General features: G+C 35.6%; 1 protein-coding gene across 1 annotated transcript; it reads left to right on the top strand.

Annotated features, from left to right (window-relative positions):
- Positions 1 to 15,275: 15,275 nt before the first annotated feature.
- Positions 15,276 to 53,533, top strand: LOC131858755 (uncharacterized). The gene is made up of 4 exons (XM_059212202.1): positions 15,276 to 15,402; positions 16,386 to 16,654; positions 52,532 to 52,684; positions 52,832 to 53,533. Exons 1-4 carry the CDS (start codon positions 15,276 to 15,278, stop codon positions 53,531 to 53,533), a joined length of 1,251 nt encoding a protein of 416 aa, XP_059068185.1.
- Positions 53,534 to 57,030: the final 3,497 nt, after the last annotated feature.

Below are 57,030 nucleotides of genomic sequence, written 5' to 3' on the forward strand. Positions count from 1 at the left end.
ATCCTTGTGTAAACTGTTGTGCTTATTGCTTCTCTCCAAAATGTTTGTGGCACTTTCTTTTCAATCATCAAGGTTCTGGCACAATCCACAATAGATCTGTTTCTTCTCTTAGCAATTCCATTTTGTTGTGGAGTTCTCGGTGTAGAGACTTGTCTTTTAATACCATGATCATTGCAGAATAAGTTGAACTCATCAGATGTGAACTCTCCTCCTCTATCTGATCTAAGATATTTCAGTTGTCTTCTTGTTTCATTTTCAACTCTTGCCTTGTACCATTTAAACATTTGAAAAGCTTCTGATTTTTCTTTTAAAAACATGACTAACATCATCCTTGAGTAATCATCCACAAATAATATGAAATATTTATCACCATAATAACTTTGAACTTTCATAGGACCACATAGATCAATGTGCACAAGATCTAAAATTCCCTTAGAAGTGTAAGACTTACTTGTAAAGCTTGATCTTGTCATTTTACCCATCTAGCATCCTCGGCACATAGCATTCTCAGGTTTTTCAAGACTCGGTAAACCTCTTACTTGGTGCTTCTTGCTTATTTTGATCAGATTATCAAAATTTACATGACAAAACCTTTTATGCCATCACCAAGTATCATCTATCTTTGCATACAAACATTTATTCCAAGTTGAATCAAGATGAAATGTATTACTTTTTGTTTGTGTCCCGGTAGCAGCTAACTTTTCATTCTTGTCATAAACTTTGACAATTCCTTTCTGAAATTCTATTCGGTATCCTGTATTGTTTAGTTGTGCTACACTCAACAAATTGTATTTTAAACCTTCAACCCAATAAACATCATTGCATCTTGCATTGTCAAGAAGTGTTATGGATCCTTTACCTTTTACTGGACATGGTGCATCATTACCAAATCTTACATAGCCTCCATCATAGTCTTCTAACATAACAAACTTGTGTTTATCACCTGTCATATGATGTGAGCATCCACTATCTATGATCCAAGAGTCATTAGTATTTATGTGAGATATTAGGGCTTTTTCTTCATACCTTTCTTCATCTAAACCATCTTTGATAGCCACATAAACTACTTCCTCTATATCAGTTTCATCTGATTTATCATCATTGGATTCCTCATCAGCTATTAAGCATGTCTTTCTATCTCTTCTTCTGAAGTCTCGATGTCCTCTATAATGATTATCTTTCTGTTTGTCATCTCAGTAATCTCTCTTTTCAATAGAATCTTTGTCGGGACAGTTAGAAGCCATATGTCCTATCTTATCACAATTGAAACATTTCAAAGGTAGTTTTCCTTTTTACTTACCTTTGCCTCTCGGTAGCCTTCTGGCTAATAGTGCTTCAAACTCTTCTTGCTTTTTTATTTCCTCATACAGTTTGTGTACTTCCTCCATGTTCTTGTGAAATCTTTCACTTGCTCCACTGTGATCTCCTTCAAAGTACTTATACTTTCTTTCATTGTAATCATTAGATTCATCAAGATGAAAAGAACTAAATCCAGATTCAACTCTATTTACCGATGACCCACTATTATCAACGTTACTTAACTCAAATGCATGTAGCTTACCAATAGTAGCATCTAAAGAAACTGGCATATTGGGTATAGACCTTAATTCATTTATTGCAGAGACTCGGATTGCATAAGCTGGTAGAAGGGTTCTTAACAACTTACTTGTTATATCCTTTTCTTCAATGGTTCCACCTACTCCTTTGATTTGATTGACAATCTCCTTTAGTCTTGTACTGTACTGGCTTATGTTCTCACCTTCATTCATCCTCATAGATTCAAGTTGTCCTCTTAGACTATCCAATTTTGCTCTTTGAACATGTTCATCTCCTCCATACATAGATATGAGCTTGTCCCACGTCGCCTTTGCATCATTGCAGCCTTCTAGATCATTAAAGTCTGAATCAGTCAATGCAAATGTTATTTCAATTATTGCTTGAATATGTTTTTGCTTTGCCTTTTTCTCTTCCATTGTCAATGGATAGGTGCTCGGTGTAATGAAATCATTCTCTAGATAATATACAGCATATTCTCCAACTACTGATAGATGCAACTTCATCCTTTTCTGCCATGTAGAGAAACTTGACTTGTTCAGCTTCAGTGCATCCCTCTTATACATCTTTGGATCTTTTGCCTCAAGTACCTTTAAATTTTTTCTTCTGAAGTCCAAAGCTCTGATACCAATTGATAGTTCTGATACTTAATGTTAAGTACAAATGCCAAGCTAATAGGATGAGGGGGGGGGAGTGAATCATACAAACTTAATCTTCCATAAAAATATCAGATTCAACCTCGGTAACATATACTTCAGTAATATAATCAAAACTACTAAACATGCAAACTCAAAAGCATATAAACATCATAACACTCATAACACTAGATTTAACATGGAAACCCAAATAGGGAAAAACCATTGTGGGATTTTGGACCCACTAAGAAATATACTCTTCTAGAGTATGCTCGGTTAAAAGCAAATCCTATTAAAGATTACAAACACATTGCTAGATGTGACCTGGTTAAGGGATTTCCCTCAGATCTGTTAGGATCTTCACCTTGTTAGAAGTGACCTTGTTAAAGGATTTCAAACACTCAATCAGAATCTCACCTTACTAGAGGGTTTTACAAATAAGACTGTTAAGTCCACTCAGTTAAGAGATTTTCTGTCACTTTACAAAATAACAGTAATAAAAATCTATCTGCAACTTCACATCTAAAATGCTAAAGCAGATTCTTATTTGCTCAATACAATATAGACATAGAACTAATCTTGTCCATCTGTTGGGCTCTATACTCTGTTATTCAAAACAGGTCTTCAAGCTTCAGTGCTTGGTAGTCACTATGTAGTATCCTTATGCATACACTTGCCCGCATACATTGTTTATCAATAGTTCCTTATTTATAAACAATAGCTAACCGCTTAATCTCCTTGATCACATTTCCCATGATCAATCATAGCCATCAGATCTTCAAACTTTCTCCAGGTTCAATGTATCCTTCAATCTGAAAATTTTTTACCCCACCTTGGAACTTGCATACATTTCTTGGAACTTGTGCTAGGGTATTGTAGTTCAATCTAAGCTATAGATCTTCCTGTCGATTTTCCTTTGCCATAGATTCTTTAACAAACTTCATTCATGGCATACCAATCATTTAATCATAGCTAGCTCATCAGCTTCCTTCATAATGCATGTAATCATTTAATGCATTCTATTATTACTCGGTTGCAACTCGGTAAATACTAAACTTCACTCAGTAGACATTTCGCCTTCATTAACCAATAGCGATAACCTTAGGGTTTACCGACTAGATTCCTTAGGGTTTACCGACTAGGTTCTTTGCTCGGTAACATAGTATAGTATTAACCTTACAATCAATAACATATGTATGTAATCAAAACAATCTAAACATCATGATCTCATCATTGTCTAACTCGGTAATAGTTGCCCATTGAATAACTTATTTCTCCCCTTATTCATCATATTCTTTCTGTGTCTTTTACCGACATCTTTATACTCATCAAATCATACTTCTTAAGATATGGCAACATCATGCTGAATTAGAAAATCAATTTCTTGACATCAATGACAAAATAATAATATTAAGATAGTAAAACATCCTTAATCAGTTATATCCATAATCATCAACAACCTTCTCAATATCCTTATCGAAATGCCAACAATCTCTCCTTGTCTGTTATAATGCCAACACATTCAATATTTGGCATTGTTGTCAAAGGGGGAGAGAGTAGAGTGAAAAATGGTGTAAATGTTTAGGGGGAGCTTGTATCCTCTTTGTAAATTTTGAAGTCTTACAGTATTGAGTGTATAGTTCATTTTTCACAGTGTTTCCATCAATGCCAAAGGGGGAGATTGTTGGCAACAGACGTTGTCCCAATGATTTCGCTGGAGATTGGTGCATGATAGATGTTTAGGGGTTATCATTGATGGTAACTCAATTCGTAGATCCCACCTCTTGTACATAAATATGGTTTACCGAAGTCATTTTGTTCATAAGGCATAAGTCTAGAAGGTGGAACACAGTTACTGATAGAGCATGAGATCATGGTGCATATCTTGATTTCAGTGATGTATTTTGGGTTGTGGTGATCAAGGTAGTTGATTTGAGGTTTGGGCTAGTTTAGAGCTCTGGTATCTGGTATTTCAGTTAGGGCAGAGCTATTTTGGTGTAACGTGTGTTGGGAATTTGTTGGGATGTTTTTGGTGATCAGTTTTGTGTTTGAGGATATTGAGTTGACTTATGGGAAGCATTTTATCATCTTTTTTTGGTCTACATTTGAATTTATGATCAAATTGAGCCGACTTGGTGTTACACGTTTCATGTTGTGTGTTATGCGATTTTTGGAAGCCAACTTAGGAAATGATTCTTTTTGATAATACAGATATATAAGATCAGTTTGGTTGATCATTTTAGTGTGTGTGATGAGTGAAGGAAGTCTGGGTGAGTGAGTTTGTAATTTTGGTGAAGATTTTGATGTTGCGGTATGTGACAGAGCAGTGTTATAGAGCAGATTATCAAATCAGTTGCAAAAGACATTATGAGCCTAACCAGAACTATATTTTGGCATAGTTAGATGCTACACTTCAGTTCAGTTATCATTGTAATCATTTTGTAATATCCTGTAAGGCAGTGAGCCTTTCTCTTGGTTGTAGCCCTTTTGTAATTTAGCAGTGAGCCTGAATGCAAGTGCATTCCACTTTTGTAATATTGTTCTACTATTGGCCATAGTATAATAATATTGTGGGTACTCAATCCCAGTGTGGTTTTTTCCTTTCCGGGTTTCCACGTAAAAATCTTGGTGTTATGGTTGTGTGGTTGTTCATTTTATGTTTCTGCACTTTGATTACTTTCTCATGCATCTAGTGGTTTAAGAATCAACTTGATAAGTTTGCAAATTATAAAACACTGATTCACCCCCCCTCTCACTGCTCATTGATTCCAATAGTCACTCATGCAGATTCTTGTCTTCTTGATCCTATTCATCATCTTGGTTTTAGAGGAGGTTCTTCATTTAACACTATAGAACTTATCATTTGATAGAGTTCTACAACTTTTTTGTGCTTCGAGGATGTTCTTCATGCTCCTATTCTTTTTTGGTACATTTTCTTGGAGGCTTCTTAGTCCTCCATTCTCCTTTTTCTCTCTTTTGGAGAGGAGTTTTCTTGCACAAGGTTTTTCTCCTTTTCTCCATTTGTGAGAGATTGTGTTGCATTGGTTTGTACATGGTTATCTCATTAGGCCTTTTTTGTTAGGACCCATTCTTTCATTCATGCATTTAGAGGTTTTTACTTCTCCCTAAGTTTCACTTAAGGGGGGGGGGGGGGGGGGGGGGGGCGGCGGTGCTAGATAATTTAAGCTAGAGTTTTGATTTTTCATCTAGAGTTATGCTTTTCTAGATCTAGAGTCATGATTTTTCTATCTTAAGTTTTTTTACACCCCATTGTGGTATTACTTATTCACTGTTACTTTTCCTAGTTAAAATATTTTAACACATGAATATGTTTTGAATATATTTATCTTAATTGGAAATCTGATGAATAATGTGCAATCAATGTGATATTTTGAGATGAAAATTTATGATGCATATATATGTTTTGATAACAGCTGACTACTGTCGTGATGTGCTAAGTTGGATGCAATAAATGATCAAGCCTCTAGAAAGGAGGAAGAGTATCACTCAGGAGAAGAACTTGGTTCAATAATATTTAATATATGTCTAATTGAGCTATCACACACGCTCACATCCTAGTTGGTCAAGTTAAGCTGGGAATGGTATGTTGTGTTATGTCAAGTTGCTGATGTTTTGTAATTTTATGGTTTGAAAGTCCTTGATTTAGAATGTTTGATTGAATCTTTATGATATGTTTAAATATTTGTGTGATCATATTTATATATGAATTTATGTTTGATGTATATATCTATATATATATGATTGTTGTATATATAAATATGTTTATGTATTAAATTGGACTGCATTTTAATTATTTCTTACTAACCCAATCTAAGGAGGTAGTCAACCAAGCATCGACCCCATCCAAGGAAAGCACACCTTATTCATAGAAAATACCACCACCCTACCCACATGGTGGTAGAGTTAATAACCATGGCAACACGTATATGGGTAGGAGGGGCCAACCATGATGTGATGTACTCCCCCTTCATCCTTAGTAAGTGGGGAGGGGATGTTAATAATAACAAGCCCCTTATTAATAACATTTTGTAAACAATTGACCCTATGAATTTGAATAAGTCGAACCACTTCACTAGGTATAGTAAGTGGAATTTGGTTATGTGAAAAGGTATTAATATTAACTCATAGGTAATATAGCTAGAAGCTATGCCTAATGTAAAGGTGGACTAGTCAATAAGCATGTGTTAATAAGAGTTAGAAACCTATTTGTGTAGGTATGACATTATAATTTGACTTAGTAAATTATAAGTGGTTCATAGTAGAATTAAGTTGAACTTTATGTGTCAACTTTCTAGTTGATTAGGAACCACATAGTCTTAGTGGTGGCATTGGAATAGAGAGTGGTGGCAAATTTGAGAAATTAATTATAGCATTGAGTCTCTCGAATTCATGTATATAGAGAGAATCTCTCTTTCTTCTTGAAACATCTCTTTTTCTTTGCAAATTTCTCATTGCTTATTTGTTATTCTTCATTTGTGTGAGGAAGAGGATAGTTCAAGTTTTGCAAGGAAGTAAGATAGTTGTTATCTTTGAGAGCTTGTGAGATTTTAGGATTTTATGATTAGGAGTCAATACCTTTGTGGAAGCTATAATCCAAGCATGAGGATTATATCTTTTCCTTTTATATTGAAATATATTTGAATTCAATTATTTTAGGGAAAGATGTTATAGAAGCTTAAGCGATGCAATGATTGAAATTGTGTTTACTTGTAGAATATACATACACATGAGTTTGATAGAAACTTGTTATTATTTTCTATGATTGGGTATATATATAAGTATATAATAGCTATGATAGAAGGTGTGTAATGGTGTATATATTTAGTATATGGAAATAACCGATTTGGTTAATCCTAGGGTTAGGATAATCCATGGATGGGAGTAACATAGCTATGTAAGGAAGTTAAGTAGTAGAACAACTTCCTACACTAACCTTGAGAGGAGGGTAATGCAAAACTTTTTCAGATCATTACAATAGTTACAAAAACTTAACATAAATAGACACAATAGCATGCATACCACAACACAATGATTTACATGGTGAAAACCCTTTTGGGAGAAAAACCCCACATTCCAAAAGCTACCCAATATATTATTCAACAATCAACAACAAATTGCAATATACTTGCAGAGCAATTGCTTCATAGGAGTACCACTAATCAAAGATTTAGAGGTAACTCAATAGCCATAAGACTCTTACACACAACCTCTATCTCATGCACCTCATATATAGGAGATACAATACAAGAAACCGTCAAACGGTATTACAAAACCATGGGATAAAACCACCCAATTAAGTGGAGCCGACCTTATCTCCTATCTAGATGCACTATGATGTTTCAAAACACACATCAACATGTGTCCCTCCCTTTTACAACTCATTTATATGTCTGATGCATTTTATATTTCCTATTTCGAGAGTACAAACTTTAACTTGTGAACCATGTGTCTGATTGACAAATCATTTGAAGCGTCGAAAATCTTGCGAAGTGCTCTATCACCTCGTAAACCACTATGTCATTTATGCCCACTTTTCAGGACATTTTAGAGCCTCTAAAGTCCTCAAAATTAAATTTAAACCTTTCATCGCACTCTTCTAAAACATAAACTTTCATATCTTCAAAACTAGTTGTGATCTTGCAATGAAACTTTACCAAAATGCTTATCTAGCCAACCAGAAGCTTTGGGGAGACTTTCACACCATTTCATGCTCAAATGAAAAAAAACTATAAATAGTAACCTCATGTAAATGCAAGGTTGAGACACCATTTTTTCCAACAAGTTAGTCATCCTGTTATTAACTTTATGGGAATGATATGGGGAATAGAATATATGGTCAGTATACCAAATTGAGCAATGAAGTGGGTGGACATACAACACACTCGAAATACTTGGGTGAAGAATTCTTTGGCCAAAGTAGTGTAGGTTACCACTATCTACACTATGGGTTCACTATGATTTACATACTAGATAGGGGACATCATACATGTAGGTTGTAGCTAATGTATGGTACCTCTAGATATGTAGGACACACCACTATGCTCACAAGGCATGAGGTCATCAAACCAATATCTTTGTTGAAGGGTTAGGTTGCTTTAGTTAGAAGAGGCACGGGGGACTGCAAAGTCTTGGTTGGGTGGAAAAATGCTTGAGTGATGCTCTTCATCATGCAATTGGTGGCTAGAATTTGAGGATGTATGCCAACAAGGATATTTGAACCATTTGTTTCTCTTATGTTTCATTAAGCTTGTAGAAGCTATGCATGTCCTCAAACATTCCTAGAGTAAATGGAAATTTGAGAATGGATATGTAAATGTTTTCATGTGATTATGAATATGAAATTGGATATGAATTATGATGCAATGGAAAAGTTGAAATGGGATTTATTTCAAATATGCATCTTGTTTATGAAATGAAAAAAAGAATTTTTTTATTACTTGTTTGTAGGAAATCTATTTCTTTCATATGTGGGTTAAAACTTAGTAAATTGAATGAGTAGAACAATTGGCATGTTACAAGTTCACTTAGTGGTTCTTTAGTTGAGCTTTTATTTATCTTCTCATGTTTTCACTTTGGTTATCCTAAATTTAGCTTAGGATAACTTTGTGCTCTCTATACAAGTACATCATTATGCATTGTAATGTTTTCTTTTGAGGAATATAACATTCTTTTGTGTTGCTCTTGTTTGTAGAAGGTTCTCTTCATTTGTCATTTGATCCTATAGGTGCTTGTGTTGTAAAATTCAACATTTAATATCATCAAGATGCCTTTCATCTAAATCATCTTGGAGTTACCCTCAAGGTTTGTTCTATCAAGTCAAATATTTTTTATGTTATTTTTCTTCTTCTAGGATTGCCAATTGATTCTTCAATCCTTGCATTTTTGTAGGCCTTGGATCCAATTCCACAAAGGCACTTGGCTCATCACACAATAAGGGTTCATGTGTTTCTTCTTAAATTTCTTTGTAGGATTCACTTTCAAATTGTTCTAAATCAAACGAACTTGGGCTAACGCCATTATCATGTCTCTCATCAAGAATATTACTCTCCATTTATTTTGTTCAAAAGTAATCATAGAAGTCAAGTTCTTAAAAAAGATCATTCTAGAGATAAGTAATTCATACCTCTTGAAATGACCCTTCGTCTTCCTCAAAATAAAATTAAGAAGATTCTTCATTCTCAAATTCAAGCTTTATAGTCACCAATTCTTTCTCAACCTCAATAGGAAAAATAAGTTTTGATTTTTCTTTACATTGATTAACAACCTTTTTAGCCAAACTACACATGCATTCGTAGATGTATTTTTTTCTTGCCTCAATCCAACCAATAAAATAGATAAGAGTGATTGGGATATTTCACCACTCTTGTTTATAATCAAATTCATGATGGTATAGAAGATATGACATTTCCAACATAATTCTTATTAACCACACCCATGAAAAGATGAAACATTTCAAGGATAAGATCCTCACAACAATGATCTAACATGATAACATAATATTTTATTTTTGCAATAGTTTTCAAGATTTTTACCGACTTGGCATAGATGTACTCCTTGTTTCACACAAACTTTGAAAACTTCCCACAATTAGCTAAAAAAATCCTTCATGGTATTGTTGTCATAAAGGTCCAACAAAGATATTATTCTCATAATTTCATTGACACGAGAAGCAATTGCATGTCTTAACTCTTCATCTAGGTGTCTCAAGAGCTTTGAATTTACCAAATATTTCATTCCAAGAACCACATCATTCTATATCTCCATGGAATCAAATGGGTCTATCTCTTCAAAGCAATTCTCAATTGTATCCAAGATGCATAGTAGTTAATTCTTAGATAGATGCAAGTGTTTAAGTTTCTCTCTTGTTTGATAAAGTTTATTTCCCAATTGTTCATCATTACAAGAGGCTATGAATTTCAATATTTGACAATACCTTGAATGTTGAGTCTCTTTAGAAACTGAATGCCACAAGAATATGATATACAATAGTTGGACCAATGCTATGCACTGAAGAAACTTCAACAAGGTTTAACTTCCCAACAAGCTGGAAAATCACCAAATTTGATACCAATGTAACAACTACCCTTGAATTAAAAATGATTTTTTTGTCAAGGGTAAGAGAATTACATGAATAATGCAATTTATATTCTCATTGTTATACGTTCTAATTTTGATATCTCAACATGTCAATCACTATTATTCAAGTTTTTGACAATGAGAGGCAATAACATACACTTGGAAATATGAGTGTGTTGTTGTTCACGTTTGTTATGATAAAATCAACATTTATACCTTGCTATTATTAGAATCATGTTGGATAAATATTCATAGGTTGTAAACATATGATAGAGGTACATATGACACTACCACTTGAGAAATGCCTTGGATTTGATGTTAAAGCCAATTGTAGCAAGTCTAAAATTGAATGTTAAGTGTTTTAGTAGAGTTGTAGCTCACTTCACACAAGTATAGGCAACCCAAACCATCTAAAACTATCTCCTGACATGTGGAACACTTCACCAAATGACTTGGATGGACAAGTCAATAACCCACCAATATTTAAGCAACCTTTAATTGTCAAGGTATGAACATTGACATGCCTATCAATGATTTTTAATTATACCTCTGATTGATTTAGCACCTTTTACTTTGCATTAAACCCTTCAAATGCAACATCAATCTATCACCAAGACTACCCAACACATATATCAGTATTATGAAGGCTACCAAATACACCCAATGTTGACACAAAGGCCTCCAAACATACCCAACGATACTTCAAAGGCTCCAAATGTGAAGGAAAGTTTTTTTTATATAATTTTGAGCACTAGAAAGTTTAGTAATTTAGAGTGTTATTTAGAGGATCTGGTTAATACTGAGAGGGAGGTGAATTAGTATTAACAACAAACAAAAATCTTAAATCAAACTGATCAATACTTCACCAAAACAAATCATAACCAATACCGGTAGCCACTGAAATCAATCTACTAATCAGATTTATCAAACTACTCATTTAAGTATTCCATATCATGCATGCAATAGAAAGATATAAACTTAACACAAACACAAATCAATCACCATATGAACACTAGGATTTTCACGTGGAAGCCCAAATGGGTAAAAACCACGATGGGAGCTGCCCACAAGATTTTTGAACTCTTTTGAAATGCACTCTATTAGGAGCCTAGCCTGGTTAGAAGCTTACAATTATGCCCGGTTAGGAGAAGGCCCTGTTAGGAGTACCCCAATTAAGGGATTTACCTCAGCCCTATTAAGAGATTTACTCTTTTAGGAGTAGCCTTGTGAAAGTGTTTAGAACCCAAGCTAATGAGTCGCCTAGTGAAGTGATTTATATAATCAAGCCTGTCAGGATCTACCCAATTAAGGGATTTTGAGTTTGTTGCAACTGTTAGGGAATAACAGATGTATGATCTGAAAATAGCACTCTATGCTTGCTTGTACAGATCCTTTTCTACTCCAATATGCTTCTCTCTTGTGGACACACACACAGGTTCAGCCACACACTCTTCTTTTGATCACAGACACAATAAATCATCACAGACTTACCCTAAATAGACTTTACAACTTAATCGATTACAAAAACCTAACCTCATACTAATTTTTACATCATAGATCATCATAGATCTTTAGAAATCATAACAGATCATCATATGGATCATTATAACAAATTACAAATCAATTACAGTCATTGAATGATCACTGTGTTGGCATTCTACACTCGGATGAGAATAGTTGATGTTGTCATTGATGTCAACTAACTGGTAATATGGTTCACAGGTTACACCGGCAATATACTTCGCATATCGGAACTAGTAGCTACACAAAGTTCATTCGCACTGGCATCTAGTTTACACCGGCAATGAATCATATCGGCACCTAGGCCGACATAAGATAAAGTTTTTTTTATGCGAATTATATTGCAATATAATTAATTATTTGTAGCCGACATGATGTATTGTAAAGACTCATATATGTATGAGATCTTGTAGGCCATTTTGAAGAAGAAGATTATGTATTTTAGGTAATGATTATGAGAGCGATTATCTGTATATGCATTTTGATGTAATAATTTTAATGAGCGAATAAGAGCATAGCGAAGAAATGTTTATGGCAGAGGTATTTACAGAGCTTAAACAGGTACTAAATCCAGCATTGCAGATGCTATTTTGAGCAGTGCATTTTCGTTGGATTTAATCATCCAATTTTGTAGTCAGTGTGACTCCTTTTTGTGTTTGAGCAGTGAGCTCTAGGTTGTTGGCCTTCCTACATGTGCAGGCCCCTATTGTATCAGTAATATTTATTCATATTGGCCAATGAGTAAATATTGTGGGTCACAAATCCCACTGAGGTTTTTCCCCTACCAGGTTTCCTCACATAAATATCTTGTGTTATGGTGTGCAATGGAAAGCTTGAGACAATAGTTGGAAGGAGCTCTTGAAGATTTTGATGCAGAAAAATTGAAGAATATCAAACTGGAAGATGAACTCAGAACTGCTCGGGAATTTATCAAAGCACTTCAAGATAACCTGGTTATAGCAAAGAAAAAGAGAAAATAATTACATGTGCAATTGCAAAATCAAGATGATGAAGAAAAAGAAACTCTTGGAGATATTGCAGAGAAATTGAGACAAGAGAATAGTAACATGAAGAATGAGATGCAAGATTTAACCACGAGACTATGCAAGGATATTGAAGATAGAAAGAAAAATGAAGAAGATTTGGCCAGAAGACTAAATAAAAGATCAAATGAATCTCAAAGGCTTAATTATGAAAATGATATGCTCAAAATTGATTTGATTCATATGCAACATGACAAAGAGGAACTTTTGAGACAAGTTATCACTTTGGAAAGTGAGTTGGTCACTGCAAATGAATACAAAGACAAATTCAAGAAAAGTTCAGATAATCTTGATGATATGCTAAAAAGTCAGAAACCTGATGGAGATACAATTGGACTTGGATTTGAACATGGAGAAAGTTCCGAGACTGCAAACAACCATGATCACAGCAAACCGGTAAGGAAGCCTAATGCTTATAAATTTAATGGGAAATGTTTTAATTGCAACAAATTTGGTCATAGAGAAAATTAGTGCAAATTTAGGAATAATCAGAATACAAACTTACCCACCGGTCAATGTTCCAAATGCAATAAAAATGGTCATAACTCAGACAATTGTAGAATGAATGTGAAATGCTATGTTTGTGGTAGATTTGGACATTTATCTAATCAATGCAGAACTCAAACCGGTCAAGGTTATGGAAAGGCTATTCAGAGAAACAATGTAACTTGTTATGCATGTAACAAGATTGGGCATATTGCAAAATTTTGTTGAAGAAAGACTATACCGGTGAACAATAAAGGATCTAATAACAAAGGCAAAGAAAAGGTGACTGAAATCAAGCAAGAATTTTCAAACAATGGATTAGGAAGAGAGATCAGAGAGGTGATGAATCTGTCACTGTACCGGCAAAACAGGGTAATCCTGTACCGGCAAGAGATTCTTCATCCAACTAAGGAATAATCATTAGGGGTAAGGCAACAAATCAAAAACTGTGCATTTACCCTCGGTTGATGGTAAGAAGTTATATTTCTTCTTTACTGACAAAATATGTGGAGTTTTTTTTTACTTCACCAGTGATCATTTATTGTGGTTGTAAGTCAAATTTTGGTTATAAAGGCATTGTAACCTCTCATTTAAATTCACCAAGCATCCAAGCATTCAAAGAGAGAGAAATTAAGCAAAGGAATTCTAAAGGTGAAGCAACAAAGGTCTTTTCAGAGCATTCAAGGATTTCACAATTAAAAGGTATTTATCTTTCGCGAAGGCATATTCATCTTCTATTCCCAAATTTGTAGCAAACCCTACCATAGTGGAAAACATTAAGCGACCTAGAGCTATTTTTAAGATCATTCCCAAGATAGAAAAACAAGATGATTCTATTGGTGCATTTTCTAAAATCCTGAAGGGAGTCACGTTCACTGGAGACCCTAGGGAATACATACATTGCAACATAGAAAGTTTAGGATCTGAAGATTTGATGAACATGTACATGAATGTAATTACTGACAAGGATAGGATAGTGAAACTGGAACATAAGGTAGTTGAGGATTTAGGTTTCATAGACATCCTCCATATGCCATAATTCTCAGATGAAGTCATCAGCTATGTCCTTAGCAGGGTTCACCGAGAATTTATGTGGTTGGACTCGGTATTCAAGATAACCAAGGAATCTATTAAAGTTGTTACTGGTTTACCCTCCACCGGTTCTAGACCTGACAAGAAGAAGAAAATCCCTAATAAGGAAGTTATGAGCTTAACCAGAGCTACATATGACAAACTAGTCACTTAGGGCTAATGACATAAAGGATAAAAATGTTAAATTTGCTAGCATGATAATTGGATATAAAGTTGGTCACACAAATAGGTTAAATTTTGTGTCTAGCTCATGCATCCACAATGCACATGAGATGATTGTAAAAAAGCAAAAATTGACATTTGTGAATGATTGAAGGATGAATTGCTATAAAATTTGGATAAGATAAAAGGTGACAAGAAAGGAACATTCAAGTTTGGAAATCTGTTAGTATGTTTAATCCTTTACTTTTCTAAATAGATCCCCGACATAGGTCATAAGGATTTTGCCTATGATATTTTTGTTGGAAAACAGATAAAGGAGGCAATCACCAGTATGGGAGCTAATAGTGATGAGCTGGTCAAAGATTACTTCAAAATTTTCCAAACCAGAATGAAACAGAGAGAAAGGATTTCCCAAAGCATCGTAGACAAATATGATAAACAAATATGCTTTGTAGTGAAGAGAGATGAAATCTAGATGGAAGTAGTTAGACCCAGAACTGTATGGATTACTGAAATGGGATATGAGGTGGACTCTCACATCTTGGAATCATATGCAAAAATAATCCTAGATGCACCACTAGAACCAACAAAGAAAATATTTGGTAGTGCTAAAACAATTGAAAGTGATGTACCCATGATGAAGGAGAGGAAGAAAAGAGGCAAATTCATGAAAGATGCTTCAAAAATGGTAAAAAAAGTTACAAAAGTTTTAATGAGTCTCGGTGGTATTGCTGCTAGTATAAAAGAAAGTCAATCAAAGCAGACACTGGTAGCTCATGTTTCCCTGGTTGTTACTTCTTCTAAGACAGAAAGTGATAAAGCAGTTGAATTTAAAAGAGTTGAAAGGAAGAAAAGAAAACCTTCACCGGCACCTACCCCATCTCCAAAGAAGTCAAGGACACAAAGAAAGAAGCAACAAGTTGTAAGAGAGCCTAGTGGTCCAAAGAAGAAGGCAACTCCAAAGAAGAAATCAAAACCTAAGGCACCAGACACTCTTACACCGGAAGAGTTGATAAATAAAATTACACAAGAAGGTAACCTTAGCAATGTAAATAAACTTTATCATTCTTTCAAGGATGTAGATAAAAACACTAGAAGAAAGCATTATTTTACACCTTGATATCTACAAGAAAGTTCTCATTGAGGTTGTAGATGATCTGCCTAATGATTTGTATTTGAGGTTAGAGGCTAAAAGAATGTTGGTTATGGAATTGGATAAGAAATTAAAAGTTGAAGCATTGTTGGCGGTTCACCCTATTAACTCCAAACAGGAAATTGATGACTTAATTTCAGAGGCAAACAAAACAGTTTTTGTAAATGGTCACCGACAGGTTAGCCTTATGGCAGGCCGAGTTAAGGAAATTGCAGATGAAACAACAAACAAATGGGACATATTCTTTGTGGACAGAGAGAAGAAATAAGAAAAGGATAGACAAAAAATGGATGTCTTTTGCAAAGGTATATCAAAAGGATAAAGGTAAAGGTAAAATTGGTAGTGTACCTAATATAACGGTTGAGGATAACCTTCCTCCACCAGCACAGGACACCCCACCAATAACTACAGAGGCACCGGTACAAACTGACAGTCAACCAGAAGCGAAGGCAGAGGAAATAACTAGAGATGACACTAATCTAGAATCTAAAGTTCTTTTTACCATGAATGTTGACACACAAGACTTCAAGATTGTCATGGACAAAGAGACCACAGAGGTAAAGCAAACTAATGCTACAAATATTGAGATCTTTGAGTCACCGGTCAACACTGTTGACTCTCAAAACATTGAGATACCAGCAGAAGTTGAGAAACCTGATACCATCCCAGATGCTACTCAGCCTAACATTGAGAAACTGACAAAAGCACAAGTAGAAGTAGAGGTAAAACTACAAACTGAACATATAAATGTTGGCACTCAGCAGAAGGTAGAGAAACTAACAGAGAAAGAACCTGAACAAAGTATAGTTGAACCGACAGTCAGCAAGACAGAGAGTAAGGATGACAGTAAGATTGAAAAAAAAATTGAAACACAGAGTGAGAAAAAGGCAGAAATAGTGAATAAAGAAGAGGTCAACGATGGAAACAAGGAAGAAGTGGTTAAGGCAATTGGACAAGTATCTGAAGAAAAGAAAGTTATTGCTGAGCCTAGCACTTCCACCATAGATTACAGGCCTACAAATGTGACTGATGTACTTTTGGATTCAATAAAGAGGATCACAGATTGCAATGTCTTAGTATTTAAGGTCATTGATGATACATTACCTATATTGAAAATGTTAGGTCCTGGAGACAACTAAGAGGGGGGGGTGAATCAGTCGTCAAATAAATTTAAACCAAAAATAATTTAACCAACTTAATGCTTAATACCGGTAAACCAGTTAAGTATGTCGGTAGATAGTTATAACAGTTAATTGCTATACCGGTAAGGATTAGTGCATGAAACATAAACACAAAGTCATCCACAACACATAACACCAATATTTGTATGTGGAAACCCTATAAGGGGAAAAACTACGGTGGGAAACCTTACCCACAATCAGATGATACTACTGTAGATAGTAAGTGTACATAAAAGGGGTCTACACATGCAGAAAGGCCAATAGCCTAGAGCTCACTGCTCAATCACAAAATGGGAGTCACACTGACTACAGTTGGATGGTTAAATCCAATAAGAATGTACTGCACGAAATAGCATCTTCATATGCTGGATTCAGTACTAGTGTAATGCTGACATGCTTCCACAAAAACCCTCCTTCAATCTTTAGATGATGTCTGCGTGTATAGCTCCGCTTAATCTCGCATATACCTTCACACAATCCTTTTTCGCATTCCACATTTGATCTTACAAATAAGATCTTACGTTTATACCATAACCTAAGACCAATTTTAGTAGGTCGGCTCTACAAGATATTACAATAAAAACATTTTACAAACAATATAATATCTGATGCAATAACTGATTGAACATGTCGGCTTAATGCATTTACAACAATAATTAATCATCTCCACAGTGTGCCATGTTGATCTAGAAAAGATAAACCTGTTGGTGTAACCCTAGACCTATTTGCCGATAACAACAAATATGCAACTATGAATATACCAATGAACAAAACTCCAGGACAAGATGTCCAGACAATGTCTTCGACATTACCAAGTGTTTTCCATGCCATTCCAAGTGTCGGTGATCATTATATCTTGCCAGTGTATCAGATACCAGTAACTGTGCAATAGTTACTTGCTTGCCGGTGAATGCTGTTGGATCTCCAAAGTGCTAGTGTTTTAGTAGGTGTTGACATCACTGACAAAACCATGCCAAAATACCAACAATCTCCCCCTTTGGCATTGATGGCAACACAAGATGGAAAAACCATCAAAGTGCCAAAACAGAAATGCCAAGTACTAAAAAACAACAATCTCCAAAAAGATTATAACCAGAAAGTAATAATCTCTCCTAAACAACAATATCTCCCCCTGGGAGCAACATGTGTTTTCCAAAGCTTTTCATACCAATCTCTCCCCAAAAGATAATGTGTTTTTCCATATATATCTCTCCCCCTTTGACATCAAATGTCAAAGTTACAATAAAACTAAGTTCATATACAAAATACCAATCAATTCAATATACCAACTACTCCCCCTAAGAAGTAGCTTCCTCATCAAAGACTGGAATAAAAGATTTCTCTATTAATTATGTCAGTTGATGACAATCATCAACTGTCTAAGTCTCTACCAATGGTGGTATGACTCCAAGCTGATCTCTAAGATATTCAAAAGTCTCCTTAGGCAAAGGTTTAGTGAAAATATCTGCAATCTGCTCTTTAGTATTCACATAAATCAGTTTTATCTCCTTTGCTTCAACTTTTTCCCTTAGAAAATTTAGTTTGATAGAAACATGTTTGGTTTTAGAATGTAATACCAGATTCTTAGATATATCAATTGCTGTAGTATTATCACAATAGATAGTAATAGGTTCCTTGCATTTTACCTTTATGTCTTTCAACATTTGCTTAAGCCATAGTACTTGTGTATAGTTAGTTGCTACTGCAACATATTCTGATTCTGTTGTTGATAAAGATGTACAACTTTGTTTCTTACTCAACCAAGAAACTAGTCTGTTTCCAAGAAAGAATGCTCTGTCGGTGGTGTTTTTTCTATCATCCACATCTCCTGCCCAATTTGCATCTGTGTATGCACATAATTCAAAGTTTTCATCTCTAAGATACCATAATCCAAGATTTAGAGTGCCTTGTAAGTACCAAAAAATCCTTTTTACTGCTGATTCATGATTTTCTCTAGGATTACTTTGAAATCTTGAAATAATACATACTGCATTCATAATATCAGGTCTGGTTTGTGTCAAATACAGTAAACCTCCTATCATAGATTTGTATCTAGTTGGATTAATAGGTGTAGATTCATCCCTTTGTGATAATTTGTCATTTGTTGTCATAGATGTGCTTACCGATTTAGAGTTCTCCATCCCAAATTTCTTTAGTAACTCTTTTAAGTATTTGGATTGACTCAAGAATATACCTTTATCAGTCTATAAAATCTGCAATCCTAAAAAGAACTTTATTTCTCCAATCATAGATATTTCAAATTCTTGCTGCATTTTAATAGAAAATTCCTTACATAATCCATCTTCTCCTCCAAAGATTATATCATCAACAAATACTTCTATAATCAAGATGTCATCATTAGTTACTTTATAATATAAATTGTTGTTTGCATTTCCTTTAGTAAAACCAATCTTTAAAAGATACTTATCCAATCTTGCATACCAAGCTCTTGGAGCTTGTTTTAGTCCATACAGAGCTTTTCTTAACCTACAAACCATATCATTGTCATCTGTCAAAGAAAATCTATCAGGTTGTTCAATGTATACTTCCTCTTCAAGGTCTTCGTTCAAAAATGCACATTTAATATCCATTTGATAAACTTTGTAGTTCTTGTGTGCTGCAAAAGCCAAAAATAATCTGACTACCTCAATTCTAGCTACCAGTGCAAAGGTTTCATTGTAATCAACTCCTCCTTTTTTAGAATATCCCTTACACACTAGTCTTGCTTTATTTCTGACAACCTTACCATCTTCATTAAGTTTGTTTCTAAATACCCATTTGGTTCCAATTACATTTTTATCTTTAGGTCAAGGAACTAATGTCCAAGTGTTGTTTTTCTCAATTTGTTCTAATTCTTCTTCCATAGCTTTAATCCAAAATTTATCTTCGCATGCCTCATTAATAGATGATGGTTCAATTTGAGAAATAAGACATACCTCTTCATTTGCCAATCTTCCTCTTGTCATAACTCCTTTAAACTTGTTTCCAATTATCTGATCTTCAGAATGATTCAATCTTACATACCGGGGTGTCTTGGTTTGTTTTTTTTCCTCAATTACTGTGGAATCCTCAGATGATATCGAGGTAACTGGATCTTCATTCTGTACTGGTGGATTTAGAGTAGGTTCATTTGTCAAAAATTTTGTTGCCAATTCAGAGTCTATATACCTTGAATTTCCTCTGAATTGTTCATCAATCTTTACATTTGTACTCTCAACAATTTTCTGCAATCTCTTGTTAAAACATCTATATGCTTTTCTCTTAGATGAATAACCAAGAAATATTCCTTCATCACTTCTAGGATCAAATTTGTCAATATACTCATCTCTTCTGATATAACATTTACTTTCAAAAAATTTGAAATACTTAAGAGTAGGAGTATTACCAAACCATAGTTCATGAGGGGTCTTATTGGTTTCACCTTTGATGTGAAATTTGTTAAATGTATAGACCATTGTGTTGACTGCTTCTCTCCAATACACATGTGGTAGGTTTGTTTCTGATAACATACTTCTTGCTGCATCCAAGATAGTTCTATTTTTCCTTTCAACAACTCCATTCTGCTATGGTGTCCAAGGTGTTGATAGTTGTCTTCTGATTCCATTCACTTCACAGAATGTATTAAATTCTTTAGATGAAAATTCACCTCCTTGATCTGATCTTAAACATTTGATTTTCTTACCGGTTTCATTTTCAACCAATACTTTGAACAGTTTGAACTTTCCAAGTGCTTCTGATTTTTCTCTGAGAAAAGTAACCCAACACATTCTAGAATAGTCATCAATGATTAGCATGAAATATCTATCACCTTGTAAGCTTCTAGTTCTAGCTGGACCACATAAATCAGTGTGAATCAAATCAAGAGCATTATTTGATTTTTCTGGAATACTTTTGAAACTAGCTCTAACTTGTTTTCCAAATTGACATTCCTTACAAACTATATTCTGAGGTTTGACAATTTTAGGTAAATCTCTAACTACCTTAGTAGTATTGATCTTTACCATGCAATCAAAGTTTACATGACAGAGTCTCTTATGCCATAACCAAGTTTCATTTATATGTGCAATTAAGCATGTCTTTTCATTGTTATTCAAATGAAAGATATTACCTCTAGTCTGATTATTGGTTGCAATTTCCAAACCAGTTCTGTTCATGATTTTGCATTTTCCATTTTTAAATTGTAACTAAAATCCTTTCTCAACTAATTGACCAACACTCAAAAGATTATGTTTTAATCCTTCAACATAGCAGACATTGTCAGTGTTATGCTCACCATCAAGAGATATTGAACCCTTACCTTTGATTGAACAAGCTTTGTCATCTCCAAATCTCACTAAGCCTCCATTGTATTCTTGAAAGTTCAAGAATTTACCTTTTTCTCCTCTCATATGATGTGAGCATCCTGAATCAATGATCCATTCATCCTTTACTTCAACTTTAGCTGCCACGGACTATACTACCGGTTGAGCAGTGTCGGTTGATCTTCTGTTATAGCAATAAAAACCCATCCATTGTCTGTCAGATCCTCATCAGAATCATTAGTCACACCTTCATTAGCAATGTAACAAGATTTGTCTTTATTCTTCTTAAATCTGTATCTCTGATATTCAGGGTTAGGCTTGTATGTTCTTCTAGCTTCTTCTCTTAGTCTAGCATGTCTATCAGGGCATCTTGAAGCCATATGACCAATCTTATTGTAGTTAAAACATTTAAAGGGTGCTTTACCTTCATACTTACTTCCAACTGGACCTTTAGGCATTTTCCTTGCAATTAGTGCTTCAAGTTCTTCAAGTTCTTCATTTTCTTTCCTACTTTCTTCAAGTTCTCTTGCATAAAAGGTTTTCCAATCAGATTTGTCAAATGATGGAGCAGATGATGTTGATGCTTTAAAGGCCAAATCTGTCTTTATAGTAGCAACAGGACCAAATTCTTCAATTTCAAAAGATGAAAGTTTCCCAATCAATGTATCCCTAGTAACTGATGTAGTAGGCATTGCTCTTAACTCATTTATAGCAGTGACTTTCATTTTATATGCCGGTGGCAATCCTCTTAAAACTTTTGAAACAATTTCATCCTCACTTAAGGTTCCTCCACAACATTTAATACCCAAAACAATTTCATTTACTCTTTCCATAAAAGCAAAAATCCTTTCATCTTCTTCCATTTTTCAGATGTTCATACCTGACTCGGAAGCTTTCAAGTTTTGCAATTTTGACTATGGAATCTCCTTCATTCAATGTTTCCAAATGATCCCAAATAGCTTTAGTAGTAGACCTATCTGATGGTCCCATGATTTGTTGATCTGATAATGCGCTCAAAAGTGCTTCTCTTGCTTTGCAATCATTTTCCTCATCTTTTGTCAAGTTAGCTGGACTGCGCTGACCTGGTACAATAGCAGTATAACCATTCTTTGTAACTTCCTAGATGTCTTTTCCAATGCAATTAAGATGTTTCTTCATTCTAATCTTCCATATGCCATAGTTGGTTCCATCAAGTTTAGGACTGTCCTTCCTGAAATAATTAGTAGACATTGGATCTCCTCAAGCTGTTAAACTTTTGCAAAAGAGGACTAAGCTCTTATACCAATTGTTAGGTCCCAGAGACAACTGAGAGGGGGGCGTGAATCAGTTGTCAAATAAATTTAAACCAAAAATAATTTAACCAACTTAATGCTTAATACCGATAAACCAGTTAAGTATGTCGATAGACAGTTATAACAGTTAATTGCTATACCGGTAAGGATTAGTGCATGAAACATAAACACAAAGTCATCCACAACACATAACACCAAAATTTGTACGTGGAAACCCTATAAGGGGAAAAACCACGGTGGGAAACCTTACCCACAATCAGATGATACTACTGCAGATAGTAAGTGTACATAAATGGGGTCTGCAAATGCAGAAAGGCCAACAGCCTAGAGCTCACTGCTCAATCACAAAATGGGAGTCACACTGACTACAGTTGGATGGTTAAATCCAATAAGAATGTACTGCACAAAATAGCATCTTCATATGCTGGATTCAATACTGGTGTAATGTTGATATGCTTCCACAAAAACCCTCCTTCAATCTTCAGATGATGCCTGCATGTATAGCTCTGCTTAATCTCGCATATACCTTCACACAATCCTTTTTTGCATTCCACATTTGATCTTACAAATAAGATCTTACATTTATACCATAACCTAAGACCAATTTTAGTAGGTTGGCTCTACAAGATATTACAATAAAAATATTTTACAAACAATATAATATCCGATGCAATAACCGATTGAACATGTCTGCTTAATGCATTTACTACAATAATTAATCATCTCCATAGCGTGCCATGTTGATCTAGAAAAGATAAACCTGCCGGTGTAACCCTAGACCTATTTGCCGGTAACAGCAAATATGCAACTATGAATATATCAATGAACAAAACTCCAGGACAAGATGTCCAGACAATGTTTTCGACATTACCAAGTGTTTTCCATGCCATTCCAAGTGTCAATGATCATTATATCTTGTTGGTGTATCAGATACCAGTAACTGTGCAATAGTTACTTTCTTGTCGGTGAATGTTGTTGGATCTCCAAAGTGCTAGTGTTTTAGTAGGTGTTGACATCAATGACAAAACCATACCAAAATACCAACAGAAAATGATTGCACCGGCTTGTAAGATAGATCATATTGATGGATCTTTAGGTAAATTGGACACATTGTCCAAATTCATTGCTTCAAATATTCTAACTCTGGATAAAATTAATGAGGAGACTGTTAAGGAAAGGGTGAATAAAGAGAAAAGTGAATTCTTTGATAAAATTATCAAGGACTGCACTGAGCATATTGATTCCTTATTACCGGTACTTAATTCCACTATTTTGGAATATAAAGAATTGTGTAAGGAAGCATGCAAGCCTCACAACCTGACAAAAGACATTGAGGAAGAAATAAAGAAAACACAAAAAGAGATAGATGATATAGAAGACAATATGATAGGTTCTTCGGAACTTACCTTGGTTTTTTATCAAGAAATGGCAGTTTTTGAGGAAAAGATTGGGAAACTAGAAAAAGAAAAGGCAAGGATAAGAATGAAGGCATGTGAGCTAAAAAACAAACTTGGTCCTAGATTGGACAACCTTATAACTCAGCGGATTGAGTTGTCTAAAGCAAAAATTCAAGGAGAAAGATCATCGAAGCAACATATGCATTATCTAACCAGTATGATCCAACAAACTGAAACCATCATCTCTGACAACACCAAATTCATGCAAAGTCTTAATCTGATTTTGGTAGATATATTTCAAATTGTACATAACCAGATATAGGCTATGAGGTAGAATTTTGAATTCTTGACATCCTTTGTCATTGATGTCAAAGGGGGAGTAGTAGAATGGAGAAAAATATACACATGAGATCATTTGCTCAGGGGGAGCACTCCTATTTTTTTATCAGTTTTGGACTTCATTTTTGGATATCAGTTTTTGGATTTTTCTCATGAGTGTTGCCATCAATGCCAAAGGGGGAGATTGTTGGCATTCTACACTCAGATGAGAATAGTTGATGTTGTCATTGATGGCAACCAACTGGTAATATGGTTCACAAGTTACACCGGCAACAAACTTCGCATATCAACACCAACAGCTGCACAAAGTTCATTTGCACCGGCATCCAGTTTACACCAACAATGAATCATACCGGTTCCCAGGCCGACATAAGATAAAGTTTTATTTATGCGAATTATATTGTAATTTAATTAATTATTTGTAGCCGACATGATGTATTATAAAGACTCGTATATGTATGAGATCTTGTAGGTCATTTTGAAGAAGAAGATTATGTATTTTAGGTAATGATTATGAGAGCGAATATCTGTATATGCATTTTGATGTAATAATTTTGATGAGCAAATAAGAGCAAAGCAGAGCGAAGAAAGTTTTATGGTAGATGTATTTGACAGAGCTTAAACTAGTACTGAATCTAGCATTGCAGATGCTATTTTGAGTAGTACATTGTCATTGGATTTAATCATCCAGTTTTGTAGTCAGTGTGACTCCTTTTTGTGATTGAGCAGTGAGCTCTAGGCTGTTTGCCTTCCTGCATTTGCAGACCCCTATTGTATTAGTAATATTTATTCATATTGGCTAATGAGTAAATATTGTGGGTCACAAATCCCACCGAGGTTTTTCTCCTACCGGGTTTCCTCACCAAAATATCTTGTGTTATGGTGTGCATTGATGTTGTCTCTCTTATTTCTCTTTATTCCTTTATTGCTTGTTTACCGGTACATTAATTTGGGTTGTAAAGTTGCAAACAAGTTTAAATATTTCATTTACCAGTTAGACACTGATTCACCCCCCCTCTCAGTGTCTTTAGGACTGATCAATTATCTAACACACCGCACATCGATATGATACACTTTCAAACCCTTAGCTCATTTTACTAAGCACTTCACTCATTCCCAAGAAATTATCTCTTTGTACACGCCAAAACATCATCTTATCACTTCACACAAATTCGTCCACACCATCACTATCTCACAAACATAATGTAATACACTGTCGAACTCAAAATCATTACCAGTTTGTTGGGTGAATATTTTGTCACCAGCGTACTAATGACAAAATATATAATTCACACAACACTATGCTAAGAAATTAATCTCTCCTCTCATCAAGGGGAGGTTCCCTATGAAATTTCTCCTCTAATTAATAAGAAATTAAATTTGTGGGTTGGTGTTGGGCATATAACTCTCTTTTTTCAGAGTTTATGTATTCTCCCTTCACCTAGTTACAATTTCTCTACCTCTTCAAATACTTAAAGAAAACAACTATTAATCTAACAAACTACACCAAGAGTTACTATTAAGCAGCACAAAGTCTCCTTTATGGTAACACTAATTCACACTGATCATTACAAATTAAACAATTAGAAACTTAGCTTAAATCTCAAAGTCTTCAAGTATAGATTTCTAATCCATTAAACTACAAATAATGGCAGCAATACAAGGCTTACCACAAGTTACTTAATTTATCAGCAAATTTCTCAAGTATGCTAAGAGCACAAAGTCTACTTTGCAAGATTTGAGAGCTCTCTAACCACGTAGCAATATCTTAATGATCAAAGAAGTAAAGATAATATAGATTCAATGGACATAGGAACATCAAATTATATAAATGAGTTTCTTGATACGACACAAAGTTTGTAATCAACAAAACTATTTTCTTTATTCGTTTGATAGGATTTTCACCACAAAAAGCCCAAAGTCTTAGTTGGGATAAAAAATCTGAAGAGTTTTGCCAAGCATGAATAAAGATAAAATATTTACAAAAAGGTCCTCCTTATATAGGAAAAGAAGTTGAGAAAAAGGTGGGCACAATTGACTTATTCAACTGCACAGTCCCATTTTACTACAACTACTACATAAAGAAAACGTGCAGCTACACAAAAATTGACAACATTTATCGGTGCAGCCACATGAAGAAAGGATGCCAAGAGGGGGAACTTCATTCTTGATTCCCCTCTTCATTGGATTTCTGGAAATCTTTGAATTTAGCAAGGATGGCTTTCATTTCTGCTTCATTTGGCATCAAGGTAGAACTTGTGATGATTTGGACGCAAGACATTGCATCTTGAATCTTCACCTGTTTCTTTTTAACATCCTTCAACATGGATGCGAGGACTTCAAAGCTGACCTGAATTTCTAATAGTTTATCAAATGTATCAAGAGAGAAATCTTGTCCTATGCTTGGATCAAAGTGATTAGCTATTGCCAGTACAAATTCAAGATCATGAGCCGCAACTGGGAAAGATGCATACTTATGCAGCTTAGATTTGATTAAACTGGTTAGATGTGCAGGAGCCTTTTGAACCCAGTCAACAAATTATTGCATATCAACATGCCCAATTTCAGTGTCTCTGATCTCCTTAATATTTGAGTCCACGGAACTCTCTGGGTACAGATTCAAGTACCTGTCGTACTTGTATTTCATCTTTTTTAATGATGCTTTACCTGGAGAAGGTTGTCCTGAGGAAGACTCGGGTTTGTTGTGAGAGAGCTTTGACATTCGTGCACAATGATTGCATTCAACACTGATGATTATCTATTCATCATTATCAAAATCAATTTTTCTCAAACGGATCAAAAAGCGGGACTCAAAACAGGCTTAGGAGTAAAACTGCCAAAAACAGCAGGTCGGGGAAAAAAGTCTGACCTGCTCTTTTGAAAAGAAAAATTGTACATCAGACTTTAAATTCCAAAGTGCAATTTAAAAAACTTGATCAGCACATCAGACTTTAAAGTCCGATGTGTTGGGGAAAAACATTAACAAGCACATCGGACTTTAAAGTCCGATGTGTAATATAGAAAAGATTAAAGGCACATCAAACTTTAAAGTCTGATGTGCTTACAAAGGGGAAGGACAACTAGTCGACATGTCAGGTTTTAAAACACGACATGCCGACCTACTCCCCTTCGCATATCATATTTTAAAGTCTGATATGCGAAGGTTAAGATCCCGCATATCAAACTTTAAAATCTGATATGAGGAGAGACTAATCTTTAGGTGCACACCAAACTTTAAAGTCTAATATGCAACTTTAGAAGGGGGCTTCGGAGGGCAATCGGGTTTTGAAATCCAATTGTCCTCTGAAGCAAGGGAGACAATTGGACTACAAAATCCGATTGCCTTCCGAAGGAGAACCAAAAAATGGAAAAGAAAAAGAAAACAAACAAGATGCAAACCCGAAAAAGACATAAAATAAAACCCTACCTCTTCTGCTATGATGATCAAAAAATCCAACAATGGAGCGATCCGATAGAGTCATGGTGAGCAAAATCCAAGGAGGGCACACAGAGGAGACGAAAGAAACAAAAGATAATGCAAGAATTAACAAAATAAACTAAAAAGAAGCTTTAAATAATAAAGCCTAATTAGCAATAAATGCCAATTAATACAACTCGCAATTGCATATCGGGCTTTAAAGCCCAATATGCAGGCTAGGGACACTTGCACATCAGACTTTAAAGTCCGACATGCAACTTATGGACAAATCACCTACAATTCGGACTTTAAAGTCCAAACTGAAAGCAAGAAAACCGCAAATACATATCGGACTTTAAAGTCTGAAGTGTATTTGTAACAAGGAACCTTGTAGTTTGGACTTTAAAGTTCGAACTACAAGTAAAACTGCAAACTTAAGGAGCACGGAAAACAATAAAAATGAAAAGCAAAGAACGAAATGAACTAACCGACCAAATCGATTAAGCTCTCCTAGAGACCATAAGGTATGAAAAGGACCAGTTTCATAGGGTTGCCTCATGATTTTGGCCATGCTGAAATTGAGGACAACACAGTTATAAGATTTGAATATCGGTTCTTAAACCCTACTAAAACCGTATAGAAAATACATCAGTCAATCACAAACACAACTTCCGATAGCCAAAAAATGATGCGGTTTCGGTCATAACCTCATTACAATGTTACAAACACATATTCCAAATTGTTGGTGTAATTAATTATTCATCTTGGATATTATTACACCTTACCTAAGTTTACTTAGGATAATGCATTTCATAGTAGTTTGGGTATGAGACACTTGGGTGTTTGTGCCACTTTGGGATAGTGTGTGTAGGATAATTTCCACCTTTTATGGTGTTTATCTTGTTACTACTCTATCATATCCACTTATTGTGGAGTGATAATTCCACCTTCGGTGGGTGGTCCACCTCATGTGGAATATTTTATTGTTTCTCCTACCTACCACACCTATTTCCTACCTACCCTTGTTTCTTATTGAACCACATGTCATGTTTGTGTGCTCACATATCCATATGGCCTTGCCTATATAAGCAGGCTCATATTCATTGTATGTAATGATTAATGATCCAGTTGATCACATTTTGTATCTTTATAGAATACAGTTTATTCCTATCATCTATTTTGTTCTCTCTTATTTGTGTTTTCCATTGCCTCTAGATCTTGGCAAAATCTCACACAAACCACAACACCGAATTACTCAACAATCTCTAGATCCAATTACTTAAGCATAACACAGTTTCACATTTACCGATTAAAGTCCTATTTGCCAGTTAACTGTCAAATCCATTCCATATCTTTCCGATCAATCATAGACGACTTAGATAACATGATAGAACAATGTAACTATAGTTGTCATCAATGACAACACAAACTGATCATCAAGTCATCAAACAACATCTCAACTATATCATCACCAACAGTCCTTATACCAATTCATCAATATCATCAATAGTTATGCCAATATCCATTCACATTATCAGTTATGCCAATATGCCAACATTTTTTATATAATTTTGAGCATTAGAAAGTTTAGTAATTTAGAGTGTTACAATCCCCAATAATAAGGATAATCTCTAAAATCAACCTTCTAACTTTTTTAGGATGGTCCACCATTGGTCAAACCTTGTCTTTATACACCCAACACTTCAAAAAAACTTCAAAACTACCCATGATGACCAAGGAATAGGTTTATTATACTAATATGAATATGATAGCAAGTTTGAAACAATAAGATGACCACCCCAAATAATCATCCACCTTCACAAAGGCTTCCAAAAAAAAACACAAAAAAAACACAAATCAAACCCAACATTGGAGTATTGCCATAAAATGATAGAAAAAGGTAGGTTCAAGGTCTATTAACATTTCCAGGTATATCATGTTGGCAACTGGAGGAATTGATTATGTGTTGCATTAATGTTTTGTCATTGATGGAAACACTGATTGTTTTGGTTGTTTACCGGTTTCTGGTAGGTTCCAGTAGAGCGGTTGGATTATGATATTGATCCGGTATTCTCTGGTATGCTTTGGTTTATGGAATTGGTTTGGATTTGTCATTCATGTTATTCAGATGTGTATCACGATTAGTTGGTTTAGGATTTTATGACTCAAGAGCTATCATTTGTTCTAGTAAGCCTTTTGGTCATGGGTAAGGGTTCTACCGGCAGAGCTTTGTTGAAGATCTTTTGATGCACGTGATAAGTGGTGTTGGCGCAGCTTCTAGATGGCTTTCGGGATGCTAGTGGCTATCTTGTTCATGTTCCTATTGATCGGCGATGTTGGATTTGGGTCCGGACCTAATGCTATCTTATTCGGCTAGGTTATGGACCAATTTATGTAATGTGTTGGTGGATGATCCTGAAGCATTTCCGGTTGGATATATTGATTGGATTTTGTTGTTTTGGTCTTAGGATGACTTGGTTGATCATTGGATTGTGAGATTATGTTATGAATTTATTGTATTATCTTTTAGGTGGCCGACCTAATTGTTTAGGTCCCAGGTTGGTATAAATATAATGTAAGATCTCTTTGTAGATCATGGGCATATGGGCATATTCATGGGATTAAGGTTATAGGTCTATCTGTGTATGAATAAGGTTGTAATCATATGCAGAGGTTTTGGTTGATCATAGGTGATCGAATTGGGTTGGTGAAAGAGGTTTAAGAACTCTGGTACTGAGCTTAATCAGAACTGTATTCAGGCATAGGATATTTTATTCTTGCAGTTCACTCTTCTTTCCGGATTGTAGTCTGGATTTATTTTGTAGTCAGTGAGGCTCCTTTTGTGATGAGAAATGTGCTCTACATTGTTGGTAATCCTGCATGTGCAAGCCCCTCTTTATGTAATCACATACTTACTACAGAAGTATTATCTAACAATAAGTAGGCTTCCCACTGTGGTTTTTCCCTTTACGAGGTTTTCCACATACAAATCTTGGTGTTATCTTTTGTGGATGGTTGGTAAATGTTTTGTGGATTATATGTGTGCTTAACTATTATATCTTATATTCTGGTATTTGGTTTATGTATTCCAATAATAAGGTTTTAATGCTTAAAGTTCTATAATTTGTTAACAACTAATTCACCCCCCCCCCCCCCCCACCCTTCTCAATTCTTCATTGGTTAACTGAGTTGTCTAACAATTGGTATCATAGCCTGGTCCTCTCTGCAAAAGCTTAACTTCTTGAGGAAGATCCTATGGCATCTAACAGTCCAAGTTCATCTAGTTCATCTGCAGTTGTTTTCCATAGAGAAATTCCTAGGCTTGATGGAACAAATTACAGAGTATGGAAGATTCAGATGGAGACTCATCTGAGATGTCTTGGTAAGGAGATTTGGGAGATCACTGAGAAAGGATATATACCTCATAATCTGACATCTGGAAATCCTCCTCCGGCAGGCTTGGATAAGGACAATGAAAATGATTGTAGAGCTAAAGAAGCCCTTTTGTGTGCACTTTCTGATCATCAAATTATGGGACTAACCGACAAATCAATTGCAAAAGTTATATAGGATAAATTGGAGACTCTGAATGAAGATGACCCTACTGTTAAAATTGCTAAACTTGATGGTTACCAGGTGAGATATGAGAACCTGAAGATGGAAGAAGATGAAAGGATTATTGCTTTTATGGATAGAGTAAATAAAATTGTTCTGGGAATTCAGTGTTGTGGTAGATCTTTGAGCGAAGATGAAATAGTTTCTAAAGTATTGAGAGATTTTCCACCAACATATAAGATAAAGGCTACTACAATTAATGAGTTGAGAACAATGGAAAACACCTATGTTAATAGGGATACCTTAGTTGGGAATTTATCTGCTTTTGAGCTTGAGGAATTTGGTCCTTCTGGAGTTGCAGAATCTGAACCTTCTTTTCATGCATCTACATCATATACCGGCAAGAGTGATTGGAAAGCCTTATATGTGAAGGAATTGGAGGAAATGAAGAAAGAAGATGAAGAGTTTGAGAAACTTGAAGCCCTTTTTTCTAGAGGAGTACCTAAAGGTTCGATGAGAAGTAAGTATGAAGGAAAAACACCTTTTAAATGTTTCGCATGTAATAAGATAGGTCATTTTGCATCTAGATGTCTTGAAAGGAATTCAAGATTTGAGGAAAGAGCTAGAAGATATTTTAGACCTAACCACGATTATCAGAACAAGCATAAGTACAAGAGGAACAAAGACAAATCATGCTACTATGTGAATGAGGAAGGTGTGATTGATTCCAATGATGATCTGACACAAGATTCAGCTAGTGGATCTGACAATGGAAAGGAATGGGTATTCTTGGCTATCAAGGAAGATGATCTAGTACCTAAAGAAAAATCCCTTGCTGCTAAAGTTGAAGACAAGGATGAATGGGTAGCAGACGGTGGATGTTCACATCATATGACTGGAGATAAAAGGAAGTTTCTATCTTTGCAAGAATTTGATGGCGGTCTGGTTAGATTTGGAGATGACAAAGCACATGCATGATTAAGGGAAAAAGAACTATATCATTGGATGGTAAGAATGATACTGATAATGTTTATTATGTTGAAGGTTTAAGGTGTAATCTTTTGAGTGTAGAACAGTTGGTGGATAAGGGATTTTAGTTACAGTTCAAGGATGGAAAATGCAAGATTATCAACAGATCAAGATTGGATATTGCAACCGGTACTCAAACTAAAGGTAATATCTTTCATTTAAACTCTGGTGAGAAGACATGTTTGATTGCACAAATTGATGAGAGTTGGCTATGGCATAAGAGGTTGTGTCATGTGAATTTTGATTACATTGTAAAGATTAGTTCTACTAAGGCAGTTAGAGATATACCTAAGATTGTGAAGCCCTATAATCCATTATGTGAGGAATGTCAAATGGGAAAGTAAGTTAGAACTTCTTTTAAGAGTATACAAGACAAATCTAATGATGTTCTTGATCTTATTCATACTGATCTATGTGGTCCTGCTAGAATCAAGAGTTTTCAGGGTGATAGATATTTTATGTTAATCATTGATGACTATTCTAGAATGATGTGGGTTACTTTTCTAAGGGAGAAATCTGAAGCATTCAAAAAGTTTAAAATATTTAAAACTAAAGTTGAGAGAGAGACATGATTGAAGATTAAATGCTTAAGGTCTGATCAGGGTGGAGAATTCACATCCGGTGAATTTAATAATTATTGTGAAAAGAATGGGATAAGGAGATAACTATCTGCACCCCAGACACCTCAGCTGAATAGAGTTGTGGAAAGGAAGAACATAACTATCTTGGATGAGGCTAGAACTATGATGATGGAAGCTAATCTGCCTCATATCTGCTGGAGAGAAGCTGTGAGCATGATGATATACACATTCAACAAAGTTCACATCAAAGGAGACACCAATAAGACACCTTATGAGTTATGGTTTGGTCATACAGCTACAACTAAGTATTTCAGAATATTTGGTAGTAAATGCTATATCAAAAGAGATGATTCCATTGAAAAAATTGATCCTAGATGTGATGAAGGGATATTTCTTAGTTATTATAATGAAAGGAAAGCATATAGATGTTATAACAAAAGATTGGAGAGAATTGTGGAGAGCACTAATGTCAAGGTGGATGAGTTGAACAAAAGTCAAACCAGAACTTATGAGAGAGAACCAATAGTGAAAATGATCATAATTGAACCGGTAGCACCTGCACCGAAATAAAATGTTGAACTAGTTACTTCGATAGTATCAGAAAATTCAACAGTAACTAAAGATTAGATCAGAAGAACAGAAAATCAGAAGACTCTTAAGTATGTTAGGTTAAATCACTCAGAAGATCAGATCATTGGAGACCAGAATAATGGAGTGATGACAAGAAGAAGGTTGGTAGCTGATGAGGTATGTTTAATTTCTCAAATTAAACCGACATCAGTAATTGAAGCATGTAAAGATGAATGTTGGATAAAAGCTATGGAAGAGGAATTAGATCAGATAGAAAAGAATAATACATGGACTCTAGTTCTCCGACCTAAAAATAAGAATGTTATTGGGACTAAATGGGTTTTTAGGAATAAATTGAATGAAGATGGACAAGTTGTGAGGAATAAAGCTAGATTGGTTTGTAAAGGATATTCTTAGAAGGAAGGAATTGATTATGATGAGACTTTTGCTTCGGTAGCTAGGATTGAAGCTGTGAGATTATTTATTGCTTATGCTACCCATAAGAAATACAAGGTTTATCATATGGATGTTAAGTGTGCATTTCTGAATGGAGATCTTGAAGAGGAAGTTTACATTAAGCAGCCTGATGGATTTTCACTTTCAGATGACAAAAACATGGTTTGCAAGTTAAGGAAAGCTTTATATGGATTGAAACAAGCCCCTAGAGCTTGGTATGCAAGATTGGATAAATATATTTTGAAGTTTGGTTTCACTAAAGGTAATGCTAATAGTAATTTATATTTTAAGATCACTGATGATGACATATTGATTGTTGAAGTCTTTTGATGATATCATTTTTGGACGTGAGGATAAGTTATGTATGGAATTCTCTGATAATATAAAGAATGAATTTGAGATGTCTATGATTGGGGAGATGAAATTTTTCTTAGGTTTGCATAATTCTTAGATTGATAAAGGTACTTTCATCTGTCAAACTAGTATGCTAGGGAGTTGTTAAATAAATTTGGTATGAAAAATTCTAAACTAGTTGGTACACCTATGGTTACAAGTGAGAAATTGACTAAGATAGATGCATCAACACCAGTAAATCCTACAATGTACAAGTCTATGATTGGAGGTTTGTTATATCTGACTAAGACTAGACCGGATATAATGAATGTAGTTTGTATTGTATCAAGATATCAAAGTGATCCTAGAGAGAATCATGAGAGTGCGGTGAAAAGGATTTTTAGGTATTTGCAAGGAATAACTGAATATGGTTTGTGGTATCCTAAAAATGATGATTTTACACTATGTGCATATACAAATGTTGATTGGACTGGAGATGTTGATGACTGAAAGAGCACATCTGGTGGAGCTTTCTTTCTTGGAAAGAAACTTGTTTCATGGATCAGCAAGATTCAGTCATGTACCTCTTTATCTACTATTGAAGCTGAGTATGTTGTTGCTACTACTAATTGTACACAAGTTCTGTGGGTGAAGCAAATGTTGAAGGATATAAGGGTGGATTGTAATGAACAGGTAGTTATTCACTGTGATAACTCTACTACTATTGACATATAAAAAAATCTGGTATTTCATTCTAAGACAAAGCACATATCTATCAAGTACAATTTTTTGAAGGAGAAGGTGGAAGCAAATGAAGTCAGACTAGTTTATGTGAACACTAAAGAGCAGATTGCAGATATCTTCACTAAACATTTTCCTAAGGAATCATTTCAGTACTTTAGAGATAGATTGGGGGTTTCTTCCCCTCTGGTAGAGACCTGAGTGATGTTGATTGGCATCAGTCTGTATGCATTTACGAATCTAGTATTCATTCTAGATTGATGTGTTGGTGCTACTAATCAGAGGGAGTAGTCAGCTGTGTGATTCAGTGGATTTTGATTTTTCTTTGATGTTCATGTCAGATTTTTAGCATTGATGTCAATGGGGGAAAGATATATGTGAAAAACAAAGCTTAACAAGGATATCATTCATAAGGGGAGTTTGTTAACCTCATTGTAATATTATCTTATGGGAGATTGTTGGTTGTCTTCCTTTGGGGGAGACTTGTTTGGTATTTCTTGGTACTTGGATGTTTTTAACATCTAGTGTTGTCATCAATGCCAAAGGGGGAGATTGTTGGCAATTGGAGGAATTGATTATGTGTTGCATTGATGGATACACCGACTGTTTTGGTTGTTTACCAATTTCCAGTAGGTTCCGGTAGAGCGGTTGGATTATGATATTGATCCGGTATACTCTGGTACGCTTCGGTTTGTGGAATTGGTTTGGATCTGTCATTCATGCTATTCAAATGTGTATCACGATCAATTGGTTTGGGATTTGATGACTCAAGAGCTATCATTTTCTCTAGTAAGCCTTTTGGTCACTAGTAAGGGTTCTACTGGCAGAGCTTTGTTGAAGATCTTTTGATGCACGTGATAAGTGGTGTTTGCACAACTTCTAGATGGCTTTGGGATGTTGGTGGTTCTCTTGTTTATGTTCCTATTGATTGATAGTGTTGGATTTGTGTCTGGACCTAATGTTATCTTATTCGGCTAGGTTATGGACTAGTTTATGTAACGTGTTGGTGGATGATCTCGATGAATTTCTGGTTGGATCTATTGATTGGATTATGTTGTTTTGGTCTTAGGGCGACTTGGTTGATCATTGGATTACAGGCTTATGTTATGAATTTATTGTATTATCTTTTAGGTGGCCAACCTAATTGTTTAAGTCCCAGGTTGGTATAAATATGATGTAAGATCTCTTTGTAGATCATGGGCATATGGGCATATTCATGGGATTAAGGTTATAGGTCTATCTGTGTGCGAATAAGGTTGTAATCATATGCAGATGTTTTGGTCAATCATAGGTGATCGAATTGGGCTGATGAAAGAGGTTTAAGACCTCTGGCACTAAGCTTAATCGGAACTGTATGCATGCATAGGAGATGTTATTCTTGCAGTTCACTCTTCTTTCTGGATTGTAGTTTGGATTTGTTTTGTAGTCAGTGAGGCTCCTTTTGTGATGAGTAGTGCGCTCTAGGTTGTTGGCCTTCCTGCAAGTGTAGACCCCTCTTTATGTAATCGCATACTTACTATAGAAGTATTATCTAACTATGGTTAGCCTTCCCACCATGGTTTTTCCCTTTACTGGGTTTTCCACATATAAATCTTGGTGTTATATTTTGTGGATGGTTGGTAAATGTTTTGTGGATTATATGTGTTCTTAACTATTATATTTGCTATTCCGGTATTTGGTTTATGTATTCCGGTAATAAGATTTTAATGCTTAAAGTTTAATAATCTATTAACAACTGATTCACCCCCCAGCCCCCCTCTAAGTTGTTCACTGGTTATTTGAGTTGTCTAACATATCCAACATGAAAAGAGCAATTATAAAATAAGGGCATCCAATAAAGGATCAATCACCAACACCAACAACTACTACAATAGCCAGAGGGAAAATTTGTTGGACCAAGACCTAATATTGAAGTTGTTAGGTCTTTTGTTAAGATAAAATGGAGGTTGAAAGGACAGGTTGATGTTTCAGCCCTGTCAAGGGGTTTCTTTATCTTTTCCTTCTCTTGTGGGGAAGATTTGGAAATGGCTCTGAGTGGAGGACCCTGGATGTTTAGGAATTCTTCTTTATCCTTAAGAAAATGGTCTCCAAATATGGAGCTCAATGACTTCTTTTTTGAATCTACTCCGATCTGGGTGCGGTTGCCTGGTTTGCCACTTGAATTCTGGCTGGAGGATGTTTTCTCAGGCATTACTAACTCCTTCCGGGAGCTTGTGGCTATATATTCTATGACAACAACATGAAAGAGGTTGGTGTATGCGAGGATATGTGTTAATATTTCACAGAATATGGACCTTCCTAGCTCTATTGAAATAAATTCCAAACTAGGGAAGTGGGAAGAAGCTATAGAGTTTGAGTCCCTCCCCTTTGTGTGTTTCTCTTGTAAGAAAGTTGGACATTGGGCAAAGGATTTCCCAAGTAACCCCAAGAATGCTCAGAAGCATAACAATCATGTTAAATAGATTTGGAAAGAGAAGATTAACAAAAATGAGGAGGGTAGAGCGGAAGGAGGAAGTGGACTTCCTAGTAACCCAAAAGATATAACAAAGGATGATAGGAAAGCTAGTCCTTCCAAGGATACTCTTCAGAAGGAAGTTAGAAAGGATGAAGATAATGTATTTGAGGTCAAAACAGTCAATGGATTTGAAGTTTTATAGATCCAGGGAGAAGAGAATGTAAGCATAGAAGAAATTCTTGAAGAGGGTGAGATTGGTGACATAAATGAATCACAACATGAGGCTCTAAAAGATATAGAAAAGGAAAGTAATAAAGTGTGTCCAAAGGACTTTGAAGGTCTAGAAGTTATCTTTGAAAAAAAGGCCAAGTTTGAATCGCCTCAGGTTAACCTTAACTCTCTATTTCAGAGTGTTGGCACTGAATCGCCCACCTCTTCTCAGAGAATAGGAGAACCTTAGAATAATAAGAAATCTGCATATAAAGATGAAGATGATGAAGAGATAATAGGAGTGGGAAAAAAGAAAAACAAGAAGACAGGTTATTCTAATGGGGTTAAAACTAGAACCAGGTCGAAGGCAGATATTGGTCTTTCCAAATCCCCATAGGGACGTAAAACCATGAAGTAGCACAGGGACCAGGAGAGAAAACAAAACATACCTTATGGAAGGCAGTGAACCATTCAGGAATCCTGCTCCCGGGTTTCCAAATGAAGGTAATTTCCTGGAACATACGAGGCCTAAATGGTCTCCATAAACAGAGATCATAAGTCGAACATCAACCTGGTTTAGGAAACTAAAATGAGTAAGGAAAAAGTTGAAAAATTAAAATTCTTTAAACATGGGGTTGTTTGTGGTAGTAGTTCAAATGGAGCATCAGGTGGGGTGGCCATATTTTGGAATAAGAAAACTATTGATGGAGAACTGATTGATGAAGATGGTAATATCATTTATATGAGAGTTAAATGTATTGCTGACGACAGGAATGGGTGGTTACCAACATTTATGCTCCAAATTCTAAAGTTGCTAGGAGTAAGTTTTGGGACAAAATTCAGTAGAAAAGGGGTTTTTTTTCTCAGGATAGCTGGTTGTTGATGGGATATTTCAACACCCCTTTGCAAGAAATTGACAAATTTGGAGGAACTCAAGCTCAACTGGATAGCAGGATTGACCTTATGGACTTCATCAATGCCAATGCCCTGATTGATGTTGATCTTTCTGGAGCTTCCTACACTTGTTCTAACCGAAGGGATGGAGGAGATCTTATTTAGGTAAGGCTTGATAGATCCCTTATCACTCCTGACTAGGTCCTTAAGTATAGATCCTCTTTGTCTGTTATTAATAGAATAGGATCGGATCATTATCCCATTTCTTTTGTTGCTAATTCTATTAAGGGCAAACGTTGTTTTCCATTCCAATTTGAAAAAATGTGGATTTCACACCCTTCCTTGGAAAATTCCATTGCCAAATGGTGGAATATTAATGTGGATGGTTCTTCCATGTTCAAAGTTGCTAAAAATTTAAGAAACACCAAATATAACATTAAGATCTGGAACAAAAAGGTTTTTGGAGATATTTTTGAAGCCAAGAGGAAGCTGAAGGAGGAATTAGAACAGATTCAAAACTCAATTCAGAAAGATGGTTATAAGATGTTCCCCAAGGCTAAAGAAGATGAGGTTCTAGCCAAATTACACAACACAATATCAAGAGAAGAAATTTATTGGAGGCAGAGATCTAGGGCTATTTGGTTGGAAGCCGGTGATAGAAACACTAAATTCTTTCATATGACATCTATGAAGCATAAAGCTGCTAGCAAAATCTCTAGATTAATTGTTGATGACAAAATTCTTCTCAAAGATGATGACATTGGTGATGAAGCTGTTAGGTTCTTCTCTAACCTCCTGACCGATAGTAAGGATATTGACATTGTTAACCAACAAGACCTAGTTGATAACATTCCTAAGATTATTGGACCTCATCAGAATAAGATATTATCTGCTATCCCTACAACTGATGAAATTAAAAAAGTTATTTTCTCCTTTCAAGGGGATAAGGCTCCAGGCCCGGATGTCTTTCCTATGTTTTTCTTTCAGCAATATTGGCACATTGTTGGGGAAGACACGACCAATATTGTCAAAGAATTATTTGGATCCAGAAGAATTCTTAAAGAAATCAACTCAACTTTTATTGCTCTAATTCCTAAGGTGGCTGAAGTTGATTCTATGGGAAAGTTTAGGCCAATAAGTCTTTGTAATTCTTTTTATAAGATTATTTCAAAAGTCCTAACTTCTAGATTGTTGGTTGTTCTCCCCTCTGTTATCTTTGAGAAGCAAAAAGGATTTGTCTCAGGTAGGCAGATTTTGGATTCTATTATTCTTGTGCATGAGAATATCCACTCTCTTAATGCTGCAAACAAAGAGGGATTTCTTATAAAGTTGGATTTGGCAAAAGCCTATGATAGAGTGGAATGGCAGGTTCTTTTCGAGGTCATGCAGGCCTTTGGATTTGATGAGAAGGTTATTAAAATGACTAGAGATTGATATCTACACCAAATTTTTCTATTTTTTTTAATGGATCTCCGTCCAAATTTTTTAAATCTTCTAGGGGTCTTAGGCAAGGAGACCCTATTTCACCTATTCTTTTCACTATCTTGGCAGAATGTTTGAGCAGACTGATTCAAAAGTTGAAAATGAATAAAACCTTCAAAGGGTTGCAACCCTCTTCTGCTAATGTCTTATGTACACATCAACAGTTTGTTGATGATACAATTTTGTTGGGATATTCTTCTGTTAGTGAAGTTGTTGCCTTCAAAGGTGTTCTTAGATCTTATTCCCTGGCTACTAGACAATAGGTTAATTGGGAGAAATCTGCTATTTACTTCATCAATACCCCATTATTGAGGTAGTAGAGGATTGCTAACATAATTGGCTATAAGGTGGAGTTGCTCCCCTCTACTTATTCGGGTCTCCCTCTTGGTTTGGCTCCTCCAAACTCTTTCTGGAATTTGTTAATTGACAAACTCAACAAAAAATTGGCAAGTTGGAAAGGATCTATGCTATCTCAGGCTGGTAAGCTTTACCTTCTTCAAGCTACTCTTCAGAATTTGTTTGTTTATGCTCTTAGCTTGTTTAGTATACTGATCAAATTTGCTGAAGCTTTAGAAAGAATTCAGAAAATATTTCTTTGGTTTGGTGTAGAAGATAAGAAAAGGATTGCGTTGGTTGCCTGGGATAAATTCTATAATCTTAAAAGTAATGGGTGGTTAGGTATTAAAGCTCTCAAACCTTTCAACAAAGCCTTGCTTGCTAAACATATTTGGAGGGCATATGGTATTAAGAAAGATTGGAGTAGGGTGTGGTTTGATAAATACATATATAACCAGCCAATTCATTCTCTTCCCTATTCTGAAGATTGTTACTACTTACTAAGATTTCCATTAGTCTTATGTTCAAAGTTATTCTATATATTCTAGTCGGTTACTTCTACCGAATCTTTCAGTCGGTAAGCACAGAACAGTCAGTAAGCACAATGCAGTCAGTTATAGAAGAAAGTAGTCTCAAAGCATAGTATACACCGAACACTCTACCGAGTAACACTCTATGTCTACCGAGCAGCAAGAATGATATATCGAGTGAACACACACCGAGTGAAACGTGTTATGAGATTCACTGAACCTGGACATATGTGGGAAACGTGTTACAAAGATCGAGGAACAAGTAACCGTTATCACATTGGAAATTGCACTTAAAGATTGTGTATGATTTTGAGGTCATCTAACCAATGAAATATTTTGCATGGTTATTCATTCGAGAAATCATGTTTGTAAGATCGAAGCATGGACCAGATCACCGACATAAGAGATCTATTTATACAGCATGAATTCAGGATTAGATATATGTGCAAATATATATGTGCAAGTATATATGTGCATGTGTGTGTGAAGCAAGACATATACAAAAAGGAAAATCATGAGATATCACAGAGTGTTATGACTATTACAGTTAACAGAGAAACACAGAGGTCACCGTGAAGGATTTCAGAGAACAGTCAAGGAACAGAGTAAACAGAAGGGTTTACCAAGTTAATATATGGATTACCGAGGTATGCTATAAGCAAGGCAATATCATTTTGAGCACATAGAATCTGCTATAACATTTCAGATGTAAAGTTGCAGATAATTTGTAAAGATTTGATTGTGTAGCGTTAGGAAATAGGAAATCATCAAAGAAAGTAGATCAATACACTAGACATGATAACTCAATCATGAGAGCACTCATTGCAAATGAACCTAATCCTAAGCACACTCAATAGAGACATGAAATGAAAGCATTCAAAAACGAAAATTATGCAAACCAAAGATGTGATTCAAATGCTCCTTCATGCGGCTCCATTGTTCTTCTTTCCTCTTCAAATGAATTCGTGGATCTCACCTACAAGTGCACACATACAATTGAAAGCAAGATTGATGAAAAGCTCAAGAGTACTAGAAGCATAAATTCGATAGTTTGATAGGGATTCGGGATTACCCATTAGCCTTGATTGATGAAGATCATCCAATTTATAGAAGAATTGGAGAGATGACAAGATTAGCATGATTCAATTCAAATGGAAATTGCAAATCAATTATGTCAATTATGACAAATTATGCACCTTCTATGCAAAATTTGATTGATTGATAATTGATGACAAATTATGACAACTTCTATGTCAAAATTGTTGATTGTCAATTATGACAAATTTATGACAACTTCTATGTCAAAATTGATTGATTGTCAATTATGACAAATTTATGACAAATTGAAATGTCATTCCCATAGAATTAGGAGATGAAATAGGAGGGAAAAGGAATTAGAAATTAAGAAAATTAAAATTGATGAAAATTAAGAATTAGAAATTGATGGAAAAAAAGGAAATTAGGAACTAGAAGAAATTAGGTAAATTAATTAACAATTTGTCATTTATTAATTAATTTACAAGAGGAAGAATAATTAGCCAATTAAATAAAGATTTAATTGTAATGAGAAGACCTAGGATTAATAAATAATTTAGTAATCCTAGAGGAAGAAATGGCAAATTAGGTTAAATGAATAAATCATAAAACCCTAGAAGACGAATTAGAAATGCGAAAATGACAATTAGGTCTTGATTGAAGATAATTAATGTCATGATTTTGAATTGATAAATGACCAATGCGACAAAAATGATTTGATTGATAAATGCACCAATTGACGAGGAACAATGACAAATTGATCATAATTGAGACAGACAACGATCGATGACAAATCGGTCGCAAAATGACAAGATCGACAAGAACCGATGACAAAATGGATTGTAAGATGACAAGATTGATAATGACCACGATCGATGACAAATTGATCACAAGATGACAAGATCGAACATGACAACGATCGATGACAAATCGATCGTAAAACGACAAGATTGATAAACCGATCGCCAGATGATAAGATTGAAAAGAGGACAAAACCCTAATTAGGATTGACGATGTCCAAAATGATAAGATTGATGATAAGAGAGCAACAATTGATGATAAATCGATCTCAAGATTGACAGGAGGACAAAACCCTAATTAGGATTGACGATGTCCAAAATGATGACAAATTAGCACACTCATTGATGCAACAAGATAAAATCGATCAAAATCATGACTGAACAGTGTTGTCGACAAGACCAAATTCGAGGACGAGATGATTGAAGAATATAGAAGAATGACTCGATGTTTGCAAATGATAAAGACCAAGTGCGTGACATAGGAGAAATGTTAATGCGACGCAAAAACCTAAAATGAGGCAATGCGCAAATGTTAAAGTATGACCTCGCAAGCGTTGACCATTTTTAGGTGTCTACAGATTGTAATATTTTGAGTTGTAAGAAAAACCTCTAACAAGGTAAAAGACTCTAACTAAGTCTATAAATTGTAAAGCCTCTAACCAGGTGCAACATTTAGAATAAGTGTTGTAAAATCCTTTAGCAAGGTAGATCTAACAGATCTTGATACTCCTAACAGGGTAAGCTATCAGAAATAGCTAAACATGTAGCTCTAACCGAGCAACCTTTATTATTGCAGTAGTGAAGTTGTGGGTGTCATCCCCACCGTAGTTTTTCTCTCTAACCAAGAGTTTCTGCGTAACCAAAATATATGTGTTATGGAGTGAATCATGTAAGAGTGTTATTTATTTGTTTTAGCATTATATTATGTTACTGCACTATTCAGTTTATGCTTAACAGTAAAGTTATTGTTGAAGAAAAGTTTTGAAGTACTGATTCACCCCTCCCCTCTTAGTATATTAGCTTTCCATATTGGGCCTAACAATTGGTATCAGAGCCTCAATCTTGGAAAAGGGTTTAACTGCCTAAAGAGAAAGATCTTATCAATGGAAGGCTATAAACAATCTCGGAGAATTGTGTATCTGCAAAAAGAGTTGGATCATGCTAATCAAGTGATTGCAAACATGCAAAGACAAATGCAAAAGTCTCTAAAAGTTAGAAGAAGGTTATTTGATGATTTGCAGGACTCTCAGGAGTTGGTGGAACAAATTGAGACATCATCTGAGAACAGTATGTCTGAAGAGACTGAAGAAATGATTGAAGTGTTGAAAGAAAAGAACAAAGCACTAACCGATCAGCTAAAAGCAATGAAAAGAGAACATGAGCATTTCAGCACACAGATGACTCAAAATCTTGATGCATTGAGGACAGCCGAGGATAAAGTAAGAGATCTAGAAAGAGAGAAACAACAACTTGAAACATTAGTATCTGAAAAGAATGATGAAATCATAAGATTGACTAGGATTCAACAAGATCTGTCAGATCAACTAGGTTATGCACATCATGAAGCAAATCTGAAAGATGATGAGAATCAAACATTGAAACTTGAAATATCAAGGTTGACCAATGAACTTGAACTAGAGAAGAAATCCAAAGAAACACTGAAGAAGAGTTATGAAGCATCAAAGATGTTGGATGAGAAACTAAATACAAGAAGACCCAACAAAGATGCAGGACTCGATTACAAAGGAAAAGACTCTACCGAGAAGGGAATTCATACAACCGAGAGAGGAGAATCATCAAAGCAAGCTGGAATCAAGAAGAACATCAAAAGAAAGAAGCCTATTTGCAACTACTATGGAAATCAAGGTTATGTTGCCAACATGTGCCAAATCATAAAAGGTAAGCAACCGAATGTCACTAAGTCCAACGATTATTGTTACAATTGCATTAAATATGGTCACACATTTAACCAATGTAGGACAAAGTCTGCTAGCAATTATAAGAAGGCAAAATTCAAAGGGTTTTGTAAAAACTACAATAGATATGGACACAGTATCGAGAAGTGTTGGTTTAAGAAAAAGAACTATATGTGGTCTGCACACCGAGCAAATACTGGAAGCTACCGAACTCACAGAGAACTTAACCGGCCATATGTTGCAGTACCATGGGATTACAATACAAGGATATGGTGTGAATGTTGTGGAAGATATGGACATATAAGTGCCAACCACTTTATAAGGTTTGGAATGAACAACTGAAGATCATGGAGAAATCTTGGTATGACATGTTTTCATTGTCACAAAGTTGGACACTTAGCTGGAGATTGCAGAGATCAACCTAGAGGATACACTGAAGAAATAAAAGGCAAATTACAGATGATTTGGAAAAAGAAGGAAATTGTGTCAAATGAAGAAAGCACCTTACCTACCGAGTTAGGTGCACCTATTCCAAATTAATTGGTAAAGGTATGAAGGGACTGCACTCTCTCAAAGGTCAAATCTTAACAATTCCTACTTTATTATGTACTTAAGTCAAAATCTGCATAGTTAAAGATGTATTAGTAAGTTTGAAATTCTATCAAAGTCTTTTGAAAGAACTATAAAGGAAACCTATCAAGTCGGTAACTACAAGAAGCCTGTCTAGTCGGTAAATGAAGGAAATCTGGCTACTCGGTTAAAGCGAAAAAAGGAGAGTAAATTGGTTTAGTGGAACCGAGTGCATTTAATGTTTTAACCTAGCCTACACGGAGCCCAATAAGGTTTATTGTGTACTTAAAGCATTTATGCGGTCACTTTTCAATTACCAAGTTTTCAAGAGAGCAGAGCAAAGCGATTCCAAGGCGATCAAACCTCCTCCGAAGCGAAATTCAAGGTATTTACATCAATCTCAATGCATTGTTAAGCTGCTTTACCGATCATATCTGTTGAAGATTTCTGTTTCATATTTGTTAAGAGGAAAAGCGTTTGTCGTTTGAAAGTTTTCAAACCCTAAGGATCTTTTGATAATTTCTATCTGAAATCTACAATGGCACCAAAGATCCAAGAACCTGTTGTTGTTAAGAATGTTGAAAAGCCCTCACTAAAATACTCTCTAACTCCCAAAGTAGCATCAAAACCGGATGACAAAATTGCATTTTCACTCATCTCGGATAGAGTTTTACTAGTTGAGAATGTCAGATTCTTCACCAAATGTCGAGTTGAAGAACTAGGTCATGTTGAAATCAAAGACACCTATGATGAATTGTGCACCGATGGGAAATTGGATAGCAAGTATGAGCACATTAAGATCAAGGGATTGACTAAAGCCCTAATCTATCCCCGTGTCTTCAAACCCTAGTGGGTCAAGTTTGTTCTGAGTAGAGTTCACGATGATTTCATGTGGTTAGAGGAGCAACCATTCAAAATCACCAAGGAAAACATTCATCTAATCACCGGTTACCCTATTTATGATCATGCCCAAGCTCAGAAGATGATATCACAAAAGGAATTGATCACCTTAACCTGAGTGGAATCCGATTGTAGAGGATTGAAACTAAATAATGTAACTGATGCAGAGCTAAAGTTTTCTATTAGAGTGATAGGTTATTATTTCTTTCAATCAACAAGGGAAAATAGTGTACCCTGTGCAGCAGTCAACTTAGCATACAAAATTGTGAAAGAGGGAATGAAAATTGATCTTTGTGAAGTATTGCTGAAAAACCTGTTTGAGAATCTGAACACCATCAGGAAGCCAAAGAAGAACAACTCGGCCAATACACTAAAGTTTGGATCACTGTTAGTATGCATGTTTTTCTATTTTGAAAAATTCTTTCCAACAGTCGGTAAAGTAGTTTGGGAGCTACACTGACCAGTGATCACCCATCAAATCAATGACTTTATCAAACGTCTAGGTGACAACTTCAATGATATTATGGATGATTATTTCAGCAAGTTTCAAGAGAAGATGCATAACAGGTATAGAATTCCACCTCAGCTAGAGGAAAAATACAAAGATGACATATGTTTTGAAGTAGACACTGACTACTGCTATGTGAATGTTGTGGAACCAAGAACTCAATCTTTGCCACCTATGGGTTATGAGATTGACTTTGACATCACACAAAAATAGATAGATGCCTTTCTTACACTACCAAGGCATGCTACTAAGTTGAGGTATGGAACATATGAAGAAGTGAAAGAGAAAGTAAAGATGAGCATTGTAGTACCAAAAGCTACAAGAAAAGCAACAAAGATGATCAAGGCACTATCAGAGAAATTTGGAGAAGGTTCTTCCTCCACACATGTCAAGGGCACACTAGTAATCACCAAGGAGGAATTAGAAGCCCAAGAAGCTACTATTACACTAAGCACCAAGTTGCCTAAAGGGAAAGTTTTGAAGAGGAAGAAACACGACACATCAAAGGCATCACCGACTCCCTAAGTAAAGCGCCCAAACACAAGATCATCTGCAGTGTCACCGAGTAAGAAACCAAAGACTGTTGTTGTTCCTAAGGTAACAAAGACCTATAAGAAATCTACTCGGAGACTCATTTTGACTAAAGAGTCCAGTGACACAAAGTCTGAAGATGCTAACAAATTTCAGATTGTTAAGAGTACAAAGGAAAATGTACATAGTGTTGCTAATTTCTGTACTAACTTAAAAGAATGTGGTGGATTTGGAGGATTCAGATATGTTAAGTATGAAACCATATTTGATGATGAGAAGAGACAAATAGAAGAAGTTGTCATCTACACACTTCTAAAATTTTGATTGGTCCCATTGGAAGTATCTAACTCTCTTCCAAAAGAATTATATTTGCATATTGATAATAGGTGGAAATATGCAATGGACTCGAAGAAACAGATTAGAGAAAGAAGTCTGGTACATCTCTTTCCAGACATGTTGGTAGTTGAAATAAAAGAACATCTGACAACCTACCACACAAAGTTCCTCATAAAAAAAAGAGCCTTAAAACTGATGAATGGTCTGTATATTGAAGTGGAAAATGAGACAAAAGAAAAGTGGCAGGAAATCTTTTGACACAAGACTGCTGGTGAGCAAGGTGAAGTAGAAATAGTTGATGTCACCGAGCAAGATCCTGATGTCACTGAGCAAGACCCTGTTGACACCATACAAATTGATGAAGACATCATGGACACTGAGGCACCTGAACAAGAAATGATAGAAGGCAATACCTATGCAAAACTGGTATCCAGTGAGTCAATTTTGGAACAAGTTCAGCCTTATCCTCTGGTCACTCATTCTGCTGCAACCGAGGCCCCTCAAGATACTGAACAAGGTGCAGAGGTTCACAAGTCTAAAGAAGGAGAAGCTACTCCTCAGGCCACCGGGGAACAGACCTCTTAGGATACTCCTAACACTGAAAATGTTGCAACTGAGACCCCGAGCACCAAACCACCGGAGGACTCAACAAAGGCTAAAGAAACCGACAAAAGTGTTGCCTCCACCGAGAAACCTACCGAGCATCCACAAGCCTCCCAAGCTATTTTATAGGTTCAACCGACCAAATCTAAAGAAAAGAAGATGAAAAAGCATAGTTTCAAGGTAGATATATCAAAACCAATAGTATTGCCCAATGTAGACATATCAAAATTAAAAGGGCAAGCACTCATTGAATTCAGTGAACTATGCAAAGCAAAGGTCAAACAGGAAAAACAAATGGCCATACAAAAGAAAAATAAAGTACTTCAGAAGGTAAAGACACTATTATCAGATATGCTACCCGCAGCTACAATGTCAATAGATGCAGCCATCCATATTCAACTGGATGAACTCCTCAATCAAATAAAGACATCTAGAGTAGATGCATCTAAATATTTGAGCAAGTTAAAGGACAAAGAGCTCACTGCAAAAATGATTGAAGAGGTACAGAAAGCTATTGCCATTGGCAAAGTTAAACTTGTCAAATTTATTGTTGAGTTGTCCCCTCAACTCAAGCACGTTCTTTATTTATTTCAGAAACTCTATACATTCTCTTTATTCATTAAAGATATCAAAAATAAAACAAAAGCAATTGAGAAAGAGATCACCGATCTCTCAAATAAGTTGACCACCAAGCCCAATTCTGTTCATAATTTTTATACAAAGTTACAACAGCTCATGGCTCAACAATTGGAACTCAGGAATGAAGAGCACAAAATAAGGATGGACATTATGACTCTTCAAACCTTATTCATTCCACACTTGTCCTCCGTTCAAGAACAGATCAACCGAGCCACTTACCTATCTACTACACAAGAGGGAAGCACATTAGATGGCTTAATTTCTCTATTGGCTGACATTCAAGCACATAATTCTTTAATGGACAGTGTCAAGGATGCACTCTCTGTCGCCCTCACCGAAGCAAGGACAAAGTATAAATCCATTTTTGACCAGTTGCCTCCACCAAATGGTAACTAATTTTTTATGTTTGTCAAAAAGGAGAGTATAGTATCAAAGTATACAGGGGGAGTATACCGAGCAATGAACAAAGCAGTAAGCAAAGAATAAGAGCAACACACAGAACATTGATCACCGAGCATGCAAAATCAGAGCTATGTACAATATATTGATAAGGGGAGTATATTTGAATATACTATTTCATTGACAAATGTATATATTGTCAGTTTAGTCAAATTTTGCAAGTATATAGAATTTTGAGTTATAACTTTGAAAGTAGTTTTTGTCAAACATCTCAACTAATGTCAAAAGGGGAGATTGTTACTACTTACTAAGATTGCCATTAGTCTTATGTTCAAAGTTATTCTATATATTCTAGTCAGTTACTTCTACCGAATTTTTCAGTCGGTAAGCACAAAACAGTTGGTAAGCACAGTGCAGTCGATTATAGAAGAAAGTAGTCTTAGAGCACAGTATACACCGAACACTATATCGAGTAACACTCTATGTCTACCGAGAAACAAGAATGATATACCGAGTGAACACACACCGAGTGAAACGTGTTACCAGATTCACTGAACCTGGACATATATGGGAAACGTGTTACAAAGATCGAGGAACAAGTAACCATTATCACATTGGAAATTGCACTTAAAGATTGTGTATGATTTTGAGGTCATCTAACCAATGAAATATTTTGCATGGTTATTCATTCGAGAAATCATGTTTGTAAGATCGAAGCATGGACCAGATCACTGACATAAGAGATCTATTTATACAGCATGAATTCAGGATTAGATATATGTGCAAATATATATGTGCAAATATATATGTGCAAGTATATATGTGCATGTGTGTGTGAAGCAAGACATATACAAAAAGGAAAATTGTGATATATCACATAGTGTTATGACTGTTACAGTTGATAGAGAAACACAAAGGTCACCATGAAGGATTTCAAAGAATAGTCAAGGAACAGAGTAAACAGAAGGGTTTACCGAGTTAATATATGGATTACCGAGGTATGCTATAAGCAAGGTAATATCATTTTGAGCACATAGAATATGCTATAATATTTCAGATGTAAAGTTGCAAATAATTTGTAAAAATTTGATTGTAATATTTTGAGTTGTAAGAAAAACCTCTAAAAAGGTAAAAGACTCTAACTAAGTCTATAAATTGTAAAGCCTCTAACCAGGTGCAGCATTTAGAATAAATGTTGTAAAATCCTTTAGCAAGGTAGATCTAACAGATCTTGATACTCCTAACAGGGTAAGCTATCAAAAATAGATAAACATGTAGCTCTAACCGAGCAACCTTTATTATTGCAGTAGTGAAGTTGTGGGCATCATCCCCATTGTAGTTTTTCTCTCTAACCAAGAGTTTCTGCGTAACGAAAATATATGTGTTATGGAGTGAATCATGTATGATTGTTATTTATTTGTTTTAGCATTATATTATGTTACTGCACTATTCAGTTTATGCTTAACAGTAAAGTTATTGTTGAAGAAAAGTTTTGAAGTATTGATTCACCCCTCCCCTCTCAGTACATTAGTTTTCCATATTGGGTCTAACAAAGATATCCCTACTGAATCTTTTATATGGAATAGTATGATCAAATCTATAAAATTTGCTAAAGCTAGAGCTAGATGGGTCCTTGGAAAAGGTGATAAAATTAGATTTTGGGAGGATGTCTGGATTAAAGATGAGCCTCTTTTAAACCAGGATTGCAGACAATTCATTGAAGAATGCAAAAGGAGGTATGGTTCTATGGTTTGTAACTATTGGAAGGAGAATAAATGGGTCAGACTTGATGCAGTTTATGCTGGATTTCCGTTGCTCTAGCAGGATTTGTTGTCCTTTTCTATTAGTAAAGATTTTGATGATGTGTTCCTATGGAAGAGCAATCCTAGGGGTAATTTTACTGTTACCTCTGCTTATAAAAAAAATTGTTACTCAGGCCTGCAACCCAATATGGACTAAAATTTGGAATAGATTCCTCATTCCTAAAGTTAACATGTTTTTTTGGCTTGCAACTCACAACAAGATTCTTACCATTGATAACCTGGCTCGAAGAGGATTCATGCTTCCTAATAGGTGTGAGTTATGTCAGAAAGAGGTTGAATCTGTGGATCATTTGTTTATTCATTGTTCTTTTACCTGGGAAATCTGGAGTAAAGTTTGGCTGCAATGGAAAGTTGATTGGGTAATGCACAATAGTCTCAAGGAAGTCATCTGGCAATGGATCTTCCCTACCAAACTTCCTATCATTAAGACCCTCTGGTCCTTTGTCCTTCCTATGACCTGTTGGCATATCTAGAAGGAGAGAAACAATAGAATTTTTTAGGGAGGCTAAGTGTTCTTCTCAGGTGGTTTTTGAAAACATTTGCAGGGCTATTAAAGAAAACATCAATACCATTCACAAAAACAACAAGCAGTGTAGCTATATTAACATGACTGATAATGAGAAAAACATCCTTATTGAATGGAAGTTGATACACAAGGTCTGCAAATCTGATATGAAGAGCAAGAGAGATAATTTTGTTTGGAGGTTCCCTCTTCATGATTGGGTTAAGGTGAACTTTGATGGTGGAGCTAAAGGTACTCCTAGGAAGGCTAGAGGGGGAGGAGTCATCAGAAATTCTTATGTTTTTTGTGTTGCTGCAATTGCCTCTCCCTTTGGAGTTCAAAATAATCATGTGGCAGAAGCTCTGGCAATGTTAAAATGTCTCCAACTTGCTCAGAGTTTTAATTTTTTAAAAATATGGCTGGAGGGGGACTCTCTCAATATTATTCAGGCTATTAAAGGTATTAGTTCCCCCTCTTGGAACATTCATAATATCATTGATAATGCTAAAAAAAAATTAGATGCCTATGATAGTGTGATTATTACCCATACCTTTAGGGAAGGTAACACGGTAGCTGATTTATTAGCTAATGAGGGGGTCATTTTAGAGGAATATAGTAAGTATATCAGAGAAGTTTCATGTAAGAATGGAGTCCGTGAGCAATTATTATTTGATAGAGTCCATGGTACATATTAATTTCATTATTACCTTTCTGGGTTCGGATCTCAATGAGAGATATTGGAGTGATGTGGAGTGTCAGTTGATTACCTATTTAAGGCATCGTGATTATGATCACCGGTGTGACGAGCCTAATCATATTAAGTGCTGGTTTATATTGAATGTCTTAAAAGACTATTCGAACAACAAGAAAATCACCTTGTTTTTTGATTCCAGCGTCTTGTTTCTTCATCATTTGGTTATTTCGTGCTCTGTTGAGGGTTTCGACTTGAAAAGCCATTACATTATGGGGGGAATCTTAATCACAATGAGCCTTCCAGTTGTGATAGCTGGAAAAGCGAAAGGAAAATATGGCGAAGGTTTCATAGATATGGATTCACTGATTACATGGAGAAACACATGGTTTTGCCAAGGGTTGGAACAATAATAAATTTACTCTGTTTGGCCAGACATGGAAGCTGGATGAAGATTTGGTGGCGGAGGTTACTAGATTGCAGAAGGAAGGCATCAAATTCTACAGAGACCGCAAGTTCTCAGTGGAATCTACCAAGAATTTCCCTAAAAATGAAGAAGAAAGGGCTCAGCTCGCTAAGAAGGACAATGTGTCCTACTACCTTCCTAACTAGGTAAAATCTTTCTGGCAAAAAATGTTGAAAGTTTTAATGGAATACCTTACGGTTGATGGAAGGTTTTTGAAAATTTACAATTACCACTTTGTCATCCTTAACCATTTTTGCCATGGCTCGAAGATTTCGTTGCCCTTCTATTTGGCTTCTTCCCTTAATGATAGCCTGGCCGACCATGCCAAGAAACCTAAATCCTATCCCATTGCTCACCGAGGCCTTATTTTGTTAATTTATGAGCATTTGAAAGGTAAAGCTAGGGCTAATAGGGATGACACCTTTGTGGAGAATGCCCACATTTCTGAGGGTTATGATGGCTCTGATTCTGATGAAGATTCTTATAATCTTCCTCTGCATAATAAATTGAGGGTTAGTGATGAAGCTAAAGAAGACATGAAAGAGAATGCTGGGTCTAAGCAGGAACAGGGGAAGGAGGTGGAAGAAGAAGCGGAGAATGAGCAAGAGAAGGAGGTTGAGGGCGAGGAAGGGGATGAGCAGAGAAAAGAGGATGTTGAAGAGCTAGAAGCGAAGGATAATCCTTATGTCTCAGATAGCAGGAATGATGTTCAACACAACATGGAGGAGGGAAACCCTAGGTCCGTGGACTCTACTCTAGTTATGGAGAACGTGAATTCCATTCTGAATGCTGCCAGAAATAGTACCCTGGAAATGTTCAATTTTCAAAAATGGGTGATTGATAACATCTCCAGTATTCAGAATAAACAGAGAGACTTGGATTATAAAATTAAGAAGTTGATTAAGGATACCAACATTAAAGGTAAAAAGGATGTTGCGGAGGATACTAGTGATGCAGAGGATGAAGAATAAATTCTAGACTGGCCAAAAAAAGACAATATTAAGGGAGATTTGAAGCATCTTGAAGATGTGGTGAGAATTATCAAAGAAAAGGGTGAGGTTGATAATGATCTGATAAACAATTGGATTAAAAAAACTGAGAATGCCTTGAAGAAATTCATGGAGCATAGTCTGGCAGTGTTGAAGGTGTCTTCTCAAAACATGAATGCTTTGGTTTCTTGTCTGGAGAAGAACAAGAAGAATAAAGATACGGTGATAATTGATGGTGAGCCGACCTTTAGTTATGTTCTACACTCCTCCAGACGCAGAACCAGGCAAACTACTAGTGAGCTGGAGTTGAAGACCAAAGACAATCAACAGATGCAGGAAAACAAAGAACTGAAAGAGGCAACTAATGTGATGATGATATTGGCTAAGGATGTGGAAGAGACTATAAAGATTTTCATCTGATATGTAATCTGGTTTTAGGATGCCAGTTTCTCGCTGGCCTTGTGTTGTTCTTTTCCTTGGCTGTTGTTTTTTATGTTGTTCTTTTGCAACCTTTCTCTCTTTGTTTTGTTCTTCCTAGTTTCTCTTTTGCTTTTCTCTTCGTTATGTAAGCGGGCTTCGAGTCCATTAAAATCTAATTTTCCTTGATCAAAAACACCAACAACTACTAAAATTCACTCCCAAAATGCATAGAATAGGATTTAATACCCTAGGAGCCTCTCACCAGCTCCAAACACCTCAAAAAGGACATCACTTGAATTGGAAGATGTCCTTACACCCAACATGAAGGACAAATATGATCTCCTCCGATAAATTATTTAAGTTGCAAAAATAATTAAAAAATCTTCCTAAATTAAGTCGCTCAACTATGCATGGTTTGTTCCAAATTAGCTTTGATGAATTCACACCTTAAATCACATCCCACATGCTTAAATAGTGTTACAAAAATGGTGTCTCAACCTTACATATACATAAGGTTACTCTTTTTAGTACGTTTTCATTTGAGCATGGATTGGTCCAATTTTTTTTTCCCAAAGCTTCAAATTGGATAGATTAGAATGTTAACAATTTTTTGTTTCAAGACCATGTCTAGATTTGAATATATTGAAGTTTTCATTTTTGAAAGTTGTGAACAAAAGTTTCAAAGTCAATTTTGAGGGCTTTAGAGGATCCAAAATGACTCGAAAGTGTTTGTAAATAATGTAGTGGGTTATAGCTTGATAAAGCATGTCACAAGCTTTTCAACTCTTCAAACAATTCACCAGTTGGAAACCCTGTTCAAAAGTTATGACCTTTGAAAGTTGGGTTTCTTGAAATGTAAAATATAAAATTGCATCAAACACATAAATGAGTTGTAAAAGGGAGGTACACATATTGATGTGTGTTTTGACACATCATAGGGCATTTTGGATTGGAGATAAGACGTGTGCCACTTTATTGGGTAGTTTTAGCCCATGGTTTTGTAATATCGCTTGACGGTTTCATGTATTTTATCTCCTATATATGAGGTGCGTGAGATGAAGGTTGTGTGTAAGAGTATGATAGCTATTGAGTTACCCTTGAATATCTAGTTGGTGATGCTCCTGCAAAAATATTGCTTTGCAAGTATATTGTAATATATATTTTATTTCTAAATAATATATTGGGCAACTTTTAGAGTGTGGGGTTTCTCTCCCAAAAGCGTTTTCCCCACGTAAATTATTGTGTTGTGGTATGCATGCTATTTATGTTTATTTTTGTTAAGTTTTTGTAACTATTGTAGGGATGTCTAATTTTTTTTGCATTACCCTCCTCTCAAGGTTAGTGTAGGAAGTTGTTCCGCTACTTAACTTCCTTACAAATAGGTGAGACACCCTTGTTAGGGTTCCATGAGAAGTCAAAACTATACGACCATTATTGGAAAAATTGAAAACATTTTGAATACCACAATAATATATGCCAAAATTTTTGTAGAAAAACCCAAGAAATTTGCAATCAATTGACCTTGAAAATCTTAATTTTTTTGAAACCTCAAATTGTGAAATCTATGAAAATAAAGCTAATTTTTGTGTCAAATCACTCCAACCAACTAGGGACCATCTCTCATATTTAAAACCATTGATTTGATGAAGGTATTCATCATCAATCAATCCTCGAAAAAAACACTCTAATTTAATTTGATAGCATCTTATTATGTGTACACATTTGAATAATAGAAATAAGAGCTTGTAATGTCCCCTTCCTTGTGATGTTGCATTCAGTGGTCCATTGGCCTATTCCGGAGACCTGTAGGCTATGTAGAAAGGTGAATAAGGGTTTCCATTTTATTTGGAGTTCCGACCAAGCTTGTCAGGGGTGGAATGTGAACTTACTATTTTTAGTAAGTTAGGGTTTGGCCGTTGGGATGGTGCAGAGTTGCTAAGCTCGCCAAGCTCTTTCTCTGGTTGCGAAGATCACGTTTTTCAAAGCATTATTTCATGACTTACTATTTTTAGTAAGTGGCAGTTTGGGCATTCTATTTTTGGCAGTCTTGGACTTGGTCCTGATCCAGCATAGTTCAGTGATCCTCATTGCTCAGCCTCATCCAGATTTTGTTGATAATCAGTACTGGAGCTATAAGCAATCTAATTAAATATTATTCCTTATCCTAAGGTTATTATTTAATTATTTTATTACTGATTGATGCTATGGGGAATTGTGCAAAATATGATATTTTTCCTAATTCATGCCTAGGCGAATTATTTGAAGATTAAAAGGAGACTTAATTTTTTTTATACTTCAAAGTTTTATTATGCCAAAATTGTGGTCCTCTCTCCTAGGAACGATTTTTGACTTGGGAAGTGGGCGCCATTTTTGGGTCCACCACATGAAATGAAATGCAGTTTGAATAAGGAGAATTTGGAGGCAATTTCATTTGAATTCCAGACTTGAAAAGCTATATAAACAGGCGTTTGGCTCCTCATTTGTTTATCGAGAGAAAATATATCGTTATGCTGTCGGAATGACTCCAAACTTCTTCAAGGGTGAATACCTCCTAGATCTTTCCTTCCAGTTTCGAGTGTGAGACATCACTCCTAGCTGTGGTTCAAAGTTGTGAGCTATTTGGTGATTTTGTGTGTGTTGGTGAAGAGTTGTGTGCTGTTGTGTTTTTTTGGTGTTGCTAGTGTGTATTGGCTGGAAGTGTATTTTGCTCGTAGCTATCTGTGTGTTGAGTGCATCATTCTAGGTGAGGGCTCATTGGAAGTGTATCAAAGAGACAATAATTCTCCTACATTGGTGTGGCATTTGGATAACTCTCCAATTTATAGTTGCAAATCAAAATATTCAGCCAAAATGCCATTTCCAGAATTGCCTTGGGTTGCATGCATCGCAGTTGTTACTTTCCAGTCGCAAGTTCAAGAGGGAATATTACAGTGGTATCAGAGTTGGTTTCCCTGCCAGCCTATGAAGTCAGAGTAAACAGAGTTCTCCATGAGTGACAGAGACGTCTGCTACTACAACAAAGAACAAGGACGCCAGCAGTGCCTTTTCAAGAGACTTTT

The sequence above is a fragment of the Cryptomeria japonica genome, chromosome 10, assembly GCF_030272615.1.
Source record: "Cryptomeria japonica chromosome 10, Sugi_1.0, whole genome shotgun sequence".
NCBI lineage: Eukaryota > Viridiplantae > Streptophyta > Pinopsida > Cupressales > Cupressaceae > Cryptomeria > Cryptomeria japonica.

Coding starts and splice junctions, on each gene's coding strand:
- LOC131858755 (XM_059212202.1), top strand. CDS start 15,276: ATGGTAAAAAAAGTTACAAAAGTTTTAATGAGTCTCGGTGGTATTGCT. Junction 15,403..16,385: donor TACTTCTTCTAAGACAGAAA/GTGATAAAGCAG, acceptor AGATACCAGCAG/AAGTTGAGAAACCTGATACC. Junction 52,685..52,831: donor AGCTCGCTAAGAAGGACAAT/GTGTCCTACTAC, acceptor CATGGCTCGAAG/ATTTCGTTGCCCTTCTATTT.